Source organism: Leucoraja erinacea, chromosome 33 (genome assembly GCF_028641065.1).
Source record: "Leucoraja erinacea ecotype New England chromosome 33, Leri_hhj_1, whole genome shotgun sequence".
NCBI classification, from domain to species: Eukaryota; Metazoa; Chordata; class Chondrichthyes; order Rajiformes; family Rajidae; genus Leucoraja; species Leucoraja erinaceus.
The window spans coordinates 15,862,788-15,934,876 of record NC_073409.1 but is presented as its reverse complement, the minus strand read 5'-3'; the positions used below and the strand labels follow the sequence as shown (position 1 = coordinate 15,934,876).

General features: G+C 43.7%; 1 protein-coding gene across 2 annotated transcripts; it reads left to right on the top strand.

Moving 5' to 3' along the window:
* Positions 1–15,838: 15,838 nt before the first annotated feature.
* On the top strand, positions 15,839–50,418 carry anp32a (acidic (leucine-rich) nuclear phosphoprotein 32 family, member A). 2 transcript variants are annotated; one of them, XM_055661447.1, is made up of 7 exons: positions 15,840–16,022; positions 38,155–38,304; positions 39,680–39,802; positions 41,013–41,211; positions 44,367–44,506; positions 47,657–47,717; positions 49,294–50,418. In XM_055661447.1, exons 1-7 carry the CDS (start codon positions 15,969–15,971, stop codon positions 49,350–49,352), a joined length of 786 nt encoding a protein of 261 aa, XP_055517422.1. In that variant the 5' UTR covers positions 15,840–15,968; the 3' UTR covers positions 49,353–50,418. The 2 variants fall into 2 exon arrangements, 1 of the variants encoding a protein (XP_055517422.1); XR_008726123.1 differs by lacking the exon at positions 44,367–44,506 and having other exon boundaries at positions 15,839–16,022.
* The last annotated feature ends 21,671 nt before the right edge of the window (positions 50,419–72,089 follow it).

Below are 72,089 nucleotides of genomic sequence, written 5' to 3'. Positions count from 1 at the left end.
TGACACCCGTACTAATCAAGAATCTATCTCTGCCTTAAAAAATATGCACTGACGGCCTCCATAGCCTTCTGTGGCAAAGAATTCCACAGATTCACCACCCTCTTACTAAATAAATTTCTCCTCATCTCCTTCCTAAAAGAACATCCTTTAATACTGAGGCTTTGACCTCTCGCACTAAACTCCCCCACTATAGGGCAAGATTGAACAGGCTAGGACTTTATTCCTTGGTGCGCAGGAGTTGAGGGGTGAACTTATAGAGGGTGCATGTCTTATAGCTGCACAGTGGCGCAGCAGTAGAGTTGCTGCCTTACAGCGCCCGGGTTTGATTCTGACTATGTGTGCTGTCTGTATGGAATTTGGACGTTCTCCTTGTGACCATGTACGTTTCCTCCGGGTGCTCCGGTTTCCTCCCACATTACAAAGATGTGCAGGTCTGTAGGAAACTTGGCTTCTGTAAATTGTCCCTAGTGCGTAGGGCATAGAACTAGTGTACCGGTGATCGTTGGTTGGCGTGGACTCGGTGAATGTGTACAAAATCATGAGAGGAATAAATCAGGTAAATTCGATATTTTAACATTGTTTAAGTATGTGATTCCTTTTCCAAGATCAGAGTCTATGCGTGGTATGTGATGTGTCAGGGCAATTTACTTTACGTTAATTAGTGGTTTATTAGGTGACACATTATGGTTATCTGAAGAAGGGTCCAGACCGAAACGTCACCTATCTATATTCTCCAGGCATACTCCCTGACTCGCTCTGTTACTCCAGTGCGCTGTTACTCCAGCACTCTGTGTCTTTTTTTGTAAACCAACATCTGCAGTTCTTTGTTTCTACATGGTCATCTTTACGATTGCTTTAGTACTGTGATATCATAATCCTCCAGAAATCACAAGCAGACAAATCAGTAAATTACTAAATTATAGATAATGTGGAATTGAAGGACATTTTTTCATGAAATAATACAAACCATCAAGGTAAAAATCAATTTTAGCAATAATCTTCAAGCATATAAATACAGCACTATATGTCTTTTATTACAATGCTGAAGGGAAATGAATTGAAGTTCCCAGTGCAGAGCTTTGCCCTTGGGAAATTTCATTGACTCTAACAGTCTAGTCTATAAGAGTGGAGTCAGAGGACTGGAGGATTTTTACTGCTGTACAGTTTTAAAAAGGGAAAAAGAGGTAAAATAAGTAATTACAGACCAGCTAATTAACTTAAATGATGGGGGTGTTATTGAAAACAATTGCAAGGGACATTATAAACCTTCATTTAAATTCAACCAGAAAACCAAGGTGAGTTATCATTTTAAGGGAAAGTTGTGTTTGATGAAAAAAAATGCTGAGGATACTTTTTAGGATGTATCTCGGAGTGTTGATGGTCACTGTTTTTTGATGTAATGTATGTGGATTTTACCAAAGTTTTTGATAACATTCCAAATGAAAAACTTGTTAAGAAAGTGAAAGCCCATGAGATCCAAGGGAGAATGGCAAGTTGGATACAAAATTGCCCAATGTCAGGAAGCTAGAGTAATGGTTGGCAGGCGTTTGCACTGCAGAGGACTGCTCCCAATAGGATTTTACAGATGTGTAGGAAGGAATTGCTGGATTAAACCAAGGATAGACACAAACAGCTGGAGTAAGTCAGCAGGACAGGCAGCATCTCTGGAGAGAAGGAATGGGTGACTTCAGGTCGAGACCCTTCTTCAGACTGAAGTTACTCCAGCTTTTTGTGTCTCTCTAAGGTTTTACATATACTGGAATTTGTCCCTTTACCGTTTGCAGGAAATTTTAATAGTTTAGCCTTAAATGATGAGAAGCAAATCAACCAGATGGCAGAGAATACAAAAAATCAGCAATTGTCTTCAAGCATGTATATAGTTCACTGATTCTGAAGAAGGGTCCCAATCTGAAACGTCATCTATCAATGTTCTCCAGAGATTGTGCAATGACCCGCTGAGTTACTCCAGCACTTTGTATTGTTATTTTTGGAAATCAGCATCTGCTGTTCTTTGTTTCTACAAAAAATGGTTTAATGATTGACTGTGAGGAAGAAAGCCTCAGACTGCAGAAGTGAATTGCTGAATCAGTTGGCTCAGCAGATAAGTTGTAAGTGGAATTCCACTAGAAAATTCAGTAAGTAATGTATTGGAGGGGAGCAGCCAGTGAATCTCTCAGAATACCAAAAAGTACAGAGAAAGAATGAAACCTTATGTTACGTGTCCACTGATTCTTAAAATTAGATGGACAGGTCAATAAGTGTTTAAGTCGAATTAGGCTAGGTAGCTTTTTTTCAAGTAGCAGTGGTTAGCAATAGCCTATTTCTGCATCATAACATCATGGTTCCATGATTATCAGAGAACCATGGATGTGCTGATCGTGTGTATCTGGTGCTTTTCTATCTGGTGCCTAGAGAAGATTGTGGAAAGGAACTAACATTTCTGGCTTGCAATCATTATGGAGTCAACAGTAGGAAAGTTGGCATTCTCTCCTTGTATCAGAACTGAACAAGGAGGAGGACACAAATACAGGCTCAGACACAGGGCAGATCAGTCTCCAGAGTTTAATCGGTCCAAGTCGGTACACAGGTAAGCAAAACAGAGGCAACAGTACAATCTAGGAGCAGGCAAAAAACAGAGGTCGAAAAACAGGCAATGGTCGAGGTCACAAGATTTCTAGAGCTGGAACGAGGTGATACCAAGTAGCATACACAACGAACTGGCAATGAGAACTAAAACACAAAGGGCTTAAATACAGACTAGCAGGGGATAACGAGACACAGGTGAAACACATCAGGGCGGGGCCAATAATCACATGAGGGTAAACGACCTGACAGGAAATGAGACCTGAAACAAGAGGAGATGCGAGACACCAAAATAAAACAAGAATGCACACTCTAATACTAAAAAACAATAAGAAACAGAAACTAGATCAAACCCGAGACCTGACACCTTGAACACAAAAAAAACAATTCCATGAGTACAAATATGCATTTTGTCTTTGGGAAGAACATGTCATAATAAAGAAAGAACTTCAGACCTGTTCCAGTGTAAAGTTTCCTGTTGTTCAAACACTACATTTGGGATGTTCAATATTTATCCAAACCCTTGGAACTCCGGGATGCAGCATGAGTTTTTTCTTTACACAGAGTGTTTAATTTCTGTAGCGTGCAACCAGAGGAAGTGGTGGGATTAGTTCCAATTACAATGTTTAGGAGACATTTAGTCAGGTACTAAAGTTGGCAAGGCACAATTGGATATAATCCTAATGCCAGCCGATGAGACTAGTGCAAAAAGGTTGAGATGGATTTGGTGGGTCAAAGGGATATTTTTGTGCAGTGCTCAGAGGGGGGAAGAGGGGCTGCATTCAACACTTTATGGGACATTTAATGTTATAGGAGCAGAATTAGGCCATTCAGCCCATCAAGTCTATTTTGTCATACAACCATGGCTGATCTCTCTTTACCTCTCAACCCATTCTCCTGCCTTCTCCCCATAGCCCCTGACACCTGTACTAATCAAAATCAATAGGTGGTTAGAAAACTGAAAATGGGGGGGGGGCTATATTTCATTCACTGTTTCTTCTCTGCTCACCTACAATTTCCACCACACCTCTCGCCATCTTTCAACCCTGCACCTTCCTTCATCTTCCCCGATGGCCCTGTTGTTGTTTGGGTCATAGTCCCAGCAATGCAAGACCAAGGAACACTGAGCTGAGATTCAGTGATGTGCACAGTTGATGTGGTGAGGGCTAGTCTTGCCCCAATTCTGGGTTTACGCGTGTTTCTTTACAGGCAGGGAAAGCAAGCTAGCAAAAAAAAAAAATCAGTCTGGGAGGCATAAAAGCAGCTAAAGTCACTCACTGTGCGAGAACAGGAATATTTCCGTAAATTAACCTAGTTATAGCAGCACTATTGCTGTCAGGAGATATGTAAATTGTTCCATTTGGAAATGTAGTTTCAGATGAAAATATCTTTTTGATCCATTTGATCTTGTTGCTCAATTATACAGCCACAAAAATTGTAGCTGGCTCTGAAGTGAGCAGTGTCCTGGTTTCAAATACCCTTTGGAAGCAATCACTACCATTCCTTTTCTTCATAAAGTCCTGCCTTTATTTAAATGTAAGCACAATGTGCTGTTCCAATTCTACAGATGTATGGAGATTGTTTTCCATAATTACATTTAAAAGTTCAAAGATACTCCCTACATGTGAAACAGAAATATAATAATTTATACTGTAAATGAATAATATTCTTGATTTGAACCAGAATTAGTGATTTATAACGCTGGAGACATAAAATTAGGGACAATTACAGGTATGGATATTATTGTTTAGAGATACAGCAAGGAACCAAACCTCCCCCCCCCCCCTCCCCCAGTCTATGCCGACCATTGGTCATCTGCTCACACTAGTTCTATGTTATCCCATCTTCTCATCCACTCCTGACAATTTTTTACTGAGGCCAATTAACCTACAAACCTGCACGTCTTTGGAATGTGGGAGGGAACTGGGTCACCCAGAGTAAACCCAGGGAAGGTCCAAGCAGAACATGCAAACTCCACACAGACAGCACCCGAGATCAGGATCGATCTGGGTCTCTGGTGCTGAGAGTCTGCTGCTCTACCAACAGCACCACTGTGCCACCCTGACACAGTGGTGTAGATAGTCAGGGTGGACTTCATGTTTTGAATGTTCGGGTGCTGGGTCTGTATTCCTGGGTGTACTCCCAAAATGCCACTTTGACATACAATATCATTGTAATTGTATTTGAAGTTAATGGTTTAGCATTCTACCTACCCATATATATTCAAATGTATTTATTTTTGTTTTCACTTGAAGGTGTTTCTAAGTTCCAAACTTTGTAAATTTAACTTCTGCATTTGGAGAAATGCTTTTAGTATTGAAATTATTTGATGCAATTAAATTCTGCATTTTCTCTGCTGCACAAATAGTTGTCATAATTGCATTTGTTTTAAAACCATATTTAAGTTTTAAGTTATCTGCCATGACCAAGTGAGACAATGGATTTGTTGTATGTGGTATGATGGATTGGCAATGGGCATGATATGACTACAAAAAGTTAGAATGAACATAAAAACATCATCATACTGTGATTGTACTGCTGCTGGCAAGTTCATTTCACTGCACTTTACTGTGGATGTGATGAATAAATCTGATTGATTGATTGATACTAATTTTCTTCAATACATGTTTTGTCAGTATTTTCAAGATTTCCGTTTTTTACTTTCCCCCTTCATTTGAATGTTAGTACTGCCTCAGGGATCTTCCTTTTAGATTGTTTGTGGAGTGTGCAGATAGTGTAGACAATCTATCCCAGCCAGTTAATACATCATGAGGCTACAAGTCAACGTCTATCATCTAAGGTAATACCGGTGTTAAGGAATGTCATAATTGTAACTAGCAAGGCAAATCTTTCTTGTGGTAAACCACAGTGCTATCGAGTCTTCACTCCTTAGTATGCACTTATCAGTATACTATTTATTATTCATTGTGTTCTCTATCTGATCATTTCAATAAAAGAGACACAACCAGTCAAACCACTTCTGCATGTCATTAAATATCTACATAAATCCTGCTTTGTTTGTATAAATATCAATGAAAATTATTAATTTGGTCGAGAGATTGCAAGATTAGCACCCGGAGACTCAGAATATAAGATCATAAGACACAGTGGCTGAATCAGGCCATTTGGCTTATCGAGTTCTGCCATTTGACCAAGACTGATCTATTTTTCCCTTTAAAACCCATTTGCCTGCCTACTCCCCATAACCTTTAATGACCTTATCAATCAGAACCAATCAATCTCAAGTTTAAAAATACCCAATGACCTGACCTCCGCACCTGTCTGTGACAATGAATTCCACAGATTCACCACTGTCTGGTTAAAGAGATTCCTCCTCATTGTTCAGCAAATGAACATTCACCATATCATGCAGGCAGATTTCATTTGGAAGAACTTACCTAATACACAGTCAATCAACAAAGTATCGTTCTTATGGAGACACAAGAGACTGCAGATGCTGGAATCTGTAGCAAAACAATGATCTGCTGGAGGAACTCAGCGAGCCAGGGAACATCTGTGAAGGGCAATGTACAGTCAGCGTTTAAGGTCGAGAACTTCAACTGGACACGATGATGGGTCTCAACCCAAAACGTCAACTGTCCATTTCCCTCCACAGAGTTCTTCCAACAGCTCACTGTATTCTTACATATTTTTTTGTAGTAACATTTACATGATCGAATTGTGGACTGAATTCTCCCATCTCTGCCCCAAGAGTTGTGGAAATAACCAAGTCCTTCATTGGCTGAGATCAAGGAACCCAGCACAAACTAGAAATCAAACCAGATATTTTATCCTGTATGGTTGAAATTACTTCTACCATTTGCCTAATTATGCTCCAATATCAAAATACTTACAAACATTACAATAGGGCTGAGAGAATGTTGTAAACTTGGAGCAGGAGATGATATCAACTCAAAACACAGAAAAGTTGAAAAAGTGGTTGGCATCATAGGCTCTTACAGCTGATACATGATACATGCCTGCTTGCTGCTTCAAGGCTTTAGGCATCTTCTGTCATGTGGGAACTCAGTTTACTGCAATATTTGAATGGTTCTGTTAAAACTCCTGGTTTAACTGCACATTGCTCTTGGTTGGCCTATGGTTTTATTTAAATAAATTGTTAGGCAGCCACATTTCTGATTTGCAAACCATTGGGGTTATAAACGGTTCTCAGGAACAGGTCCCTGTCATAAACTGGGATGTACCTGCACAGCGCAGAAGCAGCCCTTTGGCCCAACTTGTCTGTGCTGGCAAAATTGCCTAATCGAGCTAGCTTAATCCAACTTGCACTTGGCCCATAGCTCTCAAAAACCTTTCCTATCCAGGTACCTAAGTGTCTTTTAAATATAGCAATTGTAGCCTTCCCTGCCACTTCCTCTGGCAGCTTGTTCTATGTGTGCATCACCTTCTGTGTGTAAAGGTTGCCTCTCAGGTCCCTTTTACAGCTTTCCCCATTTTTACCTTAAAACAACGCCCTCTTATGTTGCAGGTGAAATGTGCTGGAAACATGGTGAGGTGAAGGAAAACTTTAGATCCCTAATGTGCTGAGGTTTTGTAGGAAGAAGAGCCTGTCTAAGCCAGTCAAGATGCGTCTTAATCAGACCCCGATGCCATGTTGTTACAGAGAGAAATGCTTGCCCGAATTGTTGGGAAATTTTTAATTAGATTGACAAGGAATGGTAACCTGAGTGTAGATTAAAAATGTAGAAAAGCATATTTAAAAGTAGAAATCTGGAAACTTTTAATAGTTTGTGTGGGTGTCGGAATAAAATATAAAAATAGAATTGGTAGGACTATGCTATATTTTTCTGTGCAAGGAATTGAGGAATAAGCTAAATGATTTGTGTAGGAAGGAACTGCAGATGCTGGTTTACACCAAAGATAGACACAAAATGCTGGAGTAACTCAGCGGATCAGAAAGAATCTCTGGATAGAAGGAATGGGTGATGTTTCGGGTCGAGACACTTCTTCTGAGAGTAATGGACCTGTCTCACTTAGGCGACTTTTTAGGCGACTGCAAGAGACTTTGCAGTCTCCGACAGTCTGCTGAAAAATTGCCAAAGTGGGACAGGCGCATAAGAAATAAGGAAGGGTAAAGTGTGAAAACGAGACATCAAAGGGAATGAGGTTCAATGAAAATGTAGAACTGATCATAGTTAGCTCGAAAAAGCTGACACCGATGCATACAGAGATAAAATTTAATCAAGGGGTACAATCAGACTGGTCGGAGAACTAGGAAGTGGAGGGACGGAGGGAGAGAGAGGGAAAGCAAGGGTTTCTTGAAGTTAGATAAATCACTATTCATACCATAGAAGATGCAATAAAATGTTATATAATTGCTTTTACTTTAATATTTCTATAAAAAAGAGAAAAATGGCAGCTCAACATTCCAGGTTTCGGATTTTTAGATGAGTAGAGATGGAATAAAACAACGTGGAAGGTTGATGTACAGCCACCTCACGTTTTCACCTGTTTGATTTATGCGTTTTTGGAATGAGGCGCTTGTTTAAGTACCAAAGCCAAATATTCTTGCTCATATTTTTGAAATAACTCTCCCAAATCTACCTGTGGCAGCACAGTCACCAGCGATGCCCAGCAAGGTACTGTACAGTACAACAAGGTACTGTCAGTATTGCTCACTCACCCACACCCTTGCCTCTACCTCTGTTACCAATTCCATCAGCTAATGTGGAGGACTCCCACTCCCAGTTGCCTCCCTCCTCAATGCTCCACCTACGTTATCTTGGGCAAGCAGAAGTTGCCAGAACGCCAGAATTAGCATTTACAGTTAAAAAGAGATTTTAAGTGAACAATGTTTACTCAAGATGGCTTTACTGGGTTTTTTTTTTTTAATGTATTAACTGTTTCTTCTTTATGAATGAGTAAGGTAAAAGGATAATAAGTCATAAATGAATTATTGTGTGAAGGTAGACACAAAATGGTGGAGTAACTCAGCGAGACAGGCAGCATCTCTGGAGAGAATGAATGGGTAACGTTTTGGGTGGACACCCTTCCTCAGATAGTTATGTTTCTTTATGTAGATAGTTAATGGCCTGTCCCACTTACGCGACTTTTCAGCGGACTGTGTGCGATCATCAACCTCGGGGGGCACTCGCCTGAAAAACCGCGAGACACACACTCACACTCACTCTGAGGCCTGGAATAGTTACCACCATGCGGGAACTCCTCTCGACCACGAAAGAGACTCACCAGAGACCCCTACGAACTTTTGGCGAGTGCAGAGTCTCCTGAACTCGCAAATAAGGTCACCTAAGTGGGACAGGCCCTTTATGACTTTTCCCCTAGCCTGTACCATTTGCAATTCTATGTAATTGTAGGAGAAACATTCTGAAGTTCAATATATCGTCATTTAGAAATATGCCGTTTGATGAAAAACCATCAGTTTGGAATTGCAAGAGAAAATACTAATCTAACAATTGAAAGATGAGGACACAGTGTTTGATATGTATTTTAGAAAGGGTTTTGATTAACCTGGCAACCTCTTGGTTATTGTAAAAGCTCATGGGATCAAACCAAATGATTGGAGTCAAAAGTGACTCATTTGTGCGAAGCAAAGGGTAATGGTTGATGTACATTTTAGTAAATTGGGAGGCTGTTTCCAGTGGTTGTATTGGGTCTGTGGCTTCTCATAGTGTATGTACAAAACTTAAATGAAGGATTCATCGTTAGATGTTTGTAGATGAGGAATCTCCTGCAGGTGTGGAAGTGGAGGTGGAGGAGTGAGTTAGAGCATCCTGGAACAAGAGAGTGTACCTTTGGGATGCTGAAAAGCAGAAAGAGAAAGGATGGCGTGGCCTGGGCTTCACACTGGAGGTGTTCGGAATTGCAGACAAATTATGACGGCTCTTAAGGAGAAAAATGAGGACAAGGAGATTTGTATCCTAGTCTGAGAAATAGGCATAAGGAATGAGAGCAGAGATCTGGGAAAAATAATGGTCAATGTGATTATCAATAATTTTTCATTTTATAACACCTTTCCAGATTCACAGATTTTTTGCTTTTCTATTAAAGTAGGGGGAATCTAAGTGTTGGTAAAATAATTTTAAGCTGTTTATATTAGTTAAAAGAAGTGTCCCCACATCCTTATTGGTGGTGGCACAGAGAGGACCTTCTTGGGCAGAACTCTCCACCTGGCTATGCAACTTAACATTTCATTTGCTGAAGATTTATTTTCCTTTATACAAAAGAGGACACAAAGTGCTGGAGTAACTCAGCAGGTCAGGCGGCATTTTTGGAGAACATGAATAGGCAATGTTTTGTGTTGGCATCCTCTTCACTTATTGCTTTGCAACAGGTTATTGCTTTGCAACAATTTGGCATTCAGCCACAAGTTTTTCAGTTTCTCAAGTTTATACATCTGGACAAATTGATCAGCCATTCACCATTGATCAGTCCTCTTACTTATTTTGTCTGGTTAACTTTAATTCCTCATTCACTCTCTGCATTTCTATAGCTTCTCTCCATTTGGATTCATTGAAACAATCTGATCATTTTACTTTGGGTTGCATCATCTTCCAAACTCAGCTGTCCCTGTCCTAACTTCCATGTTCCTACACATCAATCTCTGCTGGCCTATCTTCAATCATATTTTATTTGTATTCCTTCACTATCACTGCACTCCCCTCCAGCCTAATAAATACTTCAGATATATGAATATATATGAAATAAAAACAGAAGGTGCTGAAAATATTCGGCAGATCAGGCAGCATTTTTGGAAGTGAAACAAAATATAAGCCATCAAGGCAAGGAAAAGTTGTCAACAAAATAACTATTACATTGTTTTAAGTGAGGAGAAAGGGCAGCACAGGGACGCAGCGGTAGAATTGCTGCCTTGCGGCACCGGAGACCCTGGTTCAATCCCGACTATGGGTGCTGTGTATACGTTCTCCCCATGACCGCATTTTCTCAGAGATCTTCGGATTCCTCCCACATTCCAAAGACGTACAGGTTTGTAGGTTAATTGGCTTGGGTTTGCATACTTGGTATAGGTGTAAATCAGTGGTTCCCAACCTTTTTTTGGCCATGCCCCACCTAATCACCTCTAAAATCCTGATGCTCTGCAAGGGTGGAGACTAGGAAACATTGAATGACACTTGGTGGTTGTACCACGTTGGTGAAAGAGAAAAAAACTAATAATGAATAACAAAAGATATGCCTCAGAGAGGTGAAAATACTCGGTGATGAAAGAAACTGAAAAATTACCTTTTTTATTTTTATTTGCATTCACAATCCATCTGTCTTTTTTCAAATTCTGTTTGCATTCTGTTGCACACATTCTAAAGAGTCTTTAGTATTGCTTTTTTGTTGTAGCCTTAAGCCACAACTGCTGATGCATTCCATGATTTGTAACCTTGAATACTTTCTGTCACAATTTGTTTATCATTTCTTACATTAATACCTTATTAATTACCAGGGCATGCATCGTAGAACGGGTTGGGTGCATGCTGTCCCAACAGTACAGGACCCACTTTTCCCAGTACTTTTGCCAGCTCACCACAACCAGGACTCCTCTCCCAACACATTTGACACCAGGCTTTGGGCCAGATTTTCCTTTCTCAAATCTGACATTCCCTATATCAATTTACACATGATTTGAATAATAATCTAGGTTTTGCTTCTTAATTTGGTGCCTAGCTTCCCATATTCACTGTGTAGAACTCCTTTGTCTTGCCCATGACGTTATTACCTACAGATACTCGAATCCACCATCACCTGCCGTAAGTTGTCATTCAGTTAATAATTCGCAATGCACTATGTGAGTCAAGGCTAAATTCTGTTCATCTGTCCTGGAATACGATTTATATTTACTTACCAAGTGACTTCTCCTCTACCACCTTATCAAACTACCCCAAGCCAATGCCAAGGTAACAATGCATGAATCAAACTTAGTTGGCAACTCTTGAGACAGCAAACCCTGATGCCTGTTCATCATTACTGGTGTCTTCAATCAAAATAACTTCAGGAACATATTCACCAAATGCCATCAGCATATTTGCTGCCGACATGGGGTCTTCGCCCCCTTGATCACTGCTACTACATCTTATGTATGCCTATTGCTCCATCGCTTACACTCACTTCGTCCTGTCCGAACATCAGTGCTGCTCCTGCTAGTTTGCAGATTGGGATTGATGCGTGACACACAGAGTAAAGGAATAAATCAACAATAGGCTGAGGAAGCTGAACATCTACTCCAGAATTTCTTGTGCAAGGCTTTCTAAGAGAAAGGAACTCCTAAATGTATACAAGGAAATAGGAGAACCATGGAACTGCAAATACCGGGTTACTGTGGCTTGCTACGTATTTCGGGCGACTACATCTGTAGGAGGAGCCAGGGCCGGCCTTAGGAGGTGCGGGGCCCAATTGTGAACAATTTGGTGAGCCCCAGGTTCCCAGCCAATGTCTGTAGAATCATAGAAATATAAATAAAGTCTATTATAGACTTTATATCTCTATGGTAGAATGTAAAGTAATCAAAATGTGCGCTTAAAACGTGCATGTGAGTTAATGGACCAAACAGATCTAAGCTATATTTTAATGTAATAGTACAATGAAAAGTACATAGTTACAATGCCACTTGCTTTAGTGACTGAAATGAAAAAAAAAAGTAATTTAATTAACTAGATCCTGGAAAATCAATAACTATTGGCGAAAACACCAGTCCAGGCATTAAATTTTGGACTTCAGCCCCATCCTATCCTTTGGGCCTCTACCCCATCCTAACTTAGTTATGTGTGTGTGTTAGTTGTCTGTGCGTGATGTGTGTGGGAGGGAAGTAGAGAATGAAGGGAAGGAGAAAAGAGAAAAGCGAGAGAGGAGGAAGGAGAGAAAGGAAGAAGGGGAGGGAGGGAAGGGAAGGAGAGAAGGAAGGGAGAGAGAGAGCGAGCCGGCGGCAGGAGCGGATGCTGGACGAGTGTGAGTTGAAGCTGAGGTTTGTAAACATTGCTCCCCCACAACCCCCGGCCCGGCCCTCCCTGTATTGTTCATCGTGTCTCCACGGGGAGAGAGTGAGGGAGGAGGAGGGGGGAGGGAGCCGGGGTTGTGTGTGAAGCACGGCGACTGGAGGGGCGGGAGCACTGTCCCAGGACCGTGAGGGAACGATCCCTCTCCTCCTCCATTCACCCCTCATACCCCCCCCTCCCTGTCTACCCCTTTCTTCACTCTCCACCCCTCTGCTCTCTCTCCACCCTTCTCTCCCCCCTCCACCCGGGGTAGATCTACCCAAGCTGAGAGTAGATTACTCTAGCGCGGGGCCCCCTTAGGCATGGGGCCCAATTGGGAGCAATTGGTCCAATTGGCTAAAGGCCGGCCCTGGGAGGAGCTTCCAACTTGGAGACACGAGGAACTGCAGAAAAAGACACAAAGTGCTTGAGTAATTCAACAGGTTGGGTATCATCTCCTGAAAACATGGATATTTGACATTTCATGTCTGGACCCTTCTTCAGGTGTTAGTCATTGACATAAATGAGAAATGTCAGTGGTCTTGCTATTGAGCAGTTATGTTCTCTCTAAGGTACATTCCAATCTATGTTCCACAGAGATACATTGAGTTACTCCAGCACAATGAAATCTGAGAAGGCCCCTCAGCCCCTCAAGAATGGCCTGCCATTTAATATGATCGATTCCAGCCTCTTTTGTGTCAGCGTCTCAAAACCACAAATTTCCTGTCTTTTTGATATTTTTCTTTCTCCATCTTAAATGAATCTAATGATCTGTCCCCAAACCCCTCAGGAGTAGAGAATGCCAGAGATCCGTTGCCCCCTGAGAGAAGACGTTTCTATACACTCTGCGTTGTTGGATTGGGGTCTTTAGTCATTGACCTAAATGAGAAATGTTAGTGAGCCTGCCACTGAGCATTGAGGTTACCATGTCCCTCACGCCAGCCCTTACTTAGCTGCATTCTAATTGTTTACACTGAGCGTGTTTTTCAATTAGTTGATTATAATCCGTTTAACAAAATTAAATTGTATTTGGTCAAATTTACTTGCTTCAAAAGTAGATTATTTTTCAAATGACATAACTAATGAATGCCCTTTAAACGTGCTTCAAACCAGAACATCAAAATGTTTATTAAACTATGCTCCTGCTTGAAAGCCCCCTATTTCTATCTCGTTTTAGTCAGCAGATTAAGATTTACACGTATCGTTGGGACACATTATACTATTTTTGCATTAGGATGGGCGGGGCAGCCATCACCGAAACATTAAGGTTTATCGTGCACGCCATACAATAAAAATAATTAACAAACCTCAATACTATTTAATTAAAGTTCAGGTTTACTCCATATATCTGTGTAAGAAAATAAACGTATTAGAAGAATCTCACTGCAATTTGAAATGAAACCTACTCGTGTTAAAAATAACACTCATATATTTTGTAACTACGTTACCTTAATAATAACAATCGCGATTAATGCAATGTTAAATGTTATATTTAAAGGCATGGTCGAAATACAGAACGTAAAGATAAATGTTGCACAATCGAATATAGGAGCGGTCAATGGCTGCTAGAGGGGGGTTGGAGTAATGCGAATGCAGTGCATTGTAGAGACAGTTTAAAGAATAGCTTAAACCCTATCATTTGCGCACACGATGCACGCAGTCGCTGGCAAAACAGCAAACTCGGTCGAGGGCCGCCTGGTGACACACCCCAGCAGCCGAAAAAAATTGAGGTGATTCGCGCAAGGAATTAAAAAATATTGTGTGCAAAAAATATATATAACTCTTAAAAGGCGTTCGTTGCCAACTCCAGCTGTCGGTAAACTTTGACAAGAGGACGCTCTCATTGCAAATCATTAGAGAAAATGATTGAATTGGGTGTTTTGCCTCGCCTTCTGCAAAAAAAAACAAATGGTTGGTTTGCAAAGACAGCCATGCCGCGTTGCAGCAGACTTAGAAACTGTTGCGCAGTTACTCGTTCTCCACCATTCTTGTGCCTCCAGCGCGGCAATGGAGCTGGGTTGAGAGCGCCCATGAACAGGAGGTAAAAGCGCTTGATTTATTTCGTAACTTGCATTAAGAATGGCAAAGGTTTGCGTTGTGAAATTCGCTTTTTTAATGCTTTTTATTGTTGCGAGCAAAATGGCGCGGGGGTGGCCACATGATCCGCTGTAATCAATATTGTTGTTGCGGTCTGATTCGACGGTCCCAGCGTCGGTCCCGACCACCAGCTCGCTGCTCTTTGGCTCGTTCCCGCTGCCACTCATGTGCCCGCTCGCTGACAGGGTGGCTGGCCTGCCGATCACAAATGCTCCTCTATCATTCACCACCTTACACGTCCGTCAGCCAAGTAACATTGTGTTAGTTTCACCCCAACTGTGGCTTAAAAATTGCGCGTGACGCACATTAAAAAATGTAATGCACTTCATTTTGCTGGTGCATATGTACAATAGTTGCAAAAAAAAATGTACAGGTGGCGATTTCAATGGCCATTTGAAATTTGCACTTTTTAAAGTATGTATTTTCACACTGATTGGACAATAAGGTAATTTGTTTGCATGCTAATCAACAACCATAGTTAAAAGGACGTTGACATGATAATGCCCTTCCATTTTGTTGTGAATATGCGATTGTTGCTTGCACTTAATATTGTGTCTTTATTACTTGCATTGGTGCGTGGTGCGTTCTTATTCCATATATTGTAAGAATTCTACATTCGAAAAAAAAACACGTGGTTGTATTTCACTTACTCCCCTTTTGTAAATGGCAAAACTGGGAGTCATAAAAATGTAAGACGTTAATATTGGGTTTCGGTATTTATCTAGTATAATGTTTGAATCTCGCTGTGCCTCGAGTATATTTAAGACCAAAGCAGAACTTTCACCGTAACGACCTTAAAACGATTTTTTTTCTGATAACATCGTTGTACTTTAGATAACGTGTACAATCCTGTTCGTGTTTTAGCATTGGCAGATATTGTCTCGAGCTCGGTTTAAAAGTCCAATTTCATTGGGACGGCGAGCTTTTGTGAAATAAACACGGCGGAGGTGCCCCCTCTTTACACCCATACTAAAGACGCCATTTGCTTCCATGCCTCTTCTCCGGTTGCGAATGGGCTATTTATTGAATGCACTTAGAAAGGCAGTCTGCAACCCAGCTTAATGGTACTCGGGTCCCGCCCTCAACGACTTCACCTCTTTAACTATTTGTCTACGCCTGGGTCGGCGGGCTGTTTTGTATCGTATTGGCTGACTATTGTGCCCATCAAGTGACCGAATCCCACCCACCCCTTGGAGTTAGTTATCAAGTTGGGTTGGCTGGTCGGTGTAGTGGCGTCAGCTTGTATTGCAAGCAGATCTTTCCCTGTGTTAAACAGCATTTGGTCACCAGCGTTTGTCTTCATATTGTAAATCAGCCTTGGTGGCAAAGATGGATGTGAAGAATAGAATTTTTTTAGAACTACGGAATAGGAAGCCTTCAGACGTAAGATTATTTCTCTTCAGATAACTTCTAGATGTCTTAATTGTTTTTTTGTGGAGCGAAAAATAGTTGATGTGGTTTCTTGTCTGTATAACATTTCTCTCACCTACCTTCCTAAGCATCTTTGTGCAAATATGTATACTATTTCATCTTTGTTTTTAGTACGCATGTGTATTCTCTTGCGATTTTGTTACATTTTAAGTTTAACTAGCAAGGTTTGTAAATCCCGGCGAGGCTGACTGGATTGGATGAAATGCACGAGTTTTGCAAGATGTGAAACTGATTACTTAATATTCCCGACTCCTCGCAAACTTTTCTCCCCTTTTTGACAGTGGAATGTTTGAAGTTCGTAAAACGTGTGAAAGAAACTTGGGATACAGTGAGATATTCCTATCGGAGATCAAATAAGGGAGAATGGGGAGCCATATTTGCAAATTCATAGTCATGAACGCGCCCATTCCCGTATATTTTTCTATATTATAAAATACTCTAATAACGAACAGCAGTCCAGGGTCGAGAGAGCGATGTGGTCGATGTTACTCTCTGAATAGACTTTGGAGTTTTTTTGAGTTTCTGATTCTTTTTAACTTTGGAAACAGTAAGAATAAGCTAAAGACCTTGTGGTGGGACAAAAATAGTAGCTGTTTGACATGAATCTGCATTACGCGCGCATGAGTGTGGAACGTTTCTTATACTGTAAATATGTTTAAATTATACGAGTTCTTAATTTTTTTTTTAACTGTAGCGTGCAAATTTCGTAAGGTTATAAACTCTAGTAACCTCGAGTGTGGCCAAACTTATTTTTTTCATACTTTTTATGTCGAGATTTTTGGCACTTTTTAATTAAAAACAATAGATGAATGGGCATTTAAATTTACGAGTGCATTATTTAAAGGTGCCGTAATTGTATGGGAATTTTAACCGGGAGGTGGAAGAATAAAATTGTTTTATCATATACTTGGATTCCTCAGTACTTTGGGTGCCGATGATATCCAGAGGCTTACAATGGGAGGGAGGAAGCAGAATAGATTTGCGTTTCCTCGATTGATGTGTTTGTAACGTTGGTAGCCACTAAGAAAGGGGAGGGTGGTGATTTTATTAGTTGAGCTTGCAGTTTAAGCTGCTCTTATTTGAAAAAATAAATGAAGTACGGCCGCCCGGAAAGGAGCGGAGATCAATGCGAGTGCGTGATCTTTTGGGGAGAGGGGGTAGTCTGCAACGGCCCGTGGAAGAACATTATTTGAGGAAATTGTGGGCAACTTTGGAACTTTGTACCGCGTTGGCAGGGTCGGATCCAACCTAAGTAGGACGGCCGCCATTTTACTGAGGGCTCGGAAACAGAAACGAAGAATATAAATACCATGCGCTTTGAGGGTCTGTCTTTAACGAAGAGGCCATGGAGGAGGGATGAGACGAATTGCGTGTAAACACTTTCGGGGCGATGGTGCAGCCTGGGAAAGGTAATGTTTGGGTGGGGAGTGGGGTTGGTGGGGGGGGGGGGTGGGGGGGGTTGAATAGCAAGGACGAAAATACAGTAAGGTTACGTCATTGGGGAAATGGAGCCTATCAGCTCTTTTCCACCTCGAAGATTCTTACAATTGGCAGATAATTAGATTCAACTCTTCGGGAGAACAAACGTGTTCACTCATTTTGCTGCGAAAACGTACGATTTGGAAGCTGGTTTAGACAGAGGCGGGACTGGGGAAATGTGTGGGGAGGAAGGGAGTGGGGAGGGAGAGAGAGAGAGTGAATGTCGGCGATTAATTAACAAATAAAATCAGGCTTGGTTTAAAGTTTGCTACCTAAGGTTGTCCCCGGCTGCCATTTTGTAGCGTGGAAGGCGATGTTGCGATTTGTTTGTGTCGAACGTTCCAAATTGGAATTTGGAACCCGCGAGGGATTCCATCGAACTCTGCAACTTCGCAGTGGCAACATTCGCGTTCTTGCGGGGTCACCAGGGTCCTCCCTTCCCTCCCTTCATCCAACGCTGGAGGCTTGCAAATCGCTCATTATATAAGCAGGCATAAGATTTTGCGGGCGTGTGCTTTTCATGTTTCGGGCATATTGTGTGAAATGTTATTATATTTTGCAGTATTCCGCAATTTTGAAATGCCGATTCGCTGGTTTACTTCCATTAACCACAATCAGCCTCGGTTATCTTGGGCGTGTTATATTTTTGAGTGAGGATACAAATTGATAATCATTTTTTTAAACAAAACGTGCATCTTGCGTTACTTAGTCTTGAGATAAACGCGTCCCTTAAGATAACTTCTCCCAAACGTTTTTCTCATGAAGTTTTAAACGTGTTTGAAACCAAGCGGTTGTATTATTATACTGCGTTTTAAAGGCTATATTGTGATCCCTTTATGCATTAATAAACACCTCAAATCAAACGGGAGCGATGAAGCCTGTAATTTGACCGTCTGAGCATCTAAGTATGTTTAACATGCAGCATTGTGCTGGTTTGGCTTGGTGCACCTGTTTGTTCTTTTGTGAATTTTTTTTTATTTTTTTAATGTTCATTTGTTAGTGGGTTGTCCTCGTAATACTTCTGATTGGTGCCCATACAACGTGGGAGCGAGTGTCCATAACCTTTGTTTCCAGTTAAGTTGGAATGACGATACTGATTATAAAAACAACGCGAGTAATTCAGCACATCGGGCAACGCTGGCAGAGAGAGAAGCCAAGTTTGAATGTGTGCTGCACATTCTTGGTCGCGGCCGTGTTGCAAGGAAGTAATTTCGATAATTGAAATGCAGCAGGTTACAGAAACGTCCCAGCAGATGATCATGAGACGTACTGCTCAAATTATGACCCGTTTGGATTGTCAAGAGAGTTTAATTGTCCTAACACCAACAATGGAACAATGAAATTCTTGCTTGCTGCGGCTTAGCATGCCCTTAAATGCAATAACACGTGTTATGTAATACTCGGATACACAAATAAGTAACCGTAATAGTGCAAAAATGAAGTCTGTAGTGCAACCAAGACCATGGAAATGTATTGTTTATTGCAGAAAGCTGTAGTTAGAATTGACCACTCCAGAGGTCAGTATTTTATGACCAGCTCTAAAATATTCCTCAACCTAATAACATTGGAAAACGATGGCAGTTAGTAGAATGGGCTGTTCCATGTCGGCCAATTCCCTGGACAGAAGGGTTGGCTGTTTCATTTTATTCTGTGCTCTGAGATTTTGAGAGGAAGATTGTTGCAATAACCTCCCAAGCCAGACTTGTTTTCTCAGCTGGTTTAACAGTGGAGAATTTAATTGATGTGGTAGATGACTGTTTTTGTGGAATTGGATTTTAAATAAACAGTGTGGTGTTAGGCTTTCTTCATTTGAGATCTGTGGTGTGATCAGTGTTTATCGGCCTGAACTGCTTGGAAATCCTAGAATCCAGGTGTACAGGCACACCTGTAGTAAAGTTTGGTGGTTCTGTGATTTTGAGCAGTGTTGATATCGGAGTGCTGTTATATTTCCACCTCTGGCGGTGTGTGATGTTGATGTTAACAGATTCATGCACCTGTTGGCTCGATTGGGGCATGGTGGGCAGGTGGGGGTTGTTGTGGGTGTAGATAATGCTGCAAAGATAGATAGATTCTTGATTAGTACAGGTGCCAGAGGTTATGTGGAGCAGGCAGGAGGATGGGGTTAAGAGGGAGAGATAGATCAACCATAATTGAATGGCAGAGCAGAGTTGATGGGCTGAATGGCCTGATTCCACTCCTATCACTTATGAACAGTGGTCTGGGTGGTTTGCTGCTAAATTGGATCTTCTGCACTACCGGTGGCAAGGGTGAAGGTACACAAAAATGCTGGAGAAACTCAGCGGGTGCAGCAGCATCTATGGAGCGAAGGAGATGGGCAACATTTCGGGCCGAAACCCTTTTCCAGCATCTGCAGTTCCTTCTTAAACACAGTGGCAAGGGTGATTTGGGTTTCTCAGTTAAATGGGATGCGGTGACTTTGCCAAGAGGGTGAGTGTGGTACTACTTCCATCCATGCATTGGGACTATCCCACCACATTCCTGAATTGGCTTGCGGTATGATGACCAGGTCTCGAGGGGAAATGAGAGATGAGATGCCACCGAATGCCGGGGCCTCTGATCTGTTCATGTTGGTTTTTGTCATTGGTTGGGATCATTTTCCGTGACCTGTTGCATAACAACATGTCATCCAGGATGGTAGCGGGCTTTGCAATATTGACGCAACATTTTTGGGAGAGTTGGGTGCGAGATTAGATGTCTTTGCACGCCGCATGCTTCTCACCTGCATATCTTTCCATCGTCCGTGAATTTACGCCTTCTTGCCTGTTATGGCAGGACCGCCTTCCATGAAGAAATTGAAGACTGTTGGTGAAATCATGTAGCAATGTCCCATGGCTGTGATCAGTTGCCCATCAACCACAACCAGCTTCGCACCCTGCCGTTTATGCCCCACCCCGTGCTATATCCCTCTTCCTGGCCAACCCTGATTCCTACTGGCTTGAGTCTTGCTAGTGCACGTAATGCAGCACACTTTGTATTTCCCATTTTATCAAGGAGGCCATTCGTCCCATTGTGTCAATGTCGGCTTGAACAAACCTATTTAGCTGCCCGCAACCCATTTTCTCTCTTTCTCCTGTTCTCTACCTGTACCAAGTCATGGATCGCTCTGAAATTTACCCCTCGTTATTGTTGCTGTCTGAAGCCAAGGGGGTGTGTCGAAACCCTAACTCCGCATTGGGTCTTGTCGCTGCTTGTTGCCATATCTGTGACTCCTTTCAACACTTGTAAATGTCCAGGTTGGATTTATACTACTATTGTGGTATACAGTCTAATAATGAACACAGAGTGAAATTCGCAGCAGTGAAATACAGAGCTATTATTTTTACTAGCTTAGGAGGCATATGTTTGAAGAACATGGCTTGACTCTTGTACCTTAGTGCACCTTGAACAGTGTTGTCTGATTTTTATTTTGGAGGTGTGTATAATTTCATTGGCGTACATTGTTGCTTTGATTTCTTTAGGAATTACTAGACTAAATTTGACCCGTTGAGTCCCAGTCACACAGGAGGCCTGGTCCCCCAATGCAACCCATTCCCCAACACAATATTCCACCATTCACCTGTTCCCCCAACGCAATATTCCACCACTTGCCCATAGCCCCAAACTGCGCAGGCGCGGCTCATTTCCCCTCATCCCTGAGCACTCCCCCCCCCTCATGTGGTGGGGGGGATGGGGGAGGAGGGGTGTGTGTGGACGGGGAGGTGTAGGAGGGGGGGGGTAGAGGGTGGTGTGGAGGGGGGGGGGGGAAGGTGTGTATGTGGGCAGGAGGGTGTGCGCGCGTGGGGGGTGTATGTGGGCGGGAGGGGGAGGGGGGATGAGAGGTGTGTGGGCAATGGGGAGTGAGCTCGGAGAAAAGACGGGGGGAGCCATGGGGGGGGGAGGAACCAGAGGGGTAGTGGCTGGAATTGGCGGTGCGATGGGGACTCGCAGCAGGCGCTGGACGTTCTCCGCCGCTGGGATCAGAGTCTCCGCTTTCCGTTTGGCGACATCTTCCACTCTGGGCTGGGTCTCTGACGCTGGGCTGCTTGAGGGTCCCTCCGAAAATTGTGCCGGCCATCCTCGGCTCCAGTAAAGACGCGATGGCGCAGGAAGGGGCAGATCTTCCCGGGGAGTGATGGGGGAAGTGACTAATCTGCACAGCGCTGACTGGCAGGAGAAGAGATTGTTTTTTAAGAGTTTTAAACCTCGCTAACTTTTACGACATTCAGCTTATTGGAATGAAACTTTGTGCACTAGCAGCACAGGAGAACTGTGAGTGAACTGGCGAAAAATCGTAGCTCTATCGCGAACCGTTTTTGCACAAATAGAAAAACCACCAAACCGGAAGATAACAAAATCAGAGTTTTAGTTATGTATGGAAGATAGATGTATGGATTGATTGTGTGTTGCATTCACATCCTTGTAACATTGTACTTAGGCATGTAATGTTACTGCAGGGCAAGACTTAGAGATGGTCTTAACAGTTCTGTTACCACCCCTCCTGTTCTGGCCTCTTCAGCACTTGGTTGCATTTAATGATTCTCCTGTCGCTTTCACTTCAGTTGCCAAGGATGTATGCTTTGGAATTTCTCCCTTAAACCCCTCTGCTATCTATCTCCTTTTGATCCTGCTGTTGAAACTCTTCTCCATGAGAAATAAGCTGTTGTCACCTTCTCTGATGTTTGACGAGGCTGTTGTCAAATGTTATGGGCAAATGGAACCCTTGGGCTTTTTTACTGCATTAAACCCAGAATATAAATGTGATCTGTGCACACTTTGACTGCTTCCCTACCAAAAGTATTTGGAATATGTTGTTTTGCATTTTGGAGTTGCGGAATTGGTGACCTGGTGTTGACTGGATATTTCAATGTGTTTCAAATTCAGCTGGGTACTATATGGATTTATGTTTCGCTGAGTAATTGTAAAGGCCAATCGCAGTTTATTCTGAGTAATAGTGGCCTGAACTCGGAATGTTTATTAATATAAAGTGTGGCATCGTATGTGGATGGTTTGCCCTACATTAGGAAGTACAGCACTTTCCCTTTCAGCCTCTGAGTGGCAACATCCAGTTCTGTCAAGATTACTTGTTGCATTGTAATCTGCTTCACATTAGACTCCACTGCCAGCCTCCCTTTGCCCCATTTCCAGTGAAGCTCCATTGTTATGTTGTCCATTTATGTTACATTTGTTCTCAACATCTGCAATCGGATTGTTAGAGGGTTGTACCCAGAGGCATTTTGTCAAAGAACACGTCTCTGTAGAATTTGGAACTGTGATCACTCCATCCAACTAGTCTTCACTATTCAACATTTTATTTGTTCGTGTAGCCCCGCCTTCAGCCTACTTCACAAAGCACAGCCTCGTAGATCTACTGCCTTGCAGCTCCTGTAAGCTGGATTCCATCCCGACCTTAGGTGGGGTCTATGGAGAGTTTGCACGTTTTCCCTCAGGCCACTCAAGGGCCACTCTCACCCGGACATTTCCTCTTCTCCCCTCTTCGGTTGAACAGAAGATACAAAAGTTTAAAAGTGGGGAAACCAGATTCAAGGGCAGCTTCTTCCCTGCTTTTATCACTCTTGAACAGATATCTCGTATGAATTTCCAGCCTGCCTCTTTGCTGTCTTTGCACTTTTTTAAATCTGCACTTTGATCCTGGACGTATATAGTTTGCGCTGCCGGATGTATTTGTGAATAGAATGATCTGCCTGGACAGCACGCAAACGTTTTTCACTGTATCTGACAATAACTGTACAGTGAATATGATAAAGCGTGCGTGGCTTTTGGGTGTTTCTTGTTTCTTTCCACATGCCAGACATGGAGATTCGTAGGATGATCGCTTTAGTGTGGAACCTTGGGGTAGTTGATGACAATGTCAGGGGAATAAAATGGGATTAATATAAACTGGTGCTTGAAGGTTGGTGTGGACTGTACGATCTGAACTGTTTCAGGTGGTAGGTAGGTGGTCCAATTTGCCTGCTCCCTGTCAATGCCCAAGAACCCAGTGACCATCCTTGCTGTTTATGAAAGAACTGCAGATGCTGGACAAATCGATGGTAGACAAAAATGCTGGAGAAACTCAGCGGGTAAGGCAGCACCTATGGAGCGAAGGAATAGGTGACGTTTCGGGGAGAAGGGTCTCGACCCAAAACGTCACCTATTCCTTCGCTCTATAGATGCTGCCTCACCCGCTGAGTTTTTCTACGTTTTTGTCTACCTTCGACCATCCTTGCTGGGTGATTGTTCCATGTACTGCGATCAAAGGAAAGAGGCTTTGATTTCATCCGTTGGAATTGGTATCCAACTTCACCCTGAAGTTTGAGAAGGTGATGTATCCTCTACAAAAGGGAAGATAACATGGAATAAGTGCTTTCAAGATGTTTTGCAGAAAGGAGACATTAAAATGCTGTAAACACTCAGTTGGCCAACCAGTGACTCGGAGAGAGAAACCGTCAATGTTTGGGGCGTGTTTCTCATCCCATTTTAATATAACCAATCTCCTCCCTAATGGCTTTGTGAATTCTTCTTCAACAGTTCAGCTGGATCATTACTTTCTATCAATCTGAATTGGAAATACAGTCTGGGGGTGGTAAATAACAAATCTTTTGTCTCCACCCTGACCTTTCCTCGCAAAACACATTCGCCTCTTACCGAATATTTTGAAGTTTCTTCCCATGAGATGGTCATAGTGACAAACCAGAGTGTGTTTCTTTAATTTCCCCCAGGAATAATTGCAAACTACAACCAGCCTTGAATGGAAGCTATTGTTAGCTAGCATGGACTTCATTGTTAATTCTGAATTTGCATAGTCAAGTTGTCTTGGGTGGGGGGGTTAGTGAAGAAAAAGCTACTACTTATCAAATCCATGGATATGATGTTTTTGCTTCATTTTATTTATATATTTGTCATATGCTTGTTTTAACTGTAAGGTGTCCTTGAGTGTTCTGAAAAGCACCCATAAATAAAATGCATTATTATTATTATTATTTTAATGCTTAGCATATCTCACTGTTACAAAAAAAAGCAAGACTCTGCTGTTAACCTATCCCAGATTGTGAAATCTTATGAGGATTTTTGTGGTGCAGATTTTAACGTTGTGTAAGAATGTTTGTTATTTCCGTTAATTGTTATATAATCACTTTTGGTCAGCGGCAGGTTTTACTTTCTATTTGGGTGTGAAGAGTTAAGTTTATCAAACTTGAAAACTGAAAATTTGGGAATGGGAAGATGGAACAAAGGAGAGAGAGGTCTGTGTTAAATGGATGGCCGGAGAGATTCAGTGATGGGGAAGGAAGGAGAAAGAAAATCCAGTTTTGAAGAAAGGTCACGACCCAAAACACGGTCTGTCCGTTTCTCTCTGCAAATGCTGCTTGACCTGCTGCGTTCATTCGGTGGTTTGTTGCTTTGCAAAAGAAAGCCAGCAGGCGTTTTAAGTGGAAGTGGCAGAACCATTGTGTTACGGAGCCTAGAAAGCTGCATGCGCCTTCTTGAAGGACAAAGTAATGATGTTCAAGTTTGCATTGTCCTCCATTAGTGAAGAAGGTGAGGGAGATGCGTCTGAGATGAAGAATTAATGCTTGGAGATTGCAAAGAGCATTACCTCGGTTTCTGACTAAGCATATTGCAGTTCTTGGGACTTGGCATTAAATTCAATGATTTCAGATAAGCAGCAACCTTTTTTAAAAATTGTTTCAAAACTGGCTGTATTGGTTAAAAGTGTATAACCTGTAAGTTTAAACTTTGATTTTCCTTTTTCCACTGATACTACCTGACCTGTTGTTTTTATTTCAGACTTCCAGCACCTGCAGTTTTGTCCCTCTATTCCAACATGTATCCTTCTATTTTGATTAGTGATAGAGGCCTCAGTTGTGCATGTGGTGCAGTCATGCACTCAATGGAAGTGCCTGTGAAGTGACCACCAAATTAAAGTGAAGGCTGCATCGTGGATGCAATTGGCCTGCGATTCAAGGACAGTGCTGTTTCACCTGGGAACTGTGTTTTGGCTCCAGGTATTAACAAAGATACATATATATTTTTGCGGTTGAAAGGGGAATGATGGGGTGAGTGCCAGAATTCCATTGAGGCAGCGTACCTTTTGGAATGCAAGGAGAAGCCAACGTGTTTCGACGTCAACCCGATGGTGCCAGAAAATTGGGGAAGAGAAGTATCTGTTCAATGCTTGAATCTAGATTTTGGGTGGGGTGAGGATGGGCAGGGATGAGGGTAGAGTTAGAGTGGTACCGTGTGGAAACAGACCCTTCGGCCCAACATGTCCCAGCTATATCAGTGCCATCTGCACACGTTTGACCCATTCTATCCTATCGAAGTGTGAAGACTGGACTTGATGACATTAGACAATAGGTCCTGGAGTAGGCCATTCGGCCCCCTCGAACCAGCACCGCCATTCAATGTGATTATGGCTGATCATCCCCAATCAGTACCAAGTTCCTGCCTTCTCCCCATACACCCTGACTCCACTATCTTTAAGAGCCCTATCTAGCTCTCTCTTAAAAGTATCCAGAGAACCGGCCTCCACCGCTCTCTGAGGCAGAGAATTCCGCAGACTCACAACTCTCTGTATGAAAAAATGTTTCCTCATCTCCGTTCTAAATCATCCCTTATTCTTAAACAGTGGCCCCTGGTTCTGGACTCCACCAACATCGGGAACATGTTTCCTGCCTCTAGCGTGTCCAAACCTTTAATAATCATGTTTCAATAAGACACCCTCTCATCCTAAATTCCAGAGTATACAAGCCCAGCTGCTCCATTCTCTCAACATATGACAGTCCCGCCATCCCGGGAATTAACCTTTATAAACCTACGCTGCCCTCCCTCAATAGCAAGAATGTCCTTCCTCAAATTTGGAGACCAAAACTGCACACAATACTCCAGGTGTGGTCTCACTAGTGCTCTGTACAATGGCTGAAGGACCTCTTTGCTCATATACTGAACTCCTCGTGTTATGAATGCCAACATGTCATTCGCTTTCTTCACTGCCTGCTGTACCTGCATGCTTACTTTCATTGATCGATGAACAAGGAACCCCAGATCCCGTTATACTTCCCCTTTTCCCAACATGACACCATCTAGATAACAATCTGCCTTCCTGTTTTTGCTACCATAGTGGATAATCTGCCATGCATCTGCCCACTCCACCAACCTGTCCGAGTCACCCTGCATTCTCATTGCTTAGGAAGGAACTGCAGATGCTGGAAAAATCGAAGGTAGACAAAATTGCTGGAGAAACTCAGTGGGGGAGGCAGCATCTAGGGGGTGAAGGAATAGGTGACGTTTTGGGTCGAGACCCTTCTTCAGACTAGTGGGGGGCCGGGAAAAAGAAAGGAAAAGGCAGAGACAGTAAGCTGTGGGAGAGCTGGGAGGGGAAGGAGGGAGAAAGGAAGGACTACCTGAAATTGGAAAAGTCAATGTTCATACTGCTGGGGTATCACCCTGCCGAGTTTCTCCAGCAATTTTGTCTACCTGCATTCTTATAGCATCCTCCTCACAGTTCATGCTGCCACCCAGCTTTGTGTCATTTGCAAATTTGCTAATGTTACTTTGAATCCCTTCACCTAAATCATTGATGTATATTGTAAATAGCTGCGGGCCCAGCGGTGCCCCACTAGTCACTGCCTGCCATTCTGAAAGGGACCCGTTAATCCCTACTCTTTGTTTCCTGTCGGCCAAACAATTTTCTATCCATGTGCCCTAATTTTGCCCACTAATCTCCAATGTGGGACCTTATCAAATGCTTTTTGAAAGTCGTGGTACACTACATCCACTGGCTCTCCCGTGTTCATTTTCCTAGTTACATCCTCAAAAAATTCCAGAAGATTAGTCAAGCATGATTTCCCCTTTGTAAATCCATGCTGACTAGGACCGATCCTGTTGCTGCTACCCAAATGTGCTGCTATTTCATCTTTTATGATTGACTCCAACATCTTCCCCACCGCTGATGTCGGGCTAACTGGTCTATAATTCCCTGTTTTCACTCTCCCGCCTTTCTTAAAAAGTGGGATAACATTAGCTACCCTCCAACCCACAGGAACTGATCCTGAATCTACTGAACATTGGAAAATGATCACCAATGCATCCACTATTTCTAGAGCCACTTCCTTAAGTACCCTGGGATGCAGACCATCAGGCCCTGGGAATTTATCAGCCTTCAGTCCCATCAGTCTACCCAACACTGTTTGCTGCCTAATGTGGATTTCCTTCAGTTCCTCCGTCACCCCCAGATCCTCTGGCCACTAGTACATCAGGTAGATTGTTTGTGTCCTCCTTAGTTAAGGCGGATCCAAAGTACCTGTTAAACTCATCTGCTATTTCCTTGTTCCCCATAATAAATTTACCTTTTTCAGTCTTCAAGGGTCCAACTTTGGTCTTAACATTTTTTAGAAATGAGCCCCATGGTGAATTAGAACAAGATTTCATTTCCCCCTTGGACTTCGATGTTCATTACAAATTATTTTGACTCCCCAACATTTTAAAATGGAACCAACTGATAATGACCTATCAATCTTCGAGTTGGGGCCTCAGGCAATGAAAAGTGGAAGACCTGACCTGTCTTCAAAAAAAGCCAGTTGGTAGACTGAACTAAACCATTTCTAACTTGAGGATTTGGAAAAAAAAGTTGTCAGTTCTTTGTAGGAAACTAGCAGTGTTCTTGTACGCAGTGGTTGAATCGTATTTAATGAAGTAAATGATTTGTATTCTGAATAGACAGTTGCTGCAGGAATTTCAGTTTGGGAAGTGGCCAAACTATTGGACATTCTGTCTTGCACGAGGAGGCAGAATTGGTTACAATTTTGTGCACACTGTGATGGAATTTTGATCAAGGTACATTTTTTGGAACTTGGGCAATTCATCTTGTTGGTTGTAGAAATGTTACCATGAAAGGAATGAACATGCTGCTATTCTGCCTCATTATCTGGGGGGGGAATTGTGGTCCAGAATTCAGGTAGTGTGTGACCTGTGCAAAGTGAGTGGGCTCTTTGTTGTAGCCAAGTATAATTTTCTATGATAAAATTGTGAAAGATGTTTAAACTTTGATTTTAGAAAATGCGGAAGGAATCCAAAATCCGTATGATTTTGAGCTTATTCATAAATTCGTTCTGCGATTGAAGATCAAAATAGGTGCAGGTGTTAAAAAATTGAAATAAATATTGAGTGTTTAGCAGACCATGCAGCATTGTTGAAAACTAAAGACCCTTTGACATAAACATTAGCTACCATCCAATCTACAGGAATTGATCCTGAATCTATTGAACATTGGAAAATGATCACCAATGCGTCCACTATTTCTAGACCCTTTCTCAGATGTTGCCTGACATGCTGAGTATTTACAGCATTTTGTTTTCAATCTGATACATAACCTTTTGAAGAATTTAATGGTTCGATGTCTCTTTTGTGATTGGAAATGTAAATCTTTTGTAATGTAACTAAAAAGCAGGATGTTGAGATGGAAAAATAGTTGACAAGGAAAGTGGGGTTGGAGGAACCAAGATTAGGATCAGGTTTTCACTGATTGGATGACCTCTTTTCACCAAGTGTCCACCCTTTCCCAAGTAGTTGTAAGACTCTAAAATTTAAGTAAGCAGTTTCACTTCCAATTTGTAGACCCGCCATTTGCTAGATCGTTGGGTCTTGTGTGCGGTGCTTAAAGGGGCCTATTGCATGACTGATCACTACTTGAAGCTAACCAAAAAAGATGTGACATGTTTTCAATGCTGAGCTGTTGATTGCAAAGATTATCTTGATATACAAGTTTTAGTGCATGTGAAAGAACTGCAGATGCTGGTTTAAAACAAAATTTTGGAGTAACTTGGCGGAATAGGCAGCATCTCTGGAGAGAAAGAATGGGTGACGTTTCGGGTTGGTTCCTCAGACTTTAAGAATACATGGTTTGTTCAGACCCAGGTCTCTAAAATCATAAATACTCTCAAAATGCTGGAGTTGCAAAACCCCAGTGAGTTACTCTAGCATTTTGTGTCTATCTTTGGTGTAAACCAGCATCTACAGTTCCTGCCAATACATTTTGTCTCAAATCCTGGGCAGGAATCTAACAAAACATTCCAAATTCCTGATAATGTTGAATGCCTAAGGTTGGTACAACTTAGCATTTTGAGTCTACTGACTGACTGCTTTTTAGACTAATGAGAAGCAAAGTGACAATGAGGAAAATGCTGGGAATTAATTGCCTGTTAGTCAGTGTCGGTGCAAAGAGAGGCAGAACTAATCCTAAGTCTTGATGATTTTCTTCACTGGGCAGTGAGAAATCAGATATTTTCAGTTGCAGTGGGAGAGGAGGTGAAAATGAAGTCAATATCTCCCATTAGGCTGGAGACCAAGAGACAAGCATTGGTGGTGTCTGCTGAGAGAGGAGGCTGACGTGTGGAACCATAGCTACCTAAAGGAGATGTCAATAGAGGCACTAGACTGCCTCTGGAATATGGAACAAAATAAACTGGTGGAGGACCTTGGTGAGTTAGGCCATATCTGTGGGAACGATTAGCAGTTTCTCGTCAAACCTGCGTGTGTGTGTGTGTATATATATATATATGTGTGTGTATATGTGTGTGTGTATGTGTGTGTGTGTGTGTATGTGTGTGTGCGTATATGTGTGTGTGTATATATGTATGTGTATATATGTGTGTGTGTGTATATATGTGTATATGTATAGAAACCTAGAGAGAGATTCACGTTGAAACTGAGTTCTCGGTGAAACCTGCACCGACAGAGTTGTCAATGGGGTCGATGGTGGCGCTGCGAGTGGCTGCCCTGCCAGCAGCTTGTTTGTTATTTCGGCTTTGTTTTTTGTATGTGTCTCTTGGTGTGTCTTGTGGTTGGGAGGGGAAAGGGTGGAACCGCTATCGTTAGCCGCCTCGACGGAGAGGCGACTTTTTCCATGCCGCCTCCCTCGCGGCCTAACACCATGGATTGGAGCGGCCTTTCCAGTCGAGTCCGGAGCATCAGCAGCAGGCGCAGCGTGGACTTTTCCATCGCGGAGCGGGTGAGCCCTTGCTGGGTGTCGCCTGAGATGTTCTGAATGTTGGCCTGGTAACTTTGGCATCATGGGGCTGTGGTCTGCGGAGCTTCTAGGCGTGGCGTGGCCTGGGGTCCCTTATTTCAAAGAACATCATACTTAAGCATACTTATTCAACAACAATAGTCAGATCTGACAATAACGTTGCAATTTACATCAACTCCAACGCACTTCAACAAAACAAAAAGATCTTCATTTTTTCACCACATTAGATAGAGCATCATTTAAGATGTTCTTAATAATGTACTTTGTACATTTATGTACTTTTCATTCTTTTTGGGCACTTTGCCCCTGGCTATCTTCAGCCAAATAATACAATTTCTGATTATCTCCGTTGCAAGTAAAAAAAGTTTTGAAAATTGGCGCTTCATACGCCCGCGTCACCCGCAGGACAGCCTACGTGAGCGTGTGACAGGGCGCACCTCACGATAACACACACATATGTCGCGGAAAGAGTTTCAGCAATGTAATTTTGGGTTTATTTATGCACAGCCTTATTTTCCGTGCCTTGACCCTTGTGCTCGGTGTGATAGTCAGCTTTCTGCTTGAAAGATAGTTTCTCGCCATCCCGAGTTGTAAAATATTTTTGCCTTAATTTCACAACTCATTTCAAAATATTTTCCACGACCAAGTGTTACTTTGTGGAGAATTTGGAACGGGGAGTTCTGGAAATGGTTGAAGAGATGCTGACTATTTGTTCATCGGTTGAGATCACTCTCTGGTTGATGAATGTAAGCTGCACTTTCCTTGAAGTATTGTGAGCGTTTTATTTCTACATTGTCATTCCGCCCAAATCCTAAGGACACCATCCACCCAGTGGCTTGCTTCAGCCCATTGTGCACAGTATTTGGTAGTGGACCAATACTCCACTGCTCAACAGTAGGTCCCTATACTCACCACTCCCTAGGGAGGGAGGAGCGAGGCGGCGGGTGGGCATCGAGCCTGGCGAGGCGAGGGCGGCTGTGGGTGACGTCCCTCCCAAGTGCATGGATGATTCTGTGTGTGAGGCAGCGCCGAGCAGTCCCATTGTGACATCATCAGTGAGAGCCGCTCGTTTAAATTCAAAGTCTTTTGATATTTTTAAACATTTTCAGTGGTGTCGAGAAATAAAGCATAACATTTTCAGATAAGGTGATTTTGGACCCGACGGGAAAAATGTCAACCAGAATATGTAAATATTTTATCGTTGCAGCATACTTTTTTCACGAAGATGTAAATACACACATACAAGATCAGAGTTTTAATAGGTACCACTGTGTCCATTGTCTTTTCCTTCAGAGTCCCGTTGGGATATCCTGCTGCTACTTACCCTTGAGTAATTAACCCATAAACAGCTCTCCCAAGTCCTGTCTGACTTTGCATCAGTTTTCCACCACCCCCTCCACCTGGATTTTTTTCTGCCCTCACAATTTGCAACTCTTCTATCTACGAGCTTCACAATTTGCAACTCTTTATAATTTTGGGCTTGCACCTGTCTTCTTCTCTGGCCTTTCGCCAATTATTTACCTATCAGAAAACTCTTGCCTGTGTTCACCTACAAAACCGGGTGGGAGATTGCCACCCTATGGTCCGCCCTGTTTCGACGAATGCAATCAACCTGGTGTGCATAATCAAATAAGATCAAATAGAACGAGTTGTCCTACAACTTTAGGCTGTGCATGCCACGCGCAAGAAGAAGAGGAAGACCTATAAACCAGCCATGGTCAGTCATGCCTGCCCTTCCAGCTTTCTTTCCTGCACCTCCTCCCTCCCCCAATGCAATGGGTCTGAAGAACGGGCTAGGACCATCACCTATCCATGTTCCCCAGGGATGCTGCCGAGTTACTCCAACAATTATGGTGTCTTGTCTTTGTCAACCTTTATTTTGGACTAGACAGTAAGGGAGGCAGATGGGTTAACAGGGCCAGGCTACTGTGTCCAGTGTGCACGGATGCTAGGATTTCCGGCACCTTTGAATTGCTTGTAGTTGAACCACCTTCAGTCACTTGATTGTGTGGGAGATAGTAATGCTCCTTGGCTCGGGCGTTGGATGGAGGCTTCCTGTATACTGCAGGAGAGGAAGGCAGAAGCTTGAATTGTGAATATTTGTGTTGGGGTTGGAAGGGCTTGTATCCCTGCTTGGTCAAGAAGAGTTTGGGCCAATTTGAAATCACTATAACATTTGGTGGGCTGCATTAGCAGAAATGGGTGGGACTTCCTCCAAGAACCTTTGATGGATGTAAATATGATTTGGTAATGCCCCATGGAAACCTTTTTCCTTCAATGGGTCTGAAGAACGGACTAGAAACATCACCTATCCATGTTTCCACAATCACAGATAACCCCAACAGGGGGAGCATTTTGTGAAAATTAGAATTTAAAATGATTTTGCTCAATTATTTTGAGTTTGAAAGTGTTTTTGGCCTTTACTATAAAATTTACTGTAAATTTTGTACTGTACTGTAAATTTTACTTTCCACACTTGTGAGTTGCATCAGCTGCAAAGTTGAATTGAATGCAAGTCCTTTTCAATAGTTTAAGTACAAATGTCCCTCCTGCAACACCACACTCCATCTGCAATGCCATCCCTCTAACGAATAGTCTTACAGCGAGGAAACAAGTTGCCCACACTGACCAACGTGTCCCATTTACACTAGTCCCATCTGCCTGCGTTTGGCCCATATCCCTCAAAGCCTATCCTATCCATGAACCGGTCTAAATGTTTCTTAAATGTTGCGATAGTTCCTGCCTCAACTACCTCCTCTGGCAGCTCGTTCCATACACCCACCACCCTTTGTGTGAGGTTCACCTTTAGGAGGTTGGAATCCAGCTGTTGCTGATGTAATGATTTCTGTTGCCTGACTGCAAGGATCTGGAACAAAGCTTCTGAATTGTCATGTTGCTTGATCAACATGACCCACCTTGGGATTTGTGTTGACTGTTTATTGGCCTTCTGGCCAGTTTGGCATGCCAGGGAAGTGTAACAATGGGAGCTTTTTGTAGGCCTCTTAACTTTTGTCTCCTTGTCTGAATATTTTGTTCCAGTGGAGCCCCAGAGGTTTGTCGGGTTTTAAGTAAATGTTCCTGTTCGTTTGTTGATCTTGCATTGCTGATGTTATTTGACCGTGGTACTCTGGTTAAAATTTCAATACTGGTTACCCAATAGTTACAGAGCTCTCAACTGAAGAAACGTGACAGGATTAATAAATAATTTCAGAAAAGCAAAAGTTTTAAGTGCATTTCTAACCTATTGAAACTATTCAAAGGTATATGTTGGATTTGAAAGGCTTGGAGGGATCTGGATCTCAGCCAAGTGGGACATGCTTAGATGGGGAATCTTGGTTGGCATGGACAATTTTGGTTGATAGACCTGTTTCCGTGCTCTGACTCCATGACACGCCTTTAGAATATATCAAATCAATTTAGTGCTAAGCCTCTATAAGGCCGGATGGCTAATAGTTTAGATATAGGTGGTCTGCAAAGGATAAACACAACGGAGAGCCTTTGGAAAGATATTCGCAGAAGTCATAACTGCTCAATGGTGGACGAGTGAAAGAAAAAGTAGCGGAATTACAAGAACACTTGAGTTATTGAAGGGTGACACCAGGAACTCCAGATGCTGGAGTCGTGAGCAAAACGCAGTGTTTGAGTCTGAAAAGAGGTCCTGACCCGTAATGTCACCTATCCATTTCTTCCCGGCTGCCTGGCCCGCTGAGTTCCTCCTGCACTTTGTGTTTCACTTAAATTACTGAAGGTTGTTTGGGTTAAAGATGCAAGATAAACATTTGAATACTTTGAGATATTTTCCAGAGCCATTGGATCGATTGCCATTTGTGATTGAGGCTGTAATTCTGACTCCTAGCTACCTTTGCTTGTTGATTTGGATGTCTTTTAGGAATAGTTGAATTGTGTATAGAAATTACACCAGTTGTATTAGAGGCTGTATGTATTTGGTGCAGTTGATCACTGCATGGCACAGAGCCACATCATGTTTGAGGTCCAAGTCCCACATCTCCTGGTGGTCAGATCTGTATTTGACACTCTGGTTGGGAATGGGAGACACGCCATGGCCAGTCACTTCACTACATATGTTGGATAAGGTTCAGCTTGTGATGCCCTCATGGTTGAATATCCAGCCAATTCTTATACTCTTGGAGATATGGCTCAAAAATATCCAAGCCCAATAGAATTCCTAATGAGCATTTTGATCTTTTTAAATGTTGACCTTGCATTGCAAGAGCAGATTAGGAGTTGTAAGGTGCAATAACGTGCAATTCGGCCCACTATGACTGCTTACCTTCAAGTATCCATCAATACTAATCCCATTTCTTGCACTTTGTCTGTAATAAGTGTTACATATGTACCTGCCTCTCCTCATCTCCCACACTTCGTAAACTCTAGGAGCAGAATTAGGCCATTCTGCCCATCATGTCTACTCCGCTGTTCAATCATGGATGGTCTATCTTTTCCTCTCAACCCCATTCTCCTGCCTTCTCCCCATAACCTTTGACACCCTTAGTAATGAAGTACCTATCAATCTCTGCCGTAAAAACATCTATTGACTTGGCCTCCACAGCCGTCTGCGGCTCCACTAATCTTATCCTGCCATGGCTGTATATAAGCTGGTTGCTGTGCAGCTTGTATGCAGCCATGTGTTATGTGGTACTCATGGTGTGTCCTGAAAGCAAAGTGAAGTGCACCATAAAACACAGCCCTGGCTTCCAAAACTTCGAAAGAAAAGGATGTGGGTTGTAGTGACATTTAAAAAAGAACAAAGTGCAATTGTTGCTTTAAAAATTATGGCCTCGTTTTTGAAGACATTGCCAGTTTGGCCAGAAATCCCACCTCGATGAGTAAGACTGTTTCTCCTGCATGCCCTGGCATTGAAGGTTAGCTTCTTCCTGGTCTGACCTGACGCTGAACTTGTCTAGGGGGCTGGTGAGTTTTACAAGGTGATGAACTTCCAACGTTTGTAGGAAGGAACTGCAGATGCTGGTTTACGCCAAAGATAGATACAAATTGCTGGAGTAATGCAGCAGGTCAGGCAGCATCTCAGGAGAAAAGGAACAGGCAACGTTTTGGATCAAGACCCAGCTAGAGGTGTGAAGAGGTCCGGAACAAATCTGAGCCGACACCAATGGTCCATTGTTGGCTGTGGAGAGTTGATAACGAAGGGATATGAACAGTGAATCTAACACAATGACAAGGGGGGGGGGGGGGGGGGGGGGGGGGGGGGGTGGAAGGAGGGAATGCATGGGGTTACTTGAAATTAGAGAAATCAATATTCATACTGAAGATAGACACAATGCTGGAGTAACTCAGCGGGACAGGCAGCATCTCTGGAGAGTAGGAATGGGTGACATTTCGGGTCAAGCACCTCCTTAACATTCATACTGTTGAAGTCTCTGACTAGAAATCTAGTCAATGCCTTCAGGGTGCAAATAAGTATTGTGGGTTTTCTCATTTTTAAATACAAAGAAGTAGTGAGAATGGAAGCCCTGGTTAGGGTCATTAGCTCTTTTATAGACTGTTTAAAGTGGAGTAAGGATTTCTATGTACGAAACCTGTTTGCAACAGGAATTGATCAAATAAAATGCAATTGTTTATGGTTGTGTGCTATCGGTGCCTGCAGTTTATTCAATGTACAATCGACACGTCACAGACAGTACAACACAGAACTCCGCTACGAAACACAAAAATAGATACTATATGGATTGGTTGCAAGAACCCATGCAAACATGGGCACCTGACCCCAGCATATCTTGTGATGCTCTTAATTTTTTTTACGCCAATAACCTATATTTTTGGTGCTGCTTTTTGCCTTCTCTCCCGCGCAACATTATTAAGTTTCCCCGTTCTCCACGCAACTTTGCTTATTGCACAAGTCCTCCTCTCTCCCTCTGGACTCTCTTTGACCAGTCCTTGTGCTCTTGCCAATTCTTTCAATGGCCACACTGTTCTGTGCTTTCGGCTACTTCTCTTCCCCACTCGCCCTTCCCCTGCATTGAGATCTCTCCACACCCGTTTAGCTGTTCCCCATGTACAGGTCTAGACTGGTCCCAGTGCAACTATGTTGGATAATGGAGTAACACAGCATGGAAACTGTCCCTTCATTCCATCCATTCCATGCCAACCATCCAGAACCCATGTATACTAATCCCACTTGTTCCACAGTCTTCAATGACTTAAATTCCAGTGCTTATCTGATGTTTTAATTATTGAGATTACCTCCCTTCACTGCATATCACATCAAACAAATATTGAGCAAATCATCAGTGTCCAGCTGCAGCTTGTTATTGATCTATGGACTGAGTGAATGGATTATTTATTGATGAACTGAATTTTGGAGAGCTTAACATCCGTAGGTTTGGATGCCATTGTTGTGGCTTCTTTTGATGCGAAAAATGACACTGAAGTTTAGAAATTACTTGGGTTTGCAGTTGTTGGTATTCAAAGGGTTTCTGTGGGTGTAAATCAGAGTTTTTGTGTTATGATTTTCTTTACTAGAGCTTAAATAATTAATGCCTTCTGTATCAAAACCTGGAAATCTGGAGAAAGAAATGCTGTAAGTACAGGTTTCTTCAATCTCAGTTCCAGCTCCCTAGATGCTGCCTGACCTGCTGTGTATTTCCAGCACTTTGTTTTGGGGATCAGTCTGGGTAAGAGTGAGCCTCTGGTCTGTGTGTGGCACTGGTGTTCATCAGCTGATGGTCGTGGGGCTTTGCAGAATTGGCCGAGTTTGGGGGTTTTGACTCTGTCGTGGGTTTAACTAGACATTGTGAAGCCTCACACAATAACAGCTTTGGGCAATGAGAAGAGGGTGCCGATATGTTGCTGTTAGTTTAGCAAAGAATTGTCAATTATGCCCATCTCATCCACAAACAAAAAGACACATTGCTGGAATAACTCAGCGGGTCAGGCAGCATCTCTGGAGGAACATGGATAGGTGATGTTTCTGGTTGGAATCCACCATAATCAGTCTGAAGAAGACGCTTGTCCCGAAACGTTGCCTGTCCCATGTTCTCCAGAGATGCTGCATGACCTGCTGTGTTACTCCAGCACTTTGTTTTGTAAAGCAGCATCTCAGGTCCTTTGAATTAGCCTTTAGTCTCAGTCTCCTGCCTTCTGATGGTCTTAGCTTAAAACGATTTGTGGAGGTGAGAGTGGGGACAATGAGTGGCTGAATCTGTAGTACTTCCTTGTGCTTCCCTCTGCTATGTTACCTGTACCTGGTTGCTTTGTGTATAAAAGATAAAAGCTGGCTTCAAGGTGCTTTACTCTCCTAATTGGTCCGTCTCCTCTGCATTAGATCATGGTTAAATCATCTTTCAATTAAGTCAAAGTTTATTGTGGCACCAGTAAACAAGTGTGCCATTATTGAAATGTTCTGGTGTCTCTGACTCGTGGGATTTACACGAGGTCTGGAAAAGCTGCGGTTGCTGGTCTCTTTGAGTTGTGTGCTGTGTGAAGATGTCCTCACAGGGGAATGCTCACAGCCACGCCCTGCCTCTTGTGCTGCTCTGTACTGGCACCTGCACCCAAGGACCCGTTCCCCTGCTTAACTTTTTTTCCCATCTGTCTCCCCAGGTGAAAGAGCTCGTTCTCGACAACTGTCGCTCGATCGAAGGCAGAATCGAGGGCCTCTCGGATGAGTTTGAAGAATTGGAATTCCTTAGCACGATCAACGTAGGATTATTGTCGGTCGCAAACCTACCAAAGTTAAACAAACTAAAGAAGGTGAGTAAAATGCTACAGGCTGCTTCTGGGATATATGGTTTACACATTTCAAGTGGCTGGAGTATGAGTAAAGTTTACAATTCCAGGGGTGGTGGAAGTGGAACCAAATTTAAAGCAAGAGCAACCTTGACATTGTACCTTGCACTTTGTAAATAAATGTTCCTGTGTAAATAACCCCCTGTCATTTCATCCTTGAAGCTCTCTTCACACGCAGACTTTAATTCTTTAGAAGTGATTCATTAGCTTTGAATTTTCACTTGCCGAAATAATGATGGTGACCAATATTGGTCTGTGCCCATTAAAGAACTGCATTGTCTTATTGGTGCAGGAGACAGATGGCCTGAAGATCTTACTGGCTCTTTACAGATGAATCAGCCACTGTGTATCTCAACTGTTGTTTTCCATTAGGTAGAAACTGTCCACTTCCTACAGTGTAAACCTGGTTTCATTTTCACTTATCTCAAAGCTCCCAAATTCCCCCCAACACATGGATATACACAAAATCCTGCAGTAACTGAGCGGGTGAGACACACAGCATCCCTGGGTAGAAGGAATAGGTGGCGTTTTGGGTCGAGTCCCTCCTTCTTGTCTATCTCCACCTCCATTTAGTCTCTGTTATACTGAATTGGACTTTGTTTTGACAATGAATGGTCTGATGTGTCTCCCAAGCATGGAGCGATGCAATGGAGAGATCGCTTTGAATTCTTGAACATACATTGTCCCTCAAGTGAGATCGATGGGCTGCGTTCCCCTTACTCCAGGCACTCAACTTTGCTTCATTAAATTAGATAATTGACAATAAGTGCAGGAGTAGGACATTCGGCCCTGAGCCATAAATGATCATCCCCAATCAGTACCCCGTTTCTGCCTTCTCCCCATATCTCCTAACTCCGCCTATCTTTAAGAGCCCTATCTAGCTCTCTTGAAAGTATCCAGAGATCCGGCCTCCACCTGAGGCAGAGAATTCCACAGACTCACAACTCTCTGTGTGAAAGATCCATCTAAATGGCTTAGATGGATCTCTGCCACAGAAGGTAGTTGAGGCCAGTTCATTGGCTATATTTAAGAGGGAGTTAGATGTGGCCCTGGTGGCTGAAGGGATCAGGGGGTATGGAAGAGAAGGCAGGTACAGGATACTGAGTTGGATGATCAGCCATGATCATATTGAATGGCGGTGCAGGCTCGAAGGGCCGAATGGCCTGCTCTTGCACCTATTTTCTATGTTTCAATGTTACCCCTTATTCGTAAACAATGGCCCCTGGTTCTGGACTCCCCAACATCGGGAACATGTTTCCTGCCTCTAGCGTGTCCAAACCCTTAATAATCTTAAATTCTGGTTTGATTTAATGGTTTGCTATTCCTGTTCTGTGCCTAGCTCGAACTAAGCGATAACAGAATCTCGGGAGGTCTAGAAGTGTTGGCAGAAAAATGTCCGAATCTCACACATCTCAACCTCAGCGGAAACAAAATAAAAGATCTCGGCACAATAGAACCTCTGGTGAGTATCCCTGAATCCAAAGCTTGGTTTTTGCATGTTCTGTTGTAGGTGGACATGTGTGGACACTCCTTCACAATAACCCTCACCTGATAAAGACTGAGGATCTGCTTCCAGTCTCTTCATCCTTACTGGTTGCTTTTCTTAGGAAAACGTGGTGTTGTGTAAAGTTCCACCTTTTTAATCGTTTATTTGAAATTATTGGGCAAGTTAGTAATCAAATGGCATAATGACAAGTTTTGCCAACACTAAGAGGGAAAGGAGGAAACTTAATCACCTTGATTTGGAAAGTTAAAAGAACATCTCCCAGAGTTGTTGGATGTTTAAATAAATGTGTCCTTTTCATGAAAATCAAATATACCTGCTAAAATATCATCAATTTTTGTTATTTATATACAGACATTTTGCATTTATCTTTATGTCTTATGTCACTGTATTGTTGATCTCTTGTGCCAAAATTGAGAGGCGGATGTGCGACTTTTGTGTAGTCCAGAGGTTCTACTCTTGTTGACAGGCTAACTTGTGCCATGGTAGTGCTTGGAATCTCATGGCACTGGAGAAACCTCCACGACAAAGTTAATAAATTGATCCTATAATAAATGTAATGCTTCCAACGATATTTCCATTTCAAAAGACTGCAGATGCTGGAATCTTAGAGTGGAAATCGGCCCTTCGGCCTAACTTGTTCACACTGGCCAACATGTCCCATTTACACTAGTCCCACCAGCCTGCATTTGGCCCATAACTCTTTACCCCTATCCTATCCATGTACCTGTCTAAATGTTTCTTAAACGTTGCAATAGTACCTGCCTCAACTACCTCCACTGGCAGCTTGTTCCATTCACCCGCCACCTTGTGTGTGTAAAGGGGGAATAACTGCTGGAGGTACTTCGTTGGGTTAGGCAACATCTATGAAGAGAGAGGGACAACACATAAGAATAGTCGTGACCCAAAATGTCATCTGGCCCTTTCGTTCCACAGATGCTGCCTGATCTGCTGAGTTCCTCCAATAGTTTTAAAAAAATAATCCATTTCCCTTGCATAGATTGTGATAATGGAACATAAAAATAGGGGGGGTTTGAGGTGCATCTAAAAATTTGTTGACAGCTGCTTCCAATGCTGATTGTGGAGTGAGTTTTGGAACATTTGTATTGCGTCTGATCTACATTTAACCCTCGGACTTTGTATTTTTTTCACCCCGCTTCTGTTGCAGAAAAAGTTGGATAGCCTGCGGAGTCTAGACCTTTTTAATTGTGAAGTAACAAATCTAAACGACTACAGAGAAAACGTCTTCAGGTTTCTCCCGCAGCTGACTTATCTCGATGGATACGATCGTGAGGATAAGGAAGCTCCCGACTCAGACACTGAGGCCTATTTGGAAGGGATAGATGACGAGGACGAGGATGATGATGGTACAGTTGTGAATTTTATTTTCCCAACATCCCTTTTTATCCAGATCTGTTACTTGGTGTAAATTTCCCCCGGGTTTCTTCCTGACAGTGTAGACTTGCTCTTTGATTTGCCGTTGGCAACGTTTTAGTGGGCGACGGATACCTGCTCTGTGCACCTGACACCTTCTCTGACCAATGGCATTTGCACCTCCAGAGAAAGACAATAGGCAATAGGTGCAGGAGTAGGCCATTCGGCCCTTCGAACCAGCATCGCCATTCAATGTGATCATGGCTGATCATCCACAATCAGTACCCCGTTCCTGCCTTCACCCCATAACGCCTGATTCCGCTATCCCTATCTAGCTCTCTCTTGAAAGTATCCAGAGAACCAGCCTCCATCGCCCTCTGAAGCAGAGAATTCCACAGACCTCACAACTGTGTGAAAAAGTGTTTCCTCATCTCCGTTCTAAATTCCTAAACTGTGGCCCTAGGTTCTGGAGTCTCCCAACATTGGGAATGTGTTTCCTGCCTCTAGTGTGTCCAAACCCTTAATAATCTTTTATTTCAATAAGATCCCCTCTTATCCTTCTAAATTCCAGAATATACAAGCCCAGCTGCTTCATTCTTTCAGCATATGACAGTCCCGCCATCCCAGGAATTAACCGTGTGAACCTATGTTGCACTCCCTCAATAGCAAGAATGTCCTTCCTCAAATTAGGGGACCAAAACTGCACACAATACTCCAGGTGTGGTCTCACCAGGGCCCTGTACAACTGCCGAAAGGTGGAAAGAAACCTTTGGCGGGCATCATGTTCGGCACGGACACTGTGGACAGGCGGGCCTGTTCCTGTGTTGCTCTGTTCTATGTTGAAATCCTTTTTTGGGAAATGAGTTGTGAGGCAGTGGCTCGATGAACTCTGCTGCGTTGCCCATCCGGACACCAAAACTGAACACAATACTCCAAATGTTGCGTCACCAATGTCTCGTGCTAACCTTCTATACCCAATACTCTGACTAATGAAGGCCGGTGTGTGGAAAGCCTTCTTGACCATCCTATCTACCAGTGATGCCATTTTCAAGCGTTGGTTTTGCGATTTGTTCTTAACCACTAAACCAAGTCACATTTCCATTTAATACCATGAATATGCAACGCTTCTGATCCATGGCGAGAAGCTTACTGTCCTCCCAGCTAGTTCCAGGCCCAGGGAAGACTTTGTGTGTGGAAGAAATTAATTTAGAGGGAAATAAAATAAAAAAATGAAAAGTTAGACTTTGCAGGTTTGCTTCAAGAGACTTTATTGCATGATATGGAGAGGTGGCAGCAGAAAACTGCTCAACACTTCTCTGACTTCACAGCAAATTAGCCGACAGTTATACTGTACAGTAAACAACTTTTCGCTTTTGTTACACACAACTATACGAAAATATACAATTTACTACATGAGTACCAATTATTTCTTTAGTCATAACATACTTTTCGCTTATGTTAATCTTATTCAACACCAGATACAAGTCAAATACAATACAAGGGCATCGTGACATTATTCTATCTCGCCTTTCAGGCAGCCATCACCACCATCCCTTCTCTGAGCCAATCATGGCTCCCATTTACAATAACATTCCTATGCCACAAGTGGAGGGGGCGCGGGTGATCTACTGTAACTTTTCCCAAAGTTAAACCCTTCGTTATCTCCTCTACTATTTCATATTTACATTCACCATCCTCCCTCCACCACATTCCCAGACAAGAGGTAATACGTCTAATCTTACTTTGTCGATTCCCTTAAACTACTTCTGCACCTGGTCAAGCGAGAGCTGACAATCATATGCGAAACACCGTTTTGTGACCTTGTTCAATTCCAATCAAAATTAAATAAGGAAGGATATTAATTGTTCTGTGTTAGTGTATGAAATGCCAGTTAAGTGGAAGTCTCTAACCGTTAACCACCCTAGAGAGGGGTTGTGTGCACAACACTTTTAGATTCTTCAGCTCAATAGCAAGGATTTCTTGCCTCTTTGATTTTAATATTAGGTTATGTGTCCACCTGGTTGCAAACTGCCCAGGAGAGGCTGGATTGCAGGATGCAGTTTCGTACACAAGTTCATCCTTCGGTCTTCAGTCATATTGCGACTTGTAGCAAGTAATACCAACGGAAGCAAACAAACCCACAAACTGCAGTCTTTAACAATTGTTTGTACCAGTACATTGATGTGACAGGTGGGTTTGTGGCTGGGTAGGGGGAGGTGCTGCTGAAAGCTCCAGATCGTTAATTAAAATTTCACGAGGAATTGCAAATATATTCCTGCAGCATTTGTCTTTTAAAGGATTTGTAATTTACCTCAAATGTTGCTTAATGGAGTGGGGGGGGGGGGGGGGGGGGGGGGGGGTTGTACGAGCTCGCTCTGCCTTCTGTACTGTCACACTGACTAAGTGTTTCAGTTGCATTCTGATGCCTGTGTGGTTTAAGTGATGGTGACATTTTGGGGGAGGGGGGTTAATAAAGAGAACCATCACATAATAAGGAATGGGTTCACGGGTGGTTTTAGTTTGCCTGCCTTCTATCCTACCTCTTTTCAGCCATTTTCTATAGGGCCTGCCTTTATCCATAATTCATTCTGACATTACAGAGTCTGGAGAGGCAGCTGTTTGACCTAGATTTAAGAATATAGTACACCCCAGTGCCTTAAGATCACTGAATGGTTCATCTGTCTGATTTGCATTTAGTTTGGTTCAGAGACACTGTGTGGAAACGGGCACTTCGGCCCATTGAGTCCATGCTGTCCATTCATCACCTGTACACTAGTTCCATGTTATCCCACTTCTGCATAATGCATGCTAGGGGTAATTTACAGAGTCCAATTAACCTACAAAAAACCTATGCATCTTTGGGATGTGGGAGGAAACTGGAGAAAACCCATGTGCTATCAGGGAGAACGTACAAATCCCACACTGACAGCACTCGCAGTAAAGAATAAGCCCGGGTCTCTGGCGCTGATAGGCAGCAGTTCTACCACTGCGCCACTCTGCCCCCTTGTCCACGTGGTCCGAGCTCTCGGGGCATTTGGATGCCATTGTAACCATTTCATCGACGTAATAATTTCAAAGCCATCGGTTTCCTTTTCTTGCATTGCGTTAATTTAATTTTGTTTTTGTTTTTTTTACCTTTGCTGCGCAGAAGTTGACGAGGAAGAGTGTGATGAGGCAGCTCAGTGTGAAGAGGACGAAGATGAAGAAGGGGAGGAGGAGGAGGAGGAAGAGGAGGATGAGGAGGAAGAGGATGAAGAGGAGGAGGAAGTTGTCAGCGTAGAGGATGAGGTATGGTTTGCAGCAGAGCCCCCACTACCTGCCCAATTCACGAGACAAGACCTTGGTTCCAAAGTTATTGGTACATTCTGTAGAACAGAATGTAGTACAGCACAGGAACACTATAGTGCCCAACATGATGCCAAGTTAAATCTCATCTCATTGTCATAGAATTATAGTGATACAGTGTGGAAACAGGCCAACATGTCCCAGCTACACTAGTCCCACCTGCCTGCGTTTGGTCAATATCCCTCCAAACCTGCCCTATCCATATACCTATCTAACTGTTTCTTAAATATTGGGATAGTCCCAGCCTCAACTACCTCCTCTGGCAGCTTATTCCATACGGCCATCACCCTTTGTGTGAAAACGTTACCCCTCATTCCTATTACAATTGTTTCCCCCTTCACCTTAAACCTGTTTCCTCTGGCCCTTGATTCGCCTACTCTGGGCATGAGACTCTGTGCCTCTATCTGCTTATGATTCACATCCTTCTATTCCCAGTACTTTCATGTGCTATCTAAAAGCTTCTTAAATGCCCACTATCCTATCTGCCTCCACCAGCACCACCCTTAGCAGTACGTTCCAGGCACCCACCACTCTCTGTAAAAATAAAAGCCCTGCACATCTCCATTAACCCCCCCTCCCCTTTCACCTTTTATCTATGCCTTGTAGTGTTGAATATTTCCATCCTGGGGGGGGAGGAGGAGAGGAGGAGAAAGGTTCTGACTGTCTACCCTATCTATCCCCTTATAATTTTATGTACAGGGCAGTACTGAGTGCATGCTGCCTGTTTAGATAAGGCATTTAATCTGGGATCTCGCCTGCCTGCTTGATGGACTGATAGCAACCCCTCGTCACCATGTCGTCAAATATCCTTGGTGCCCTCTTTATTAAGGGAAAAAAATCCCATCTGTTACTGGGATGTTGCTCAATGCAAAATGTTTGCGACATTATAGCAGTTCAGTGGTAATTGTTGACCAGAAATGGTTTTCAAGATCTGACCCTGTGAAACGATACGCATAGATGGCAGTGCATTTCTCTGCACAGACTATGAGCAGGTTAGGAAGGCAAAACATTTTTCAGCAAACTTTTTACTTGAAAAGCTTTTACCGCATTGAAGCTGCAATTTTTCGCTGCTACCTGTCCCAGTCAAATTCCGTTGTGTTTAGGACCCAAACCAAATATTTTCAACTAGCCTGTATTTGCTCATCATGCTTCATTCCCAGCGTTTGTCTTTTTCTCTCATGTTCTCTTTGTGAAGTAGCTTGTACTTTGTCACACTGTTAAAGGTGCACTCAGTTGCTCAACCCCATTTGGAGAGGCTGCAAAAAAAGACCAAACATCACACGCTAAAGCTGCGACATTTTGGTTTAGTCTAGAGATACAGCGTGGAAACAGGCCCACTGACCCACCAAGTCCGCGCCAACCAGCGATCACCCCTACACTAGTTCTATCCTGCACGCTAGGGACAATTTGCAGAAGCCAATTAACCTACAAAGCTACATGTCTTTGGAGTGTGGACAGAAACCGGAGCACCTGGAGAAAACCAACTCGGTCCCAGGGAGAACACACAAACTCCACACAGAAGCAATCCGTAGTCAGGATCAAACCCAGATTTCTAGCGGTGCGACACAGTAACTCCTCCACTGTGCCACAGTATGTCAAATACATTTGTTTGATGGTTTCTTCTAGATGCATACCACTCATCAGATTATCTCTTTGGACAGTGTGAATCTTGGACTAGCAATGCAGGTCTGCTTCAGACTATACTTCTGCACCAGCGGAGAGATGAATTACTTTTCTCTATCCGTGGGCATTTAATTTAATGAAAGTGGTGGAATGAGACGTTTACTTTTCAATCCTAGCTGAGCTGATGAGGTTTAACTTGCTAAATGTGTACATTCTCCATGTTATGAGCTTTGTTATGAAGCACTTTAATCACAAGATACTCGGAGGAACATTAGCAAATAAATTGAATGCTGAACTACAAGGAAACTTTGGGGATAATAATACAAGGAGATGCAAGTTTGAAGAGGGAAGTTCAGTGGAGACATTGCTAAAGTTCAGGGCACACCGAAGTTGCAGCCACCAAAGCAGGAGTAGCTTCTACTGGGGCTGTATAAGTCAAGAGTAAAATTCCTGGCCAGATCGGGAACAACTGCAAAGCAACTCCATTATGATTAGGAATATGCCCTGTAGGGTCTTCTGTGATTTATCAGAATTGGGTTCCTTCAAATGATTTCTTTGAACAGTTGAATGGTTCTCGGGAGTCCCATGGAAAAGTACTAGTATTTATATTTTCTTAATATATCTTTCGAACGTCTCAAAATTGCTCGGGTGCAATGAACTAATTCAGCACCTTCCATCGTCATTGCAAGTGGTTGACATTGTAGGAAGGAGTGTCCATGACGCATAGAAGCAGAGTTAGGCCTTTTCGGCTCATCGAGCCTGTTCTGACATTCGATCCTGGCTGATTTAGTTTCCCTCTCAACCACGTTCTCCTGCCTTCTCCCCATAACCCTACTAATGAAGAACCCATCAATCTTCACTTTAAAAATACCCAATGACTTGGCCTCCGCAGCCGTCGGTGGCAATGATTCACTCCCCTCAGGCTAAATAAATTCCTCGTCAACTCCGCCCTCAAGGTATGTCCTTTTATTCTGAGGCAGTACTGGAAACATCCTCTCCACATCCACTCTATCTAGGCCTGCCGTGCGTTAGAGAGTTTGCTGCTTTAACTGGTGCACTAGATGTCTTGGCGTCTACCTGAACTATTGAAGCAGACAGATGAATTCCTAATAGAGAGCAGTTCCTTTTGCCAATGCCGGCATTGTTGGATATGTGCTTGGATATTGGGTACTGGAGCTTCTCAATACACCTCCAGTCTGAGTCGTCGTCCCCCCCCCCCGTCCCCCCCCCCTTAAAGATGGTCATTTATAACCCTGCCTCTGACCAGCCTTTTCTTGCCTCTCCCAAACAATGGTAAATTTTGTTTGGCAACACTCCTGAGAATCACCTTGGAATATTAGCTTTTATTGGGTAGTGGCCAGAAATTTAATGTCTTATAAAGCTGTGTCTTGAAGATGAGAAATTTCACTTAACATTGATCCCTGTTGAGATTTATTTGGTGCTAACGGGTAAGCTTTCTTGCATTTGCAGGATGAGGATGAAGAGGATGATGGCGAAATAGATGAAGAGGAGGAAGAGGAAGAACAAACAGGTGCGTACAGGGCCTCTATCTGGGCTTCCCGACGACATCATCTCTAGGCTATTTATGAATTGACGTAGTTATAAAATAATACACAGACACTTCGGCACACCATGTGTAACATTAACGCTCCCAAAAATCCCATTTGGTTAAGTCGTCCAAATGGCAGTTTCGACAAAAGCTTGGCAGAATAGAATAGGGGGCAAAGGGGTTGAGGTTAACTTGGTGCTTCAGGTGATATATACATAGGAAATACAGAACATGGTAGTTAACAACTGAAAGAATCCACAGTTTTCCTCTCTTTACAAGCATTCCAATTTTTCAAATATTCAAACCTTTAGTTTTAACACCATGTGCTCTTGATTAAGAATCTGGTGTTTGCTTTACGAATAGTACACGATCTCGGCCTGTAAAAATTCACTGTGTCAGAATACAATGAGTTGCACACAATCTTTTTGCCGATTGAAGTTTTGCTTAACCGAATGCAACCTATTTGCGTATCCTTTTTAAGTATATTTGACGAGGGCTTACATGAATCCCGAGGGGATGCAATGGCCCAGGAGTTCTGCATGTTGGAAAAGGTTTCTACTCTATGAAAGATGATGATTGTTGGGTTGGGTCTAACTCAAGCCTTTAATGTGATGGGAAGTTGAGAGAGCTAGATAGGGCTCTTAAAAAAATAGGGGATATGGGGAGAAGGCAGGAACGGGGTACTGATTGGGGATGATCAGCCATGATCACATTGAGTGGCGGTGCTGGCTCGAAGGGCCGAATGGCCTACTCTTGCACCTATTGTCTATTGATAACTGCAGGCAGAAAGAACTGTTCTTTGGTAGGGCGTTGAGAACATGGAGGAATATTGGAACATATTAGATTTGAGGAAAGCATAAGGAACCCAAGTTTAAACACATTGCCCCACATTTAAGAGCGTTACAAAATAACTAAACAGTATTTGTCATGGAGCCAAACAGGCACAAATAAAATAGCTTAAGTCAAAACCATCTTGGGAGATAATATGCAGAGGTTGGTGGAAATTTTGGTGCGTTCCTCTCCCAGGAGATGGAAGATGGTTAGAGTTTGGGGAGAAGTGTTAAATAAAAATTCTAGCTGAGAGCTGGTAGCACAGGTCTTGGTGCGGAATGGGATCAACCCTGGTAGTGTTTTATTTGTGTGTGGAAGCAGGGGCTTGGCATGATAGTGAGGGTATACAAAAATGCTGGAGAAACTCAGCGGGTGCAGCAGCATCTTTGGGTGAAGGAAATAGGAAACGTTTCGGGCCGAAACCCTTTAAGGGTTTCGGCCTGAAACGTTACCCATTTCCTTCGATTTTCCAGCATCTGTAGTTCCTTCTTAAATGCATGATAGTGAGTATTTGAATGGTAGCTTCCTATTCTATACCTTCCCTAGATTAAACTTTTTTTTGACTGAGAATTGCTTTTAAGAACCAGCATGCTGCTAAGTAGATCAGATGGTTCCCCGTCCCACGTTATAGCAACTCTGGGCTGTTTTTAAATGTGTGACCTTTGCTGTTCTTTACTCTAATGTTTCTTTTCCCTTTGAATCCCCCCCCCCCCCCCCCCCCAAAAAGAAGTCAAAGGCCAGAAGAGGAAACGAGAACCTGAAGATGAAGGCGAGGAAGATGATTAAATTTCCAACGTTAACTTTCGTGACTGGTTGTTTTTACCTGTTTTCGCCCTTTTCCGAACCCCATCCTATTGTTGCTGTGGGAATGATGATTATGGGAGGGTCGCTCCCATTCCTTCTGCTCTGAAATGTCCTGTTCTGGTTCCCCACTGGGTGTTGTGAATTTGGTCGAAATGCCCCTCTAGCAAACATGGGCAAGGCCCAAATCTAAGTAATTGTCTCTTTTTTTTTTTTTTTTTTTTTTTGGTTATTATGTTCGGTTCCAGCAGCCGTTTTAAACTATATCACGAATCATATCCACAGCAAACAAATACCAAGTGGCATATTCTAAACAAAAATTTGTATTGTGCAGAAAATGGTTGCCAATTTTGGAAAGTGATGCTCACTTTTTTTAAACTATCCCCATTGTCCTTCCCCACCTGTCATTTCCTTCCCCCCTGGCTCTTGTAGCTGTGAGACAAGTTTTCTGTAAATAGTGACCAAAGCTCACTCGCACATTTCCCCGACGTCCTTCCCCGCTTACAGCCCGCACTTCTGAAAATGGCACCCATTTAACTTGTAGTCCTGATTGATCGGTTGGTAGTGTAACACACGTTGTAATAAAACAAAACTACGTTTGAACCCTGGTTTGCCAGCACCCTGTGCTACTTTTTGGTCTGTAATATATATAATCTGAATTCCATAGAGAAGAAACGCTGCAATTTATTTTCCCGCTTGTGCTGTACACTTTGATGAATTTTTTTACAAGCATCCTTATGCAGAAGAATAAGTAAAGCATGTAGTGTTGAATGGGCATGTTTTCATACATTTGAGGGCATAATATTAATGCAGAATTGTATTTTCTTATCTTGGAGAAGTCAGTGAAGTTGACTAGGACTGGGAAAAAGAAATGCCAGTGAATGTACAGACTTTTACTTTCATATCCGGGGTGACTATATTCCTAGTCAATATTTCATCTGTACAAAAGATTGACGCATTTTTTTGTTTTTTTTCCTCAGCGAAGCCAAACTTAGTTTTGTGTCTGTTTTTTGTCATTCAACAGTTTCAATAAATCCTTTTTTATATACAATTTTTGTGACTGGTTTTGAGTGTTAGGACCACCAGTAGCTGGGTCGGTGTTTGTGGGGTGTGGTTTTAAACGTTTGGGGTGCTGTTTATTTCTACTTAAACGGCACAATTGAGACATAGCTGAAGGCACCAGGCAGCACCGTGGGCAAGCTGGTGGAGCCGTTTCCTCCAGCGCCAGAAACATGGGTTCGATCCTCACCCCGGGTACTGTCTGCGTGGAGTTTGCACGTTCATCCTGTGACCGTATGTTTCCTCTACAGCCGAAAGACGTGCAGGTTTGTAGTTTAATTGGCCTCTGTAAATTGACCCTAACGTGTAGGGAGTGGATGAGACAGTGGGCTAGCAGAACAAGTTTGAACGGGTGGTCGATGGTCAGCATGACCTCGGTTGGCCGAATGGCCTCTTTCCATGTTGTATCTCTAAACTGTTCACACTGAAGGGGAGCAGTGTTTTCGTGCTGGGGAATTGAGCCCATTCCCTTGCTATCACTAACTGGTGTTCCAACTGCAAATAGACGTTCCTTGGGTTGAATGTGGGGTTATCATAAGAAACATTGGACCTACTACATTCAAAGGTCTTTCAAAGAATGATTATGTTACAACCTAAAAGATTCTGACTGTTCTCGACAGTGGTGAATGTTTGAAGGGTGTTTTCCCCTGTTTCCCCTGAGGAGGGAGTCTAGTACTTGGCTGGGACATCATTTCAGAATGAGAAATTGCTTATTTAAAACACAGATGAGGACTTTGGAAGGTGGTGTATTTTTGAGCTTGGCTGCCCCAGAGGGTTGTGGAGGGAAGAACCGTTAAACAATTTAAGAGGCTTTTGGATAAACGGGTGGAAGTGCAGGGAATAGAGAGATATGGATCATGTACAGGCCGATGAGATCAGTTAAACTTGAGATGAGATGGTTTAACAGGAGGCGCAGTGGTTGAGTTGTGGCCTTGCGGCATCAGAGACCCGGGTTCGATCCTGACCATGGGTGTTCTCTGCATGAAATTTGTACGTTCTCTCCGTGACCCAATGGGTTGTCCCCGGGTGCTGCGGTTTCCTCCCACACTCCAAAGACGTGCAGATCTGTAGGTTAATTGGCTTTGGCAAAGATTGTAAATTGCCCCTAGTGCGTAGGGTAGTCCTCGTGTACGGGGACCTGCATAGGCTGATGGGCCTGTTTCCACGCTGTATCTCTGAACTAAAAATCCTGGCATCATATTTGACACCAACATTGTGGTGTGGTGTTCCAGTGCTGTATTGTATGTTCTATAATTTAAATGGATGAACTGGAAGATCTGGATTGAGACAACATACAGACAATTAATTTCAGTTGACTACCTGGTGTGTTGAGTATAAAAAGAAAGTAGAGAAGCTACAGCATGGTTTACGACTGAATCTTGGCATGTAGCCACCTCCAAGTGCATGCTTTGATGGAGCGAGAGGACATTGCCGAGAATGTCTATGGGATCTTCTCAACGCTGGCCTTCGGTTGGAGGGACTCACCAGGTATGTGATTGGTGAGTATTTCCTGTTTTTTTTTTTTTTTTTTTTTTTTCTTTTTTTTTAACTCTACTAAAATGTGCAGAGATTAGACCAAATATTAAGGGGCTCTTTTTAAGCTTGGCAGAGGATCTCAGTCTTGTGGCTTGTTGCGTGTGGGGATTCCTAGATGTTTTTGTGGTCTGGGTGATTACATCTTAGTTTAGTTTAGAGATATAGCACGTAAGCATGCCCTTTGGCCCACCGAGTCCGCGCCGACCAGCAATCCCCGCGTATTAACACTATCCTACACACGCACACGGAACAATTCACACATACACCAAGCCAATTACCCTCCATACCTGCACATCTTTGGAGTGTGGGAGGAAACCGAAGATCTCGGAGAAGACCCACGTTGTCACAGGGAGAACGTACAAACTCCGTTCAGACAACACCCGTAGTCGGAATCGAACCCAGGTCTACAGCGCTGTAAGGCAGAACTCTACTGCTGCGCCACCCTACCGCCCATCTGTGGGAGGTGCCTCCAATATGGAGACACGAACAACTGCAGACAGACAAGGTGCTGGAGTAGCTCAGCGGGTCAGGCAGCATCTCAAGAAAATGGATGGGTGATGTTTCTGGTTGGGACCTTCAGTTTGAGCGGCAGGATTTGGAGCTTGGATGCTGACAGGCGTGCCGCAACAACTCTAGGCTAAGGGATACATGGATTGCACATTTTAAGAGGTGGATACCCCCTTAACTCAAAGAAGTAGGCACGTGGTCACAGAACATCTTGCTCTAACCCTTTGCAGTTAGTGGAACGTATCTCAAAGGATACCAGCCACAGACAAAATCACAACAATGGATGGCTCGGCTATATGGGGGGGGGGGGGGGGGGGGGGGGGGGGGGGGGGGGGGGGGGGGGGGGGGAGAGAGAGAGATATGGGGTTGGTAGTGAATGATAAAGAAGCATGGTCTATTAATCAAGACAGGAGAGAAGAGGGCACAGTGTTGTCACTTTTGAGGTCAGGACCAGTCTTGGAAAATCGGCTGTCAGTAGCTTTGCCCAAGAGAGGGAATGAATGAGAAGCAAAGGACAGTTACAGATGAGTAAATCAAGAGAATCTAAGGGAATAGGAGAAAGCAAAAGTTAGAAAATCAGAGCAAACTAGGCAAGGATATAAGAGTCAAATGTGTGGAGATATAAATTCAGCTTCTGAATTAGTTGATTTTGTTTAGTTTAGAGATCCAGCGCTGATACATGCTCTTTGGCCCACCGAGTTAGCACCAACCAGCGATCCCTGCACACTAGCACTATCCCACAAACCAGGGACAGTTTTACAATTTTCACCAAAGCTACAAACCTGTACGTATTTGGAATGTGGTTGGAAACCAGAGCACCCGGAGAAAACCCACACGGAGAACCTACTTTGAAGTTCTCCTCTCTCCGGAGACAGTTTCACAGCCTCCTATCTAACTGCCCCCCGTCTGTGCAGCCCTCGGGCTCCTCCTTTTTCCTTTCTTCTCCCCCCCCCCCCCCCCCCCATCAGTCTGAAGAAGGGTTTTCGGCCCGAAACGTTGCCTATTTCCTTCGCTCCATAGATGCTGCTGCACCCGCTGAGTTTCTCCAGCATTTTTTGTGTACTGGAGAACGTACAACTCCACACAGACAGCACCCGCAGTCAGGGTGGAACTGGGGTCTCTGGCTCTGTAAGGCAGCAACTCTACCATCACGCCACAGTGCCGCCTGAGTTGGTGCGTAAACATTACCAGTGACGGGTGTGGGCGAATGAGAGAGAATTGCTTCATTACAATGGTCATCGAGGGAACATTTGGAAGCCTAGAATGGGCTGCGACCTCCAGCGCTCACCACTGACCAACATTTGATTGATGCGGCTCATACTGAAATGACATTGTATAAACATCTCACACACATTTAACGTAATTATAGATATTAGAAGTAAATTATATCATGCCATCTGTTTTAAATTGCCTATTGACAATTCTGAATGATTGGTATTGACTCTGGTTTAAATATGCACTTGGTGTCATTGTAAAATGCAGAGGGCAAAACCTGATGCAAGTTTCACATTGCCCTACAAGCTGAATGACCCCCCAGAGTAATACGACTCAGTCTAAAGAATAATTAGTGACATACAAGGTCTCTCAGTCTTGCTTTAGGCCCGTACAGTTATTGATGGGATGGATTAAGTTTCTAATTGAAAACTTAACTGTGAGTGCCAAGAAATAATGTAGAACTGTGAGTGGCATATTAAATGTTAATGTTATTATTATATTGTAGTTCAGTTAAGGTAAAGCTGCCTGTGCATAGCAATCTACTTATAGTCAATGGTTTTCCTTACAAGTGAGATTCCTACAAAAATGATTTATTAAAATTATTTTTCCCCATATTGTATCAAAATGCATTGTATTACTGATGTTATATATTTGGAGTTAATATTTTTAATCCCTTGGTGTGACGGACATATTTCAGAGTTGCTTTAATTGAGGCTAGCATTTGATACTTGTTTCACAATCGTGCATCTGAACCAAGTTTGGATGATGCTTCCTGTGTGTTTAATCTTGTATAGTACAGCCAGCTTCAATTTTATTTTTCTTTAACTCCTCGCACTTTAAGATCATTTTGAACATCAGGCAAAAATCAATTGTACGAAAGTAAAAACAAAATTAAATCGTGCTGTTACCTCCACTGAAAACGCTGACCCAACTTTTAATATAAACTTCATTAAAATTTTAAACCTGAAAATGTATGCTTGTTAAATTTCCAACAATAATGCTAGTAAATTGTTGAAAACAAAAAAATAGTGTTGGAAATGCTCAATAGTGGAGAATCTGTGGAGAAAGGAGCAAAGTTTACATTTCAGATCATCAATATAAAATGTTAACTTTCTCGTGCCAGGGGTGCTGCCTGCCTGACTTGACCTTAGATTTCCAGCATCTGCTGTATTTTGCAATTAATGGTGAATGATTTGGGACTTTAAAAAAAATAAAAAGCAGGTCTAGGTGATGTCAACCCTTGAGTTTGTTCCATTCAATCAGTTTGTGGCTGAATTTTTTCTAGTGCAGTACCACTTTCCTGCACTTATCCCATGGCATCCTTAATATCTAATATCTTCATGATATGCTATCTAATGTCTAATACTGTTGCTATATTTACACATTTGAGAAACACAGGTACATGAATAGGACGGGGTTGGAGGGATGTGGGTCAAATGAGGTCAGGTGGGACCAGTGTAGATGGGACATGTTGGTCGGTGTGGGCAAGTTAGGCCGAAGGGCCTGTTTCCACGCTGTAAGACCATGACCATCTTGAATACCCTCAACAAGTCCCACAATTCCAAACTGCCACTAACCTGTGGGTGACAGTGCTAGTGTATGAGAATCATTGGTCAGCATGGACTCGGTGGGCCGAAGGGCCTGTTTCTGCGTTGTATCTCTAACGTCTAAAGATAAGAGATTGGGTTGCGTTGTTGATCAAAAAGAACTGCATGTGCTTGTGAGCCAGTGACTGAAGGCCAGCTTGCCTGCACAGCAGACAGTGAGAAGGTTAAATGGTATATTAGCTTTCATAACGAGGACTTGATTACAACAGTCAGGAAGTCTTACTACAATAATGAAAGCTCTTGGTAAGACGGCACCTGGGGTGGTATTGTGTGCAGTTTTGGTGTCCTTACCCAAGCAAGGATGTACTTGCCGGAGATGGGATGCAGCAGAGATACATAGACTGGTTCCAGGGGCGGCATGTTTGGCTGGATTAGGCGAGAGTGATGGATCTGGGCTGTATACTTGGGTTTGCAGAATGTGAGAAGATCTCATTGAAACTCTCAGGAATTTTGAGAGGTCAACAGGCTAGATACAGGGAGAATGTTTCCCATACCGAGGAGCCTAGAAGCAGGAGGTATGGTTTGACAATAAGGGAGAGGTCCTTTAGGAATGTTATAGGGGAAAAAAAGTCTTTAACATTTGGTGAACATTCGGTATTGTCTATTCTAAGGGTCTCTGGAGACTTGTTTGCTGCCTTCATTAAAAACAAGATCAATAGATTTCTGCATATCGAAAGGTGAAAATATTGGGATAATGCTGGAAAATAGAGCATTAGGATCAGCCATGATCTTGCTAGATAGCAGAGCAAGCTGGAAGAAGCAACAGAAGACACAAAATGCTGGAGTAACTCAGCAGGCTGAGCAGCATCTTTGGAGAACATGCAGAGGTGATGATTCAGATTGTTTCAGAAGAGTCTTGACCCGAAAGGTCACCTATCCATGTTCTCCAGCTGCCTGACCTGCTGAGTTACTCCAGCACTTTGGCGATTTTTGTAAACCAGCAGCTGCAGTTGTTCTTCCTACAAGCCGGAAGAACAACATGGCGTGTTCTAATTTCTTCAAGATTCAAGATTCAATTTAATTGTCATTTGGACCCCTTGAGGTCCAAACGAAATGACGTTTCTGCAGCCATACATTACAAATAGACCCAAGACACAACATAATTTACATAAGCATCCATCACATTGCTGTGATGGAAGGCCCAAAAAAACTTATCTCTCCACTGCACCCCCCCCCCCCCCCCCCCCCCCCCAGAGTCAAAGTCAAAGCCCCCGGCTGGCGATGGCGATTGTCCCGCGGCCATTAAAGCCACGCCGGGTGATGCAAGGTCGCACACCGGGTCTTGGTGTTAGAGCCCCCCGGCGTGCGTTCGCAGAGTCCCTGCGGCCATTCCAAGGCCCCGCTCCAGGAGCTCTTCAACCCCGCAACTCGGGCGGGAGAAGTCGCCGTTGCGGGAGCCCTGAAAAGCGGTCTCCCTCCAGTGACCCGCGGGCTCCCGGTGCCGCCGTCCGCCAGACCCGCAGTTGCAGCCTCCGAAGCCTCGGGCCGCAGCAGCGCTCCACCACCGCTCCACCCGCTCTGGACTCGGCCAGCTCCGCGACGGTGAGGTAAGTAGTCGGCACCAGAGGCCCCGGTCTTCCTGTTGGAGGCCGCTCCACGTTGCAGCCCCAACGACAACGGAGACCCGACAAAGAAAAGGTCGGGTCTCCCGTGCAGGGAGAGATTTAAAAGTTACCCCCTCCCTCCCACCACACACATACCCCAACAAAAAATAACAAAAACTACATACAAACATAGACAAAAAATAATAAAAACGCAGATGGATCTCCACATTTTTGAACTCGTTCACTCTAGACTAGTGAATCTCCACATTTTGTGGGAGGTTTTTTGTAATGTATGGGAAGACTGACCCCAATGGTGTATTTAATTTCTCTGCCGTTTGTTTGCTGCTCATTATAACTTCTCCCCTGTGTGTTAACAGTTGTCGATAAGCTGAGCCTAGAAAACATTATTTCAGAAAGGGATCAGTTGCCAAAGTATAAACAAAGTGGGCGACAAAATTTACTTGGGACAAATAATCCATTGCAGGAACAGCACCAACTAACCAGCAGAGTCGTTTTGAGTTTGATGTCTGCTGTGCTGAGACTGGTAATATGAGTGACTGCAGATCGGGTGGTAGAGCTGCTGCCTCCCAGTGCCAGAGACCCAGGTTCGATCCTGACTTCAGGAACTGTCTCTGTGGAGTTTGCACGTTCTCTGCGTGGTTTCCCTCGGTGTGTTCCGGTTTCCTCCCACATCCCAAATGCCAGCGGGTTTCCGAGTTAATCGCCCTCTGTGGATTGCCCCGAGTGCACAGGGAGTAGGTGAGAAAGTAAGACAACAATCATCCTTGCTGTGCAGGAAGGAACTAGATGCTGGTTTACACCGAAGATAGCCACAAAACGGTGGAGTCACTCGGTGGGTCAGGCAGCATCTCTGGAGAAAAGGAATAGGTGATGGGACTCGTGGAGTTGGTGGGCCAAAGGTACTGTTTCCAGGCTGTATCCCTCGAAAAACTAAAACTAAGATTCTTTACTGCATGCAGGTGCAGCAGGCAGTAAAGAAAGCGAATGGTATGTTAGCTTTCATTGCAAAAGGATTTGAGTATAGGAGCAGGGAGGTTCTACTGCAGTTGTACAGGGTCTTGGTGAGACCGCACCTGGAGTATTGCGTACAGTTTTGGTCTCCAAATCTGAGGAAGGACATTATTGCCATAGAGGGAGTGCAGAGACGGTTCACCAGACTGATTCCTGGGATGTCAGGACTTATGAAGAAAGACTGGATAGACTTGGTTTATACTCTCTAGAATTTAGGAGATTGAGAGGGGATCTTATAGAAACTTACAAAATTCTTAAGGGGTTGGACAGGCTAGATGAAGGAAGATTGTTCCCGATGTTAGGGAAGTCCAGGACAAGGGGTCACAGCTTAAGGATAAGGGGGAACTCTTTAAAACCGAGATGAGAAGAACTTTTCACACAGAGAGTGGTGAATCTCTGGAACTCTCTGCCACAGAGGGTAGTTGAGGCCAGTTCATTGGCTATATTTAAGAGGGAGTTAGATGTGGCCCTTGTGGCTAAGGGGATCGGGGTATGGAGAGAAGGCAGGTACGGGATACTGAGTTGGATGATCAGCCATGATCATATTGAATGGCGGTGCAGGCTCGAAGGGCCGAATGGCCTACTCCTGCACCTAATTTCTATGTTTCTATGTTTCTAAGATGCTGAAATGTTGAACAAAGCACAAATTGCTGGAGGAACTCGGTGGGTCAGGCAACATCTGGTGGAAGGAATGGACAGAGGACGGTTCGGTTGGAAGAAGAGTCTTAACCAAAAGCATCATCTGTTCGTTCCCTCCCCAGATGCTGCCGGCCCCTCTGAGTCTCCAGCACTTGTTTGTTGAGCCTGGTGCAACAGGAACTCTTCCGTGGCACTTACTGCATTCACCCAGCAGAGGGGACAGCAGCCTGCCTGTGCTTGGAAAACCTTTGCATTGCAACCAGAAGAGGGCAGTGTGATCCTTCAGTCTTGTTGAACCTCACCCATGTTGACAATTACATTCTGATGAACTCTCTATTTCTGCTTACGGGTGGGTACCTTATATAGAACTTGGCGATCTTAACCTGCTTTGCGATCGGAATCAAATGTGCGTTTTGCAATGAATTGTAGAATGGTCATGGTCTGAGTTGATGCCCTTTGAGTTCCTACCAGCTTCAAAGAAGAACAATCCACAAAGTCACCTTCCATCCTACCAGCCGTCACATACAGCACATAATCCTCTGACATTATCGCCACCCCCAACTGAATCCCACCATTAGTTACATCCTCTCATCTCCAACCCGTTCCGCAGAGGCCGTTCCCTCCGCAACTCCCTGGTCAACTCGTCCCTTCCCACCCTTGTACCCCATCCCTCGACTCCGTCCAGGGACACAGACAGTCCTTCCAGGTGAGACGAAGGTTCACTTGCGCCTTCTCAAACCTCGTCCACTGCATCCGGTATTCCCGATGTGGGCTCCTGTACATCTCGACGACCGTTTCACTGGACGCGTACGTTCGGTCCGCCACGGACTACGTGATCTCCCGGTTGTTGACCATTTTAACTCCCCCTTCCCATTCCGGCGCGGACCATTTTGTCCTGGGCTGCCCCCATTGCCAGACTGAGCCCACACGCAAATTGGGGGAACAGTGTTCGCTTGTGCAGCTTACAACCCAGCAGTATGACCACTGAATTCTCCAATTGTAAGTAACTTCCCTCTCCCCTCGTTTGCACTCTTTCCCCCCCCCCCCCCCCCCCCCCCTCTCATCCACTAAAGGTTGGTTAACCAGTTCCACAGTGGGCAACCATGTATCCCTCTTGGGACCACACCATCCCAAGCCAACAATTGGCCTATTAGTGAACCACCTTTCCTGAGATCATCTGTTGCCATCCCTGATTTGTCCTGGTATTTTCTTATTTCCAGTCTCCCCCCCCCCTCCCCACCACAATCAGTCTGAAGAAGGGTCCCGACCTGAAACATCACCTATCCATTTTCTCCAGAGATGCTGCCTGGACTCGTTAAGTTACTCCAGCACTTTGTGTCCATGTTGAAAAGTGTTTCCATCTGCACTATATTCCGCTTCTGGTTCTGTGCTCTTTTCTTCCTGATTTATGCCTCCCAAGATCGCAATGTTGAAACTGTTTCATGAAGCCAGCAGTAGACAGTAGAATTTCAATGCCTCTTGTTCCATCTTCAGAATTCTGAATCAAAATCTGCCTAGAAGGTTTGTTGGTTCTAAATCCACTTGGCTACCGTTGATGTATATAAATAATGGAAAAGCTGTCTCGGTCACACACGCAGCCAACAATGTCTTTCTATTTGCAATTTCTTGCTCTCTACAAGTGGCACAGTGGAGCGTCTAGTAGAGTTTCTGCCTCACAGTGCCAGAGACGGCATTCATTGTCCGTGTCTGTGTGTGTGTGTGTCTCTGTCAGTCAGCAGCTGGACACACTTCCCATGGGCGTAGTCATCAGGAACACTGGAGGATCCCCTGCTCTCCCACACCCTGCAAGGGGAGCAGACCACTGCCATCATTACTGCACTAAGCCAAAAAATTGCGAGGGCAACAAGTCCTTACTTTATCTGAGAAACATAGAACTGCAGGTGCTAGTTTACGAAAAATGACACCAAGTACTGGAGTAACCCAAAGCGGGTCAGGCAGCATCCCCGGAGAACATGGAAAGGTGACATGTTGGTACGGAACCCTTCTTCAGACTGATTCTAGGTGGGAAGCCTGACCTAAAGAACATGGTTGGGTCCACCCTCTGCTCATAAGGTCATAAAGTATGGGACTAGAATTAGGCCATTTGGTCCATCAAGTCTACTCCGCCATTCAATCATGGTTGATCCATCTCTCCCTCCTATTCCCATTCTCCTGCCTTCTCCCCATAACCTCTGACACCTGTTCTAATCAAAAATCTGTCTATCGCTGCATTAAATCTATCTATTGACTTGGCCTCTACAGCCTTCTGTGGCAAAGAATTTCACAAATTCACCACCCTCTGACTAAAGAAATTTCTCATCTCCTTCCTATAAGAACGTCCTTTAATTCTAAGGCTGTGACCTCTAGTCCTAGACTCTCCCACTGGTGGAAACATCCTCTGCACGTCCACTCTATCCAAGCCTTTCACTATTCTGTATTCAGCCTCCTTGTTGAAGGCTCTTGAGCCCAAGCCCCGGCACTTGCCCTCAATCACAGCCCTTCACCCCCGGTACAATAACTCCCACTAGCAGCCTCTCCACAGTGGCCTCTCCCCCAATTCCTTTCATGCACCGCCTTTCACTCCTGGAAACTAACGACTGTTTTCAAATCTCCTACGCCCGTACCTACTTTCAGCTCCACCTTCACTGCTGAGAGTGAGACTAGCCCGTCCTTATTCCAGCAGCTGTTTACAAGATTCTCAAGGCCATCCGTCCTCTCTCAGCCATAATAACATTCCCAAATCTCAGCCCACACTCTCAACCATTTCGTGCTCTGCAGGTTCTTTCAGCGTGGTGAACGGGTGTGTCTTGCACGACTCTGTAACTGATTATGCTTCACGTTAATTCATTATATATGGGGTGCTGTGACTCATTTCTTAGTGGCATGACGAGGCTCTAATTGACTGGGCCTTCCTGTGCCTGCTGATGAACTTGGCGTTAATGAGTTCCATTAGGATACCTTCCTGAGCAGTAAATGGAATTAAACGGGATGGATCACAAATGGGGTGTGTGAAAAATGGGTTGTGTAAAATGCAATACGTTATCACTTTGTTGCCTGCCGCCTGCTATGTGGCGACTCTGCATTCCTTGGCTATGTAAAACAAGGAATATCACCGTAACTTGTCACATGTGACCAGGGCCAGATTAAGACCCATAGAGGCCCTAAGCACTTAAAAGATTTTGGTGCCCCCATATATATGTAATTCAAAATATAAACAATAATAAACCATAAAATACATTTTTATTTTTCAAAATGAAACAAAACTAACAGTAAGGTGGAAAAGAATGTTTATTTTTGTATACTTCCACTTTATTTATATTTGAAAAGTTTTCTCCTACTTTTTTTAAGTCTTTGATCAGATCCTCAAAATTAATCTTACGTAACACATCTGCTTAAGTAAGTTTAGCAAGTTTAAAGTGATTTCTTTTGTGCCGTATACCATTTACCATTTCCGTGGTGCCCCACTTCCCTTGATGCCCTAAGCACGTGCTTATTTTGCTGAATGGTTAATCCAGCCCTGCATGTGACCAGAAAGTATCATTCATTCATAAAGACACAGCACACACAGGCACCTCCCATCGTTCACTGTGATTGTGATTTAACAGCCCCGGGCAGTGACCACCTCATTATGGGGGCGGGCAGTGTCAACCCAATGGTTTAGGATTTGGGTTTCGAGTGCAAGGTCGTAGAGACTCGACCCAGAGTGTTCCTGAAGCTGTGATAAAAACCAAAGTCACTGTTGGAAATCTGCAATAAAAGCACAAACACTGGCCCTTCGGCCCACCGAGTCCGCACACTAACACTACCCTACACGCTAGGGGCAATTTACAATCATACCAAGCCAATTAACCTACAAACCCGTACGTCTTTGGAGTGTGGGAGGAAACCGAAGATCTCGGAAAAAACCCAAGCGGTCGCGGGGAGAACGCACAATCTCCGTACAGACAGGATTGAACCCAGGTCTCTGGCGCTGTAAGGCAGCAACTCTACCGCTGCGCCACCGTGTGAAATGAAAAATCATGTCAACTCCAAGGGAGCCTTTGGTATAAATGGCTCATGCTAAAGATATCTGTATGGCAGTCTTCTATTTAAACTGGCATGAACCAAGTTGGCAACCACTAAAATCTAGCATGTCAGGATTTGTAGAACAGGTACAGGATTTGCAGAATTAGATTTTCATGTCAAGCATAACTTCCTCCTGTTTTGTTGACAAACGCTAATCATATAGTGTTAGAGTCATACAGCGTGGAAACAGGCCCTTCGGCCCAACCTGTCCACACCGGCCGACATGCCCCATCTTCACTAGTCTTCACGCTGCCTCGGGAAGACCACCAGCATAATTAAGGACAAGTCGTACCCTGGCGACTTCCTCTTCTCCCCTCTCCCATCGGGCAACAGGTATAGAAGTGTGAAAACGCACACCTCCAGATTCAGGGACAGTTACTATTATGGGAACCAACAACTAGAGAGGAGTCCTGAACTATATATTATCTACCTCATTGGAGACCCTCGGATTATCTTTGATCGGACTTTATAAGCTGTAATTTACACTAAACGTTATTCACATTATTCCATTTATCATGTATCTGTACACTGTGGATGGCTCAATTGTAATCATGTAATTGTCTTTCCGCTGACTGCTTAGTTCATAGATTCTAGGAGCAGAATTAGGCCATTCGGCCCTTCAGCTTTACTCCGCCACTCCACTTCACACGCAACAAAAGCTTTTCACTGTATCTTGGTACACATGACAGTAAACTAAACTCAAACTAGTCCCACCTGCATGTATTTGGCACATATATATCTCTAAACCTTTCCTATCCATGTACCTGTCTAAATGCTTCTTAAACGACACAATATAAGATCCATTTTCTCTTCCAACCACAACAACATTGGGACTGTTCCACAGGTGCTGATGGTGCCCCAGGTCTTCACCCAGTGGCCGGTTGGGCTTGTTCGGTGAGAGTTGTTCGGTGAGAGTTGGTCAACCTTTGGCACCTTGAGTGGGTGTGAGCCAATTCTTGCCCAACATCTATCTCCTCATCGGCATTGTCTGAGGCGATGGTGTTCGGGTCTGTTCATCTTGCGTATGGCGTGCACAGCCTAAAGTTGTAGGACAACTTGTTCTATTTGATCTTATTTGATTGCATTCGTCGAAACAGGGCGGACCACGTGAAGGTTGCAATCTCCCACCCCTTCGGGTCTGTTAACTTCATGCGACATGATCTGAATGCCAAAGCAAAAGGGAAAGTTTGGCAAGCATGTGTTGAGTCATGTGGGTGGCTTAATTAGCAGCTTGTTAACTGAGTAATTAAAACTGATAGCAGTTTGCAGCAGCAACAATCATGTGTTCTCAGCCAATTCCTGCCATCCAGCTGTTTCGGGCGATTATTTGTCCTTTGAATTCGACTCAATATCTTTTTTGCAGTTTACGGATGTGGTTCAGCCTCCTAATGAAGTTGGGTTCAATTCAAAGCATTTACTATGGTGATGTATACTGTGAAATAAATGGATTGAAAATCACTACCATCTTCACAAAGAAACACGTGGATTAAATTGTGTGGTTTTAAAGATGTATTACAATCTTATAAATTGTCCAATGAATTGAATGAAGACTTCCCCTTTCTCAGTGATATAAATCACGTGGATGAGAATGAGGTACTGCTTTATCAGTAGGCCAGGATGTTGAAGTTGGAAAATATGTCAGGAATGTTCAAACCAAGCAGTTCACCGGCTACATGTGAGGTGACTGCAGATTTCTGAAAAATAAACATAAACCATGCACGCCAAAGTTTGCCAACTATTAGCACATTTCTTTTTCCTTAGTACAACATTCGCAGTGAAGTGTTATGCCCACTATCAACGAAATATTAGATAAAGACCCAAAGTGCTGGAGTAATGCCCCTGTCCCACTTAGGAAACCTGAACGGAAACCTCTGGAGACTTTGCGCCCCACCCAAGATTTCCGTGCGATTCCCGGAGGTTGCAGGAGGTTGCCGGAGGTTGCAGGTAGTGGAAGCAGGTAGGGAGACTGACAAAAACCTCCGGGAACCGCACGGAATCCTTGGGTGGGGCGCGAAGTCTCCAGAGGTTTCCGTTCAGGTTTCCTAAGTGGGACAAGGGCATAACTCAGCAGGTCAGGCAGCATCTCTGGTGAACGTGGATAGGTAACGATTCAAGTCGGGACCCTTCTTCAGCCAAAATATCAGACCCCCAGCTATGATCACACCCCTGAGCTATTTTGACTTTTTCTTCTTATTTAGTTGCCACTTCGTGGTCGAGTATGTACATTTTTTGTCTAGTTTAAAAAAAATTACACCATGGAATCATGACCCTTCGGCCCATCAGGTCCACGCCAGCCCTCGTTCACGCTAGTTGTATGTTTCCTCCACTTTCGCATCCATTCCCGACACACTAGCGGCAATTTACTGAAGCCAATTAAACTACAAACCCGCACGTCTTTGGGGTGTGGGAGGAAAATGGAGCACCTGGAGGAACCCAAACGGGGAGAACATGCAAACTCCACAATGACAGCACCCGAGGTCAGGATCGAACCTGGCACTGTGAGGCAGCGACTCTACCAGTTGTTGCAAACTGCCACTCCCTCCCCCCCCACCTCACCCGCCTACAGTCAGCGATATTCTTCACAATAATTTATATTTTTGACAAAGTTTGTCAAATTTCAACAAAGCAGTCTGATAATATGATAGGATGATAAATTAAAATATATTACCTGGATATGATATTTGAATATATGATAACTGATAATGACAAATGTTCCTAAACATTAACTCTCCTCCCCTTTTCCACCAATGCTGCATGATCTGCTGAGTGTTTCCAGCATACTCTATATTCCTTTCAGATTTGCAACATCTACAATTAAAAAAACCTTTTGTTCCAAAATTATAACTAAATCCTGTTATAGTGTTGAGAGGGCACATCAATGGGTATGTGGATGGACATATAAAATCAGCTGATTTAAGGATCAGTTCTTCCCCCAGCGTTGGTGATAGGGCTGGAGTTCTTTGGGGAGGATGCTGGTCTTTAGTTTAGTTTAGAGATACAGTGTGGAAACAGGTCCTTCCGCCCCACCGAGTCCACTCCGACCAGCGATCCCCGCACACTAACACTAACCTACATACTGGGGGCAATGTATATTTTACCGAGCCAATCAGCCTACAAATCTGAATGTATTTGGAGTGTGGGAGGAAACCAGAGCGCCTGGTGAAAACCCACTCAGGTCACCTGGAGAACATACAATCTCAATACAGACAGCACCTGTAGTCAGGATCGAACCGGGGTCTCTGGTGCTGTCCGGTGGCAACTCTACCACTGTGCTGCATTTTGTTTACTGTACAAAACCAGTTAGCTCAGGGGTAGGGAGGGGTAGGTGTGATGTGTATCGAATGGTACAACCAGTTCCAACACACTCTGGGCAGAATAGTTGAGGTTGGTGCAGCTGACGCCAAGATTTACCATTAGGAGGTAGAGTTGATTATCAGCCCAGGCAGTCAGTGGGAGTGTCCATGGCAAAGTTCCCTGTTACAGCTGGAGGCACGTGAGCTGCTTTGTCAGTTGCAGCAGCGACATCATCAGAAAAGCATGCAATCGTGCCCAACTCCTGACACACAAAGTAAGAAAATATCAGCAAGAGAAGGCTAGTTGGCCCCTCAAGCCAGTCCCGCTGTTCGATATGATAGAGTCCTACAGCATGGAAACGGGCACTTCGGCCCAACATGCCATAGATATCCCAATTATGCTACTCCCACCTGACTGTGTTTGGCCCCTCTGAACATTTCCTAGTGCCTTTGAAATGTTGTCATAGTACTTGCCTCAACTACCTCCTCTGGCAGCTCGTTCCATGTACCTACCATCCTCTATGTGGAAAAAGTTAACCCTCAGGTTCCTAAAATATTTCCCCTTTCACCTTATATATTTATAATTCACCGTATATATTTATATCATGGTATATGGACACATTTATCTGTTTTATAATAAATGCCTACTATTTTCTGTGTGCTTAAGCAAAGCAAGAATTTCAATGTCCTATACAGGGACACATGACAATAAACTCACTTGAACTTGAACTTATGTCCTCTGATACTTGGTTCTGGGTAAAAGACTCCCTGCATTCACCCTATTTACTCCTCTCGTGATTTTACACACCAAGTCCTAGCCTGCTCAACCTCTACCTTATAGCTCAAGTCCTGGCAGCATCGGTGTAAATCTTCTCTGCATTCTTTCCAGCTTAACGACATCCTTCCTAAAGAACTCCAAATAACTTTGTAAATGTCTGGGTTTAAATTTCTCCCACCATCTTGTCGTACGTCCCATAGATTTTATACCTTTTGATAAAATCACCACTCATTTCTTCAAAATTTCAAAGAATAGACAGGTACTCCTGCTGTAAAATCCGTTTCAATAACGAGAAATGGATGTAACCCAAGATGATGAATTACGGAATACAATTTGCATTATTCAGGCCGAATTACTTACAGTTTTGATCAGGAACTAGCGAACTAGCTTCCAAGAAGCTACCTTGAAAGTTAGCAAGTTGAAAGGAAGTTGTCTTTGATTTAAATAGTATAAGGGGAACCATCAGCAGTAATCATTCACCATTATCTCTGAAGCACACAGTCATTACTGTCCCAAAGGGCATTTCTATTTATGCTCGTGCAACAATGCTCTATTAAACAATGCTGCCCTTGGTATATTTTCAGCTTATGAAAATAGTAACAAGTAGAAAATAGTAAGAAAAATAAACAAATTGCCATTGGGAAAAAGTTTTATTTGTGATAAGCTTCAGGAAACATAATTTTGTTATTGCGAGTCTGAAAATCTTGCCCCAACCTTTTCCCCATCAACACAATTGTTATTACAAAGAGATTTTCTATAGCGTGGGACTTCGCAGGAATGCAACTTCTGTGTTATAGCACAACTACCTTCAGATGTAATTTCTCTGGACCAGAGATTAAAAAATAGGTTAGCCCTCCAGTGCAGCATCAAAGGAATGTCCCACTCATTCTTTTGTAGTTTGTGTTCATCGTAAAAAAAATAATTCAATTCAATTTCAATTTACAATTAAAAAACTTCATTGGCATGATAAAAACATTGTTATATTGCCAAAGTATAATACATGACATACATATTTAAAATGCATAGTATAAATACAAGTATACAGTGCATGAATAGATATGTCCCTGTACATAAACTCGCAATAGGCCTATAGCCCTTTATTGATTGCTACACGTTCTTGCAGCTGTAAGCAGTACAACACAATAGCAAGTTTAGCAATTCAATATTATTTTCTTAGTATTCTTTGTGCTCAGATGGATATTTAATCTCCTGCCAACACTTAAAAGCAGTTGATGGGATCATTAACAAATTGCTGTATGCTGTACACGAGATATCCTCTGTGTGTCTTGCGTTACAACTGTAATTACACACTGTTTTTCACACTGAAGTTTGGCTCAGCGAGTGGCCCCTAGGAATAGACTGGGTGACAACCAGGAATAGTTTGGTGACTTGAAACAAGGAATCAAAGCTGCTGGTTTACGGAAAAGGACACAAAATGCTGGAGAAACTCAGCAGGCGAGTCAGCGTCTATGGAGAGAAGGATTATACAACGTTTTGGGTCAAGACCCTTCTTCAGACCCTAGCTAACTCAGCAGGTCAGGCAGCATCTGTGGAAAACATGGATAGGCGTTGTTTCGGGTTGGAACCTTCCCTGGAGAACATGGATAGGTGATGTTTCGGGTCAGGACCCTTCCCGAAATGAAAGAGTCCCGACCCAAAACGTCACCTATCCATGTTCTTCAGATACACTGCCTGACCCGCAGAGTTACTCCAGCACTTTGTGTCATTTTTGGTATTGGCATTGAAATATATAATTTTAAGTCACTAACCTGCCACCACCCTTCCCTTCTCCACCCTCCCTCCCACCTTTTCACCTGCTCCCTTCCCCGTGCACCACATAGATGTGCCACCATAGCCGCCTTTCTCCCCTCCCACCAATACTCATTCCTCTGGCTTCACAATTCTCGCCCCTTCCATCCTTATCCACCTCCTTACCTGCCACTTTTTGTCCTTTCATCTTTGGCCTTTGTCCAACCATCTCCCAATCAAACTCCTCACCTGTATCCACCTGCATCACATACTGGACTTTGTCCTGCCCCCACCTTTCCTCCAGCTTTCTACAGCCGACCACAATCAGTGTGAAGAAGGGTCCAGAACCAAAACATCACTTATCCATGTTCTCCAGAGTTGTGACTTGACCTGCTGAATTACTCCAGCACTTCGGGTTGTTTTTTTTTGTTGCAAAGCAGCATCTGCAGTTCCTTGTGTCAAAAAGGAAGAATGGAGGCAGGGAAAAGACAGATAGAGAGGGTGGGGAATAAAAACGAAATAAAACCTCAAAGCGTCATCAGATCCTGCAGCCCACCAAGTCCCTGCTATAATTAAGTGCTCAATATGAAGTGCTTTCATAAGTACAAAGTGCTTTCATATCAAGAATGACTGGATAGACTCGGCTTGTACTCGCTAGAATTTAGAAGATTGGGGGGGGATCTTATAGAAACTTACAAAATTCTTAAGGGGTTGGACAGGCTAGACGCAGGAAGATTGTTCCCAATGTTGGGGAAGTCCAGAACAAGGGGTCACAGTTTAAGGATAATAGGGAAGTCTTTTAGTACCGAGATGAAAAAATCATTTTTTACACAGAGTGGTGAATCTGTGGAATTCTCGGCCACAGAAGGTAGTTGAGGCCAGTTCATTGGCTATATTTAAGGGGGAGTTAGATGTGGCCCTTGTGGCTAAAGGGATCTGGGGGTATGGAGACAAGGCAGGTATGGGATACTGAGTTGGATGATCAGCCATGATCATATTGAATGGCGGTGCAGGCTCGAAGGGCCGAATGGCCTACTCCTGCACCTATTTTCTATGTTTCTATGTTTCAATAACATTAACCCTACATAATTTTATTCTCTACACATCTCCATCAACTCCCCCCTCCCCCCCAGATTATGCCACACATGTATACACAAGGGGAATGGGACTGCTGCAGTTTCCTCCCCCATCCAAACACTGTCTGAGTCTTGAGGCTCGTCTTCACTGTTAATTGTGAAGAGTCAACGGTGGTGGGTTTGTTCTGGGGGAAACCAGAGCAGCCCCTTGTGGTCACAGGGAGAACTCCACGCTGACAACCGCTGAGGTCAGGACTGTTCAGTGGCTGAACAGTGAGTGAAGCAGCAACCCTATTAGCTACGCCACTGCGCACACTTTCCCTGCACCTTTCACTGGCTCCGGATAACACTGATGTTTCACAGTCTGGAAAGGTTGGGACGAATAGAAAGGAAATGGTAAAGGCGGTGGCGAAAAGTGAGGCAGAGAAGAAAAGGCACATTAAAATGACAGAGAAGGCAAAGTTACATCCAGTGTGTATAAGGAGAGTGGATACACAAAAATGCTGGAGAAACTCAGTGGGTGCAGCAGCATCTATGGAGCGAAGGAGATAGGCAACGTTTCGGGCCGAAACCCTTCTTCAGAATAAGGAGAGTATGTGTATGGGATAGTCAGTGAAGTGAGTAAGGAATCAAGTATTATAAGAGTGGCGCACAGCGACGCAGCTGGTAGTGCTGCTGCCTCGCAACGCCAGAGACGGGTTTGATCCTGACTACGGTGTTATCTGTGTGTAGTTTGCAAGTGCTTGTCATCCCATGGGTTTGCTCCGGGTGCTCCAACTAAGTTTGAGTTTAGTTTAGTTTATTGTCACGTGTACCGAGGTACAGTGAAAAGCTTTTGTTACGTGCTAACCAGTCAGCGGAAAGACAATACATGATCGCAATCGAGCCACTTACAGTGTATAGATACATGATAAGGGAATAGCGTTTAGTGCAAGGTAAAGTTAGTAAGGTCTGATTAAAGATAGTCCAAGGGTCACCAATGAGGTTGATGGTAGTTCAGGACCGCTCTCTGGTTGTGGTAGGATGGTTCAGTTGCCTGATCACAGCTGGGAAGAAACTGTGTTTAAGAAGGAACTGCAGATGCTGGAAAATCGAAGGTAGATAAAAGTGCTGGAGAAACTCAGCGAGTGCAGCAGCATCTATGGAGCGAAGGAAATAGGCAACGTTTCGGGACGAAACGTTGCCTATTTCCTTCGCTCCATAGATGCAGCTGCACCCGCTGAGTTTCTCCAGCACTTTTGTCTACCTGGGAAGAAACTGTCCCTGAATCTGAATTCCTCCCACATCCCAAAGTTGTGTTGGTAGCAAGGTAATCAGCCTCTGAAAAAATGTTGCTTGTAAGTCGGGCTTGATTGAAAAAGTGGGATTATATAGACCAGTGTGAATGGGTGATCGATGGTCGGTGGACTAAAGGACTTGTTTCCAAGCTGTATCTCGAAACTAAACTAATCCAAATTAAGCTAAATTAAACTAAACTAAATTAAGCGTTAGAAAAAAAAAGTCCAACCTTAAGCCTACAAATATGAGGAAGAGTCTCTGTGGTGAATTGGCATGTTATTAAACATGTCATATAAATCAGGGAAGGCATCTGTGGTTTTGCTCCTGGTACAGATTGCTGACTCGGAACAGCAGTAGAGTTGCTGCCTTATGCCCCTGTCCCACTTAGGAAACCTGAACGTAAATCGCTGGAGACTTTCCGCCCCACCCAAGGTTTCCGTGCGGTTCTCGGAGGTTGCAGGTGGTTGCCAGAGGTTGCAGGTAGTGGAAGCAGGTAGGGAGACTGACAAAAACCTCCGGGAACCGCACGGAAACCGTGGGTGGGGCACAAAGTCTTCAGAGGTTTCCGTTCAGGTTTCCTAAGTGGGACAGGGGCATTACAGCACTTGCAGCGCCGGAGACCCGGTTCGATCCTGACTGCAGGTGCTGTCTATGGAGTTTGTACGTTCTCCCCGTGACCCGTTTTCTCCGAGACCTTCGGTTTCCTCTCACACTCCTAAGACGTACAGGTATAATAATAATAATAATAATAATAATAAATTTTATTTATGGGCGCCTTTCAAGAGTCTCAAGGACACCTTACAAAAATTTAGCAGGTAGAGGAAAAACATGTAAGGGGAATGAAATAAATAGTAGAGACATGACTAGTACACAAAGTAAAGACAGAATTCAATACAAAACACAATATGAGGCAATTAATGCACAGATGAAAAGGGAGGGGGACGTGGGGCTAAGGATAGGCAGAGGTGAAGAGATGGGTCTTGAGGCGGGACTGGAAGATGGTGAGGGACACGGAATTGCGGATCAGTTGGGGGAGGGAGTTCCAGAGCCTGGGAGCTGCCCTGGAGAAGGCTCTGTCCCCAAAACTGCGGAGGTTGGACTTGTGGATGGAGAGGAGACCGGCTGATGTGGATCTGAGGGACCGTGAGGGTTGGTAGGGGGAGAGGAGGTCAGTGAGATATGGGGGGGGGGGGCAGATGGTGGAGGGCTTTGTAGATGAGGATCAGGATTTTGTAGTTGATCTGGTGGGAGATGGGAAGCCAGTGAAGTTGTTTGAGGACTGGAGTGATGTGAGGTGTGTAAATTGTCCCTAGTGTGTGCAGGATAGTGTTAATGTGAGGGGTG

Bases quoted from the DNA above. Each gene is read 5' to 3' on its own strand.
- anp32a (XM_055661447.1), top strand. From the start codon at position 15,969: ATGGATGTGAAGAATAGAATTTTTTTAGAACTACGGAATAGGAAGCCT. The intron at 38,305-39,679 runs GTGAGTAAAATG...TTCTGTGCCTAG, and splicing joins AGTTAAACAAACTAAAGAAG to CTCGAACTAAGCGATAACAG. The intron at 44,507-47,656 runs GTATGGTTTGCA...TTGCATTTGCAG, and splicing joins TTGTCAGCGTAGAGGATGAG to GATGAGGATGAAGAGGATGA.